This window comes from Sarcophilus harrisii, chromosome 4 (assembly GCF_902635505.1).
Source record: "Sarcophilus harrisii chromosome 4, mSarHar1.11, whole genome shotgun sequence".
NCBI classification, from domain to species: Eukaryota; Metazoa; Chordata; class Mammalia; order Dasyuromorphia; family Dasyuridae; genus Sarcophilus; species Sarcophilus harrisii.
Window position 1 is genome coordinate 92,024,838 of NC_045429.1, and position 72,089 is coordinate 92,096,926.

Consider the following 72,089-nt stretch of genomic DNA (forward strand, 5'->3'; position numbering starts at 1 on the left):
TATTTTTCCAATTGCTTAGATCTGACTTTATTTGTATGGAAAGTGTTTTGTAGTTTTGCTCATATAGTCCTGACTATCGCATGGCAGACAGATTCCCAAATATTTTATCCTATCAACAGTTATTTTAAATGGAATTTCTCTTTGTATCTCTTGCTGTTGGATTTTGTAAGTGATGTATAAAAATGCTGATGATTTATGTGGATATATTTTTTATCCTGCAACTCTGGTTAAGTTGTGTATTATTTCTTTTTTTTTTTAATTTAATAGCCTTTTATTTACAGGATATATACATGGGTAACTTTACAGCATTAACAATTGCCAAACCTCTTGTTCCAATTTTTCACCTCTTACCCCCCCCCTCCCCTAGATGGCAGGATAACCAGTAGATGTTAAATATATTAAAATATAAATTAGATTTGTGTATTATTTCTAATAATTTTTTAGTTGATTCTCTAGGTTTCTCTAAGTATCGCATCATATCACCTGCAAAAAATGATAATTTGGTTTCCTCATTACCTACTCTAATTCCTTTAATCTCTTTGTCTTTTTTATTGCCAAAGCTAGCATTTCTAATACAATATTGAATAGCAATGGTGATACTGGGCAACCTTGTTTCCCCCCAGATCTCATTGGGAATCGTTCCAGTTTATCCCCATTACATATGATGCTTGCTGATGGTTTTAAATAGATGCTACTGACTATTTTAAGGAAAAGTCCATTTATTCCTATACTCTCTAGTTTTTTAATAGGAATGGGTGTTGGATTTTATCACATGTTTTTCCTGCATCTATAGAGATAATCATATGGTTTTTGTCAATCTGGTTATTGATAGAACCAATTACACTGATAGTTTTCCTAATATTGAACCAGCCCTGCATTCCTGATATAAATCCTATTTGGTCATGGTGTATTATCCTAGGGATGATTATCTGTAATCTTTTAGCTAATATATTATTTAAGATTTTTGCATCAATATTCATTCGGGAGATTGGTCTATAATTTTCTTTCTCTGTTTTCGTCCTACCTGGTTTAGATATCAGTTCTATGTCTTTGTCATAAAAGGAATTTGGTAGAACTCCTTTGTTCCCTAATTTTTTCAAATAATTTATATAGTATTGGAGTTAATTGTTCTTTAAATGTTTGGTAAAATTCAGATGTAAATCCATCTGGTCCTGAGGATTTTTTCTTAGGGAGATGATTAATAGCTTGTTCTATTTCTTTTTCCAAAATGGAACTATTTAAGTAATTAATTTCTTCTTCTATTAATCTAGACAATCTGTATTTTTGTAAATATTCCTCATTTCTCTTAGGTTGCCAAATTTATTGGCATAATGTTGGGCAAAGTAACTCCTAGTTATTGCTCTAATTTCCTCTTTATTGGTGGAAAGCTCTCCCTTTTTATTTACAAGACTAACAATTTGATTTTCCTCTTTCTTTTTTCTAATCAAATTAACTAAAGGTTAGTTTCTAGTTTAACTACAGTTAGTTAAAGTCACAGAACAAAAACCATATGATTATCTTTATAGATGCAGGAAAAACATGTGATAAAATCCAGCACCAATTCCTATTAAAGAACTAAAGAATATATGAATAAATGGACTTTTCCTTAAAATAGTCAGTTGGTATCTATTTTTTTGTTTTTTTTCATAAAAAAAACAACTCAGTTTTATTTATTAATTCAATAGTTTTTTAGTTTCAATTTTATTGATGTTTTTATTTTTCGAATTTCAAGTGTGCTGTTTGATTGGGGGTTTTAAATTTGTTCTTTTACTAGCTTTTTAGTTTTAAGCCCTATTCATTTCCCCCAACTATAACAGGTTTTCTTTGCTTCTTCCTGAGTGTAATTTCCTTCATTTTACCTCCTAATTTCCTTTTTTTCCTGGTGTGTACCAGCAAAAACTTTTTTACCTTTCCACCTCTAGTTTCTTTTTTTTATATTACAACAGTAAAATTAGATTATACATTCACACTCTATGTATACATATAACAGAAATACAGTTTTCAAGAGTTCTTTTCTTTTTGCCTTTTTATGCTTCTCTTGAGTTTTATATTTGGAGGCCAATTTTTTTGTTTAGCTCTGGTTCTTTTAATCAGAAATAAATTGAATTCACCTGTTTCATTGAATGTCCATCTTCTTTCCTGAAAGAAAATGCTCAGTTTAGTGAGATAATTTATTCTTGGCTGCATTTCAATTTCCTCAGCTTTTGAATTATCAGATTCCAGGTCCTTCGATTCTTTAAAGTAGAAGCTGCTAGGTCCTGGGTAATTCTTATTGTGACTCCTCAGTATTTTAATTATTTCTTTCTGGCTGCTTGAATATTTTTTTCCTTGGTCTGAAAGTTCTGAAATTTAGCCATGATATTCCTTGGGCTTTTAATTTTGGGGTCTCTTTAAGGAGGTATTTGGTTAATTCTTTCAATTGTTATTTTACCTTCTGATTCTATTACATCTGGGCAGTTCTCTTTGATGATTTCTGAAAAATAGTCTAGGCTTCTTTTTCATCATAGTTTTCAATGAGTCCAATAATCCTTGCATTGTCTCTCCCATATTTATTTTCCAGGTCAGTTGTTTTACCAGTTAAGTTTTTTACATTTTTTCTATTTTTTCAGTTTTGTTTTTTTTGGTTTTGCTTGATTGATTCTTGTTGTCTCATTGAGTTATTCATTTCCATTTGTCCATTTCTGAATTTTAGAGAATGATTTTCTTTATTTACTTTTTAAACTTTTTTTTTTGTATTTGTCCAATTGAACTTTTAAATGGCTTGTTTTGTTCTGTGGAATTTTTTCCACTTTATAATTCTGTTTTTTAAGGAGTTGTTTTCTTTTTCCATTTCACAAATACTGTTTTTTAAGGAATTATTTTATTTTTATTTTTCACAAATTCTGTTTTCTAGGAGTTGTTTTCTTTTTCCATTTTATCAAATCTATCTTTTAATGTGTTACATGCCTTTTCCAAACCCTTTTATAAAGTTTTCATTTCCTTTCCACATTTTTCTTCTAACTCACTTTTAAGATCCTTTTTAATTTCTTCTGGGAGAGTCTTGTGTGATGGGGACCAGGTTATATCACCTTCTGGGGCTTCATCTGGGGATGATCTGCTTTTAGTCTCCTCAGAGCTTGAAATCTGTTCTCTTTCACCATAAAAACTGTCTATTGTCAGAGTTCTCTTTGCTTTATTACTCTTTAAAAAAAGTTAAAATCTGCTTTTAGGGTAGGAGAGGTTTTCCAAGCTTCCTCTATAATTAGCGGCTTCCTCTGTAAGTGGCCTTGACTGTGTTGGGTCAGTGGTGACTCACTCCTGCTGCTGGATGGACATGGCCAAGTCCTATGAGATTATGGTGTTTGGGGGTTCACTATTTACCTTTTGTATTTGTGTTGGATGTTTTATAACTTCTCTGCTGATCTACTGGCTTGCATCCAGGGCATAGTAGCTAATACTGCTGCTATACATTCCTCCCTGTAGATTCTCCACCATCTGGAGTCTGCACTGCTCTATGAAGTCTGCACCACCCCATGGAGTCCATACCACCTGGGGACTCTGTGCTGTCTGTGCTAGCATCTGTGCTCAGGCTGCTTGTGCTTGGCCTGCCTCTCTCCATTCTAATCAAAACATCTTTTCTGGAAAGCTTTGAAATTATCTTCTACTGGTAATCTGTTGCATCCCCAATATTAATGGATTCTGACAATCTAGAGCTAATTCTAGCTGGATTTGCTCATTGGTCTGAGGGTTGTAGGAGAAGGTCAGAAAGAAATGCATGTCCTCTTTGCCATCTTGGCTCCATCTCTGGGAGTAAATACTTTAACAAAAAAGAAAATACAAGGAAAGAGGAAGCCCTGATATCCTGGGACCAGAGGCAAAATAAAAATTGAAAGAATTCAATGATTACCTCAGAAAAGAAATTCCAAAATAAAAACTCATGAAACATTATAGCCAAATTATAGAATGATGAGGTTAAGGGAAAAAATTACTGCAAGTGGCTCAACAGAAAAAATTCACATATCAGGGAGTCACAATCAGGATTACACAGGACCTAGCAACTGAAACCTTAATGTATCATAGGTCAAAGGAACTAGGTCTACATCTAAGAAAAACCCAGTGAATTTAAACATCATACTCCAATGGAATATAGCCATTTAATTAAATAGAAAGATTGAAATCTTTCATAAGGAAAAGAGCAGACTTGAACAACAATAACAAAAAAAGATCTCCAATATCAAGAATTAAAAGAAGCATAAACAAATAAAAAGTGGAAAAAAAAACAGGGATTCAATTGAGTAAAATGTTTATATCCCTACACAGAAATATGATACTTGTAAATCTTAAAAATTATATCACTAACAGTACAATTAGAAAAAATTTACATAGACAGAAGGTACAAGTATAAGGTGAATTTGAGGGAATTATATAAAAATAATTACTGGATGAAAAAGAGGAATACACTGAGTGCCAAAGCAAGAGAGGCATAGAATAGTGTGGATTATTTCACATTAAGAGATTTGAAAGATCTAATACAATGGAGGGAAAAATAAGAGGGTGGGCAATGGCTATTGCTTAAGCCTTCCTTTCATCATTATTGGCTCAAAGAAGGAATAGTATGCAATACTGTACAGGGGTCCTCAAACTTTTTAAATAGGGGGTCAGTTCATTGTCCCTCAGACTGTTGGAGGGCTGGACTATAGTAAAAACAAAACGTTTGTTTTGTGGGCCTTTAAATAAAGAAACTTCATAGCCCTGGGTGAGGGGGATAAATGTCCTCAGATGCTGCATCTGGCCCACGGGCCAAAGTTTGAGGACAATCGGTTTAATAAAGTCTATTTTAGCTGACAGGAAAGAAGAAAGGGAGGATATTAAGTAAAGGGAGGATTGGGGAATATAGGGAGAACTGAGAGAGGACAGGGCAGAGCATAGGAAGTAGACAGAAGCAAATCACTGTGAAGGGGGGAAACAGTGAAAGGAGAGAGAGGACAAATAGAAGAAAAATAGGTTAGAGGGAAATACACAGTTAATAATTATAATTGTGAATATGAATGAGATAAAATCTCTCATTAAAAATGGATCAAAACCCAGAATCTTACAAAAGGTTATTCACAAGAAAAACTTTTGAAGCAGAGAGACATACAGAGTGAAAGTAAGGGGCTGGGTCAGAATCTATTATGCTTCAGATAAAATATAAAAAGGAAAGAAGGAAGGAAGGGAGAAGGAAAAGGAAGGAGGAAAGGAGGGAGGAAAGGAGGGAAGAAGACAAGAAAGAAAGCAATTCAGGTCTCAGACAAAACAAAAACAAAAATAGATCTAATTAAAAGAGATAAGGAAGGAATTATATTTTGTTGAAAGATATGAAAAACAATGAAGTTATATCAATACTAAACATGTATCTATCAAGTGCTATAACATCAAAATTCTTAAAAGAGAAGTTAAGTGAGTTACGAGTTCATGACCAAACAATAGAGAGCATTACAAAATATAAAGTAGATAATTTTGATTATATTAAATTTAAAGTCTTACAGAAATAAAACCAATGCAATCAAGATTTGAAGGAAAGCAGAAAACTAGAAAACTATCTTTATAGCACGTGTCTCCAATAAAGGTCTCATTTCTCAAATAAAGAGAAAGCTGTGTCAAATTTATAAGGATACAAACCATTCCCCAATTGATAAATGGTCAAAGATATGAATGTGTAGCTGTCAGATGAAGATATTATAAGCTATCTGCAGGCACATGAAAGAATGCTCCAGATTTCTTTTGATTAGAGAAATTGGATTAAAACAAATCTGAAGCACCACTTCATACCTATCAGATTAGCTCATATAATCAAAAGAAAGAAAAGAAATGATAAAAGTTAAAGGGAATGTGGGAAAATTGAGACCCTAACACACTATTGGTAGAATTGTGAACTGATTCAACATTCCAGAGAACAATTTGTAATTATGACCAAAGGGCAACCAAACTGTACATGCCCTTTGATCCAACAATGCCACTACAAGATCCATATCCCAAAGGGATAATACAACAGGGAAAAGCAACTACATGTGAAAATATTCATAGTAGCCCTTTTTGTGATGCCAAAACATTAGGAACTGAGGGGATGCCCATAAAGAGGGACTAGCTAAACAAGCTGTGGTATGTGAATGCAATGGAATATTATTTTGCAATTAGAAATGATGAACAAAAAAGACTTTAATGAACTGATATAAAGTGAAATGAGCAAAATCAGGAAAATACTATGTACATAATATCAGCAATATTGTATGATGATCAACTATACACGACTCAACTTTTCTCAATGATAGTAATCCCAGACAAGTACAAAGGGCACATGAAGGAAAATGCTAGCCACATTGAGATAAAGAACTGATGGACTCTGAAGACTGAATCATTTTTTTCACTTACATTATTCTTTTTTGTGTTTTTTCCCTTTTGATCCATTTCTTCTTTCATAACTGTGACTAATATGGAAATATGTTTTATATGATATCACACATATATAATCCATATTAAATTGCTTATGGTTTTAAGGAAAGGGGAGAAAAGGAAGAGAGGAACATAAATTTGGACTCAAAATCCTTATTTTTTAATGAATTCTAAAAATTGTCAACATATAATTGGAAAAATAAAATGCTGTTTTAAGTTTTTCATGATATCAGAGTAAATTCCCTGGGGTAGAATTTAAAGACTGTTCTCTTGTCTTTAAAAAACCTGATTGTTTAGGAGAAGAAAGTTTAAAGAGGGGAAAAGGAATAAAGATAATGATATCTGTCTTGGAAGGGTGGAGCTTGAGATTCTTTGAAAAATATTTAACATGTCTAAATTAGTTATTTGGACATAAAACTTAGGTATAAAATTGAACTGTATATTCTTATGAGCTTTTGCTATGTATATGCCATCAAAGGCCAAGAATCTATTGATTTTATATTGTAAGTTACAGTCCAAAAATCTAAATCTCGTTTTCAAAGAACACATAATTACTAGGAGCTCACAATGAGAAAATCAATTTGACCATAGTCTTCAGTTTTCTGCACCAAAAAGTGAGTAGCCCTAAACCTAGAGTCAGGAAAACCTATGGACTTTATCCAGCCTAAGATTCTTCCTAGTTGTGTAATCCTGGTCAATGTATTGACCCTCCCTACTTCAGTTTCCTCAAATATAAAATAGGAATAATAATAAAAACTACCTTGTATATTTATTGTGAGGATCAAATGAGATAATATTCATTTGTATAGTATGTGACACATAGTAGATGGTATATGAATGTATATTCCCTTCCCTCTCAAAATTCATAATTGTTCACAACATTTTTCAGATTTCTTCTGGAAATGACATTTATGTTCATATAATCACAGAAGTAGTAGTTGTCTATTTTCTCAGTTCTTGGAAGGTTCTGTGTCACAGGAAAACAACAAACTTCTTTATTGTGATTATGAGATTAACAAATATCAGCCTCACTGACATTGAACAGGGATCACCAGCTACCATACTGTATTATATCTTACATGATAGATTAATGGCTCTACCATATCATTCTTTGGAGAAGAACCTTGTTGTAACTCAGAGCATCTAACTTACTATTCCTGAGGAAACACGCCAAATCTGTTTCATGCTCTAATTATGCCCTTTTTCTTCATTTCTCCTATGAATAGCTATTTTAGTCTCTGAAATGTTGACAATGGTCAAATCTCTTCTCTACATTAGGTTTAATTTTTCCTATTGAAACCTGGCTTTTATTTACTTAGGAATATTTCATTTTTACTCATAAAATGGAATATAAAATAGCTTTCTTTGAGTCTTTTCTCAATTTCTAACTTTCTTTAAATCACAGCCAAAAATTCTGCTTTCTATGAGAAATGTTTCCAATCCCCTTAAATTCTAGTGCCTTCTGTATAGTATTTCCAATTTATCTTATATATGGTTTGTCTATACATAGCTGTTTATATGTTATGTGGTCTGTTAGACTGTGAACTACTTAAAAGTAGGGGTTGTCATTTCCTTTTCTTTTTATCCTCAGTGCTTAGCACAGTGCCTTTTCCATAGTTGGCATTTATCAAGTATTTATTGATTCATTGACTTCACCTTCCTTCTGACTTCACCTTCTCTTCTACATCTATAACACACAAATCATTCAACTGCAGCAAAAAAAAAAAAAAGATTTCACACCCTTGTTTGAGATTTTCAAAATTAATTTTTAAACTGTTAAACATTTCAATCTTAAATAACTCTTAAATTTTTTTCAGATGATTATCATAGCATAAAAATTTGATAAAAGCACTTACCACCCTTTCTACAATAATTTCACAGCCACATCTACCTTTCCTTCAGGCTTATACCAACTTATTTCATCAACTTTCTCACTCATGAATCCAAATCTGTCAATTTTCTTTACACTCAAATTATCCACTTACCTTTTCTTACCTACCTTACTTTGTCTCATCAACCATCATCTCCTTTTCTTCCTACAGTCAATTTTTCTAAGTTCTACTTTCCCCAATCCTTCTTGAAAACTCTTCAACCTTTTATCCTTTTTATGTCCTTCTAATTATCCTTTTTGCTATTCATTCTTTAACCCAGAAGTTGAATTTATATCTGAATATGGAACAGAGATTGTTTCATTTTAATATTTCAATTTCCACCACACTCATCTTCTATCCTGTTTGACTAATTTGATTCCTTCCTAATTATCTACCTGATTTCCTTCTTTGGCTCAAACTCTCTTCTTCCATTATCCTGTGGTAAATGAAATGAAAGTCATAGACAAGTTACCCAGGATGAAGAGTGATGATTGGACTGTGATATGCACCATTGAAGAGACCCCCCACATTAATGAAAGGATTGATCCACTCAAAATGATTGAAACTTTAAAGTACTGAAGCATATAAGATGCTAACTTTGCTACTTTCAAAAAATTTCCCTATGTCAACTGGTTCATTTATTGCTACTGAATATTTTTCATGTACTTCCTTTAAGGACATGTACCTTTGTTGGAAGGCTTTTCCCATCATTGAGATAACTAATTTAATAATGGAATTGCAGGTAGGTATGCTCATTGCTGAGCTGAAACTCTGTTTCTTTGACTAGGACCTGTGAGCAGAGAACAACCTTCTAGAACTGAGGGCACCATAAAAATCAATTTAATAGATAAAATCCTCAGTGGACACAAAGTTCCTTAAGGTGTAGCCTCTGAGCTCTGTGCTGAGCAGTTTCAATACTGTTCCCCTTTCCTTTCTGGTAGTGTTTTGTTGTCATATATTTTGGGAAAGTTACCATAATAACTACTCTTGGCTGAACTTCATGGAACTTGTTATCAAATGTGGTTACAATGAATACTGAAGTAATTCTTATTTGGCATGGGAAAGAGGTTAAAAACATACTCATCTAAATCAGTGAAAGTCCATTTATTCAGCTGTAGTACATTCTAACCAATCAACACAGGGGCTTATGTATAACTTGTTAGAATCAGGAGTTCAACTATTACGTCAGAAATTCAAACTCTCCTCAGATCATAATTGTGATAAATTTAGAATATGTTCCAAGAAAATTATGCTTTGACCCAAATGCAGAAAAGTAGTTCTTGTTTTGTTGTTTATGGTTATAGTTGACCACAGAACTAAACTTAAAAATAAGTCAAGATTTTATGAACTTAACATAAAGTTTAAAAAGATTGTGTGGGTTGCGGTTTGAGTGAAACTGACAACCATAATCTTAATAGAATAATGGAAAGAGTCCTGGGAAATATATTTGTGGGTGAGACAAGCACTAAAATTAAAAAGGAATATTATAGAAGGATGCATGCACATGATGAAAAAAAAAACTAATGAAGGGAACAGATGAGAAAATTTGAAAAGAATCATGTTCATTATTTAAACAATTCTGAATGAATTGCAAATCAGTCCAGACAATCTAATGGTAGAATAATACTAACTTTAAAATATAGAAGCAACTTAACAAGAGAAGGCATGAACATACTCATTAATGACTACTTGAGAACACATATTCTGTAGGAATTTTGTAGAGAACCTCATAGGACATAAAGTTAAGGATTTTGCTTTGTCTTTAGATCCAATAACCTTTTCTGGTTATTTTCACTAGATAGGATTAGAAAGTATTTTATCAAATGTCTTTCTATTACTCATTGGCAGGAACAGTAGAACTAGGTTGTTACTGCTGATCAAAGACAGTTTATCATATAAAAGAATAATCTATACTGCCAACCATTCAGACTTTAAGATTGTCATACAAGGAAGTACTCATGGTTGCCATCACACCATACAGTCCTGAAACTTAGCAAAGACTGCTTCTCTCTCTCTTTTTCTTTTTTTGTTTTTTGAAGAACATTTTATTTTTCCCAATTACATGCAAAAATAATTTTGCCATTTATTTTTTAAAAAACCTAAGTTCAAAATTCTCTCCCTACCTCCTTCTGTACCCTTTTTCTGAGATGGCAGACAACTATATATAGTTATACATGTGTAATGATGAAAAACGTATTGCCATATTAGATATTAAAGCTGTCCCCACCTCTCCACCTCCCAAAAAAGTAAAAAATGTTGAAAAACAGCATGTTTTAATCTACCTTCAGTATTTAAGCAGTCCTTTTTCTAGAGGTAGATAGCATTTTTCATTGTCAGTCCTTTACAATTGTATTGGATTATTGTATAACTGAGAATAGATAAATCATTCAGAGTTAATCATTATCCAATATTGCTGTTACTATGTAAAATGTTCTGCTGATTCTGCTCACTTTGCTTTGTATCAGTTCATACAAGTTTTTCCAGGAGTTTTTTTTCTCCCTGAAATCAGCCTGCTCATCATTTCTTAGAGCATAATAGTATTCCATCACAATTATATGCTACAACTTCTTTAAAAATTCTCTGTGTTACTTAAGGGGTCATTCTTTATGTCTTAATTATGTACCCATTTTAACCTTATCTTGGTATAAGGTGTAAGATATTGTTCTATAGTTATTGTCACACTGTTTTGTAGTTTTCCCAAATATTTTAGCCAAATGAGTTCTTATTCCCAAAACTCGAGTCATTGGGTTTATAAAATCTGAAATTTCTATAGTCATTTACTATGTATCTTTTGCACCTAATCTATTCAACTGATATAACACGTTATTTCTTAGACTGTACTAGATTTCAGATTGATTTGATGATTGTCACTTTATAATACAGTTTGAGATCTAAAATGTGAATGCCACCTTCCTTCACATTTTTTCCTAATAATTCTCTTGTTCTCAAACTTTTGTTCTTCCAGATGATTTTGTTAAATTACTGTGTTTCCCTCCGTTTTATTTTCCCCTTGCTGATCCTTCCCTCCCTCTCTCTCCCTTCTCACAAGTGTATTGCTTCTTACCACCACTTCCCCCAATATGCCCACCCTTTTATCAGTCCTCCCTTCACCCTCCTTCCTACTTCTTTATAGGTAAGAAAAATTTCTATTCCTGGGTGTATATATTATTTCCTCCAGTCTTGATAGGAATAAAATTTAAGTGTTGGCCACCAACACACCCATCTTTCTCTCTACTGTAGTAACTCTTTCATACTTATTCATATGAGATATTTTATCACATTCTAGCTTTTCCTTCATCTCCCCCAAATGCAATTCTCTTTTTCACTTCTTTTTGGGGAAGTTTGAAATTTTGGGGTGTGATGTTATTCTAACATAGTCAACTTATACCTATGTCCACATATATATGTATATAGTGCATACTATATGTGTGACATGTGCATGTGTGTGTACACATTGTATGTTATATTATATGTATTCCTGTGTATGCTTATTTGTGTGTGAACATGTATAACATATATTACATGTGCACATATGGTATATATATTTGTGTATTCATGGGTATGCATTTATATATATGCATATTTATGTACAGTATATATTCATATATAGTTATATGAATATACACATATAGAAAGTAAAAGGTAGGAGAAATTAAGGATTTTTTGGAGATGGAATTGAGGAAGTAGTGCTTTGGAATGGGCTGAGGTTTGAGTTGATGCACTGAGGTTCCAAGTACGTGAGGCTAAATAGTAATTGGGCTATACTCTATTAATATACATGATTGGATAAAGAATGGTCCCTGCCCACTCTCCGTGCAAGTCCTGATGTGGTGTATAGGAAATGATGATTTTGGTGGGTGGAGGCAGAGAGAGAGACAGGAAGAAAAGCTGGGAGAGATTGGGCCTGGCTTCCATACTCCTAGCTGCTGGTCATGTGGCTGCTGATCTAGCTAGCTTCTTGACTCAGCTGCACACATTGCTATCGCCGATTATCTTCCACCTCTGATCCTTCTTCATTGAGAATAAAGACAGACGATTTTCCCCTAACCTGAATTCCTGACTCCTGCTGATTTAAAAATACATGGTCTTCACAGTGCTTGCTAGGCATAGAGCAATTATGAAAGACTGGAGGTAAGAAATGAGAAGAGAATAGTAAATTAAATTAATTTGACTATTATAGCATGAGTATGGGTACATGGCATCATTCAATCAAGAAGCATTTATGAAGTATTTTCTGTGTCACAGACAATCATGTTAAACACTGGAAATTCAAAGATAAGCAAAAGATGATCCACATCTTCAAGGAGCTCATAGTCTAACCAGTGAGATAATGTGGAAATAACAAGCCTAGAAAACCAATACATAGAACACAAATGGAAGATAATCTCAGTAGGAAAGGTCTTCTTCCTGCCAAAAGTAAGAGTTGAGCTAAGTATTGAAGATATTTGGAATGAACAATTTGAGCCAGATTATGAAAGCTTTAAAATACAAAACAGAGGACTTTTTATATCTTAAAGTCAATAGGGGGCTTTCATAGAATTTTGAGCAAAGAAGGCATGTGATCAGACTTGTATTTTAGGCATGCCAATTTCATTACTGAATGGGGGGGTAGATTAAAAACTGAAGAGTGAAGTCAAGGGGCCCACATATGAATTTATAACAGTAGTTCAACTAAGAATTGATAAAAATCTGAATGAAGAAGGGAGTAGCAATATGAGTAGAAAGAAGGGAATAGATACGAAAGATATTGTGGATGCAACAACTTGGTTGCAAAACTTTGCATCTAATTGAATGTGACAGATGAATGAGAGTAAATGGTTGAGGATAACATCAAGATTACAAATCCTTGAGACAGGAAGAATGTTGGTAGCTTCAACAGGAATGGACAAATGACAGAGCTCCACCAATTCTTGATAGAGTTATCTGATAATATCTTGAGATATTTCCTCTTCCATCAGACCATGAAAATGTGGAGATATTTGGAGAGGCAGAAAGACTTTCCCATATCCCCACAAAATAACATTAAATAGAGCACCCATTGGTAAGTTCCTCCCTAGTGTTAACATAGAATCAACTCAAATATGCAAGTTTCCAGAGTGAAAAATTGTTAAGTAGGGCAGAACTATTCACAGTAAAGTACCAAGTCCCAGTTATATAATTACTCATGATGACTTCCTTTCAATTTCTAAAACAAAACTTTTTCCAATAACTCCCTCATGTATGATCCCAGTGGGGGAAAAAAAAGCTGGACTAGTAGAAGGAAGTTTATCTGATTTCTGACTGGTGGAGATGAGCAGAGAGCTCTCACCTGATCTCAGAGGATTTAGCAAAGTAGTTTGTTATATATATACACCTCCTGAAACTGTTTCTCCTGTAGGAGAATTTGCATATAGTCTCCATTTCACACTTTATGCAGGGAAGCTTGTGTCAGTTGCTTTCATTTCTTAATTCATATAGCAGAAATATTTAGCATACTTTTAAGTAATGTAAGAATCTTTGACATGCAAACAGATTTACTAATAGTAATGTATAGCAACACACATTACTGTGCAGCATCCTGATTAGTAGGCAAATTATAATGAGAAATAGATAAATTTTGCTTTTGTGAGCCATATAAATTTCTCACAATTTTGAGTTTTGGAAATATGAGAAGATTGAACAACCCTGTAATTATTTTTTCCTCTGTTTCATGCCTTCTCTCTACAGTCACATAGAAACCATGATAATATAGGTACCCTGATCCTTTTCTTCTAGCAAGCCCCAGGATGAGGGTACCTTTTGCTGTATCCACCACTTATATCTGTACTACATTCTCATTATTCTGCTCAGCCATGGAAGAAGAAAATTTAAAAAAAATTCTGCATTGCTCTCTTCCCTGAAAATATTAACACAATCTTTCATATAAAGTATGTGAGCATTATACTACAAAGTACTAAACGGTGCAATAAACCAAAAGACTCCAAACTTTTTTCAATCCCAGCCCACTATTAGTAAAACAAACAAAAAATACACAATCATATTATATGTTTGTGGCATTCAATCTGAGGCTATTCACAGAACTTGCACTTGTTTTAAGGTTGGGCAACTAGAAAGTAAATCATTACTCTCAATGACTGTGGGGAATACCTTGTATTAATGTCACTCATGAATCCCCCCTATGTTTTACCTTCCATTAACAGCCAGCACCCAGCCTAAGGTAACTTTTAACAATTGTATTTCCTAAGCTGGTAGAGTAGGAATGAAATATTGATATGATATATTTTCCCAAAGTCTAAGAGAGAAAGACACACACACACACACACACACACACACACACACAGAGAGAGACAGAAAGACAGACAGAGAGGGAGAGAGAGAGAGAGAGAGAGAGAGAGACAGAGATTAAGACTGACTTTAAGATTGACACTGACAATGAAAGTAATAGTAATACTGAGTTTTTTCCCCAAGAGCAGTTTTATGTGAAATGGGAATCTTCAGTTCCTGAATCTGAAATCCTTTGAGCACAGACTCATTCACCACTTACCTTATTACTGATTTCATATAAAGGTCTGAGGTCAGTATGATTTGTTTAGAAATCAAAGGTAATTCTTATCTCTTATCCTGTGCCTTCTCACCCAATGGCCCCAAATCTTTTAATCTAGCAAAATTCTGGACCCTCTCTGATATATTAATTGGGATTAAGATTGAACCCATGTCCTCTTGTATATTTATTTATGTTATATATGTATGTGAATACATATATAACTTAATATTATGTATGTATATGTACACTACCCTGCTGTAAGTAGATAATTTTATTATTTATTTATTTGTTTGTTTGTTTGTTTTCTGAGGTAATTGGGGTTAAGTGATTTGCCCATGGTCCCACAGCCAGGAAGTGTTAAGTGTCTGAGGTCATATTTGAACTCAGGGCCTTCTGACTTCAGAGCTGGTGTTCTACCCACTACGCCTCCTAGTTGTCCCAAGGTAGGTAATTTTAAAAAAATAGAATTAAATAACAATAAGACATATGAAATTAGTTTTCATCCTTGAGTAAACAAGTAGGTTTTGTTTGTTTGTTTAGGAGAGATATAACATTATCTGTCTTAAAAATATCAGTTTGGTTTCTTGTGAGGGATGTATTTGGAGTGTTGGAAAGATGAGGTAAGAGATAAATTAGCAGACATTTGCAATTGTTTTCCTGAGCAGTAGTTAAGGGTCTGAACAAGGCAAATGGCTGTACAAATGGAATACTTGGGTATGACTAGTAATAGAGAACTTGGATAGAAATTTAGGTTTATCTTTTTTTCCAGTCCACAGTCATGAGCCTTTGTACTCACTACAAAATTGACTTATCTTTATTTTTATATCTTTCAAAGAGCCTTGCACAATTTTGATATACGCAATAGAGCTACCTTCTTGGAAAAAAGACTTTAAGTCATTTTTTCTCTACCAAATCAAAAATATAAAACATAATAAAAAAGCAAATAAAACATTTTTCTCTGTGTGTCTCTATCTCTGTCTCTCCATTTCTTTCACTTCCCCCACCCTCTCCTTCCCTCCTGCTCTTCCTATCTCTCTGACAATCTCTATCTCTGACTGTGTCTGTGTCTGCCTGTCTCTCATGTCTGTTTCTGTGTCTGTGCCTGTGTCTATGTCTGTCTGTCTCTCTTTTTTCATCTTTCTCTCCCTCTCGCTCCCCCCACCCCTCCTGCTCTCTTCTGCATGAGTTTGTGCGAGTCTCTCTGTCTGTCTCCCCAAAACAGGTTCTTTATTGTTCTTGTGCTTATAATTTAGTGTTCTCTACATCTTTCTGTAATTATTGCATTATATGGATGTGACTTACCATATAATGCTGTTTGTAATGATTTATTTATTTATTTCTAATACCCTTGTCAAGGATGTCTTCTATAGGTGTGTGTATTATTGTCATTAAAGATTATATGTGATTAGGAAGATAGATACATAGGTCAGTAGTTATTTTTAAGCTATCTTTTTGCTTGATATTAATTTAAAAACCAATATAGTTTCTGCTATGCCTTTGGTGTCTTCCCTTTCTTCAGGTAGCTTGTGACCTAAATCCTATCCTGTGATACTTCTGTCATAGATATCTTCCAATGTACACTTGGTTTAATTTAGCTGTTTTTCCCATTTTTGTTCTTGTTGGTACCCTTTATATTTCCTCTAAAATGAATCTAATATGAAAACATTATAGCCCAAGTAGAGTGACTGTTTTCCTTGGTAGTTTATATATATATATATATATATATATATATATATATATATATATATATAATTGGAAAAATCTTTTTAAATTTTTTCTATCAAGGAAATGGCCCTTGAAAGTCCACAGCTCATTCTAGATCCCAAAGCAATTTCTACCCTGCTCTCTCCAGTCTCTAGCCCATTCACATCTACAGCTTCCAGTTCCCAAAGAGATTGTCTCTCAGTATCTGTTTGAATGGAATGTCTCTCCTTTCTTTGGACTCTCAAACTGACATTCCAGCTGCTGAATAAGTGCCTCTTTCTGGCCAAGTAACTCTTCTGGTCAAGGCCATGGCCATTGTGTAGAGGGAAATGAAAAATTGCCTTCTTTCTTCCCCACAACATGAGTCTGTTTTATAGGCATCTCCTGGCCCAAATTGATGTAAACTTTTAAACATCCAAATGCTAACAGTGTTTGAGATATAAACACTCAGAGGAATCTTGTGCAATTCCAAAAATGCATAAATTAATATTCTTCCCAAGAATAGAAAAACTAACATAATGAAATTGAAGATTATACTCATTTATAAATATATAGTTTTACAAATAAAAAAAATGATTCCATTAAGTCACAACTGGACACTTGGGTGGTACAATGGATAGAGTGCTGGGCCTGAAGTCAAGAAGACTCATCTATGTGACCCTGGGCAAATTACTAACCCTGTTTCTCATTGTGGGAACTTTGTATTTTGAACTCCCTCTCCTCAAACACACAGGCTTAATAACGGGTGAAACATCCTTTTATGTTCCTATGACACTCAAGGCATCCAAAATTTCTCCAGGTGACGCTGAAAAATATACAGAGCAATCCAGCTATGGTTCTCAAACTTGCTCACTAATAAAACAAGTAGGCTTAGTCAAAGAAAAAAAAACGGGTCTCACAAAGGGATTAAGCAGTTAGGGTTATTTAGTACCAATCCTTCATATCCTATATGACATGCCCATGTTTTACAAGAAATCTTGCTTATCAAAGAGATAGCAAAGGTCAGACTCATTTTCCCCCCATTTGTTTTTTTAGGCACATATACTCATACCCTATGAAAATTAACTAAAACTTATTCCATCTAGGGTCTCTATAAATAGAAAGGAAGGATAGAAAAGTATTCAATGTATAAATATAAATCAGGTATGGAACATCTATTTATTTATTCTATACAAAAAAAAAGTTACATCACAAGACTCACAAGCACAACTTGATAGGTGTAAAACAAAATACTGTAAAAAGATTGAGATTGAAAGCATTCCATATCTTCTGACAAGTTATACCAGGGGCTGGGCTCCTCCTTCTGTAGGTAGTCATTCACAATCCCTGTTGCTATCAGTCAGTTTTGCCCAATGGACCTATTATCTCCAGAACACTCAAACTCACAAGGTTGCCTCCAAAGTTAGAAAAAGAATGGCTTGTCCAATTACTTAGACTGATGGAAGAAACATCAAGTTTCTTGGCAGCTAGGAGTTGAGGTGAACTTAAAGTACCAAATTCTCACAATTCTGCCTCAGTTAAAGTATTTGGCTGTCTTTTTCTTACAGGAATATTGAGTGATTTCATGCTCTTTTCATTTTAAAACTCATAGTCATTTCTTAGCTGTTTTAGAAAAATCAAAAAATCTTTGCTTGAGAGCAGCAAAAATCCTTCCCTCGGGTTTTCGTGCCTCTAGCAGAACATTTTCAGTCAGCATTAAAAGGACTGGACATAGTCACTGACACACAAATTATAATGCTATTCTGAAATAAATACTGTAATCCTACTTTCTCCTTTATTTGGTTTTGGATTAAAAAATGAACTGTTTCAATCGATTGAGTTAGTCCTTTGAGGCAATCTTAAATTATGGTTCTAAGTTAGCTAGTTCTTCAGAGCAAATTGTAGGATCGTCCAAGCTAGGTAGTACTCTCAGGCTTAATCTTTTCTTTGAATTTAACTTCTAGACCTTACACTATCTTATGGCACATCCCATATTTTCCCATATTTTCATCTGAGTAGGCTAGATTATAAACCAAGTAATAACGCTTTACCTAATAATTATCAGCTAGCTTTTGTGTCTAGAATTCCCTAACTTTAGAACATTAAGTCTCTTCCATTTTCTCAGGTAGAAGAGTAGGTAAATGGATAGGTATAATATGGGGTAAGAACATTGTCTCTTTCTTGGTCAAACACATTTTTAGCCCCTTCATGTGCAAATGTAGCCACACTAAAACTTTGAATTAGCTATGAATCACTCCCTTACATGAGTTTTCCATTCACAATTTTACTTCCCTGTGCTCCTCCCCTATGCAGCACCAAAGTCATAGATAGGAATAATTTAGAATATAATAATAATAATGGTTAGCCATTGCACTTTGTTGTTTCCCTTATGATCCTTAATGGGGAGGTAACCATGGTAATGTAAAATATATTGATACTAGATGATAATCCCAGATCTCAGCTTTCTAACTGCCATGCTTATCCTCTGCAGAAGGAGGACTTAGGAAAAAAAAAAAAAACAGTAACAAAACAACAACAACAAATGACTATCTCTATATAGCTTTAAGGTTTGCATATCCTTAGAATCATCTTGTGAGGCAAATGCTTTTTATTAATCCCATTTTTCAAATGAGGAAACTGAGGCAGAGGTTAATTGACTTGCCCAGGATCACATACTGATGCTTGATTTAAACTCAGCTATGCCTCCAGACCCAACTATACTACCTGACTTAGCAATTGTTAACCAGGAATACATGGTGTTCATAGATATATTTCATGCTGTTCATGGATAATTTCAGAAAATCCATGACCTAAGGGGAAATAAAATATACTTATATTCATAAAAATGTAACAGAAATTCAGTTTTTCCTTCAATGATTTAAAAATATGATCCTGAGAAGGTTTCACCAGATTGCCAAAGGGATTCAACACACACACACACACACACACACACACACACACAGAAAGAGGGGCGGGGAGAGAGAGAGAAAGAAAGAGGGAGAGGGAGAGAGAGAAAGAGAGGGAGAAGAGAGGGAGTAGGAGGGAGAGAAAGAGAGAGAGAGAGAGAGAGAGAAAGAGAAAGAGAAGGGAAGGCGGGAGGGAGGGAGAGAAAGAGAGGGAGAGAAGGAGAAAGAGAAAAAAGGTTAAGAACCCAGACTCCATTGGATTTGACAGTTTTCCTGCTATCCTTTACCTATGCTTGGTTTCTTGATTTGGCTTTGAAATAAGGTATAGAATCTGTCACTTTGCAAAATAGTTAAATCCTTTTCCCTGTCAAGTAACCCATACTTTTTCCCCCCATTGTTGGTTTTCTCCCTGAATTTCTTTGATAATTTATGCTGGCACTTGCAAACACTCAGCTATCACGGCTCTAGCTTCTACAAATAGTCGAAGGCAACCTGGGAGGATATGAAAAGCTTTTATTCAGCCTGATCTATCCAGCTGTGCATGAGTCTCAATTGGCATGAGGTTCAATTCAGATAAGGATCCAGGAATAAAGATGTTTTTCCAAATTATATGAACATTTCACAGTTCCCTGCCAGTTTCCTATAATTCTCCTCTTTTCTCTATCTGCTCTAAGCGTCAGCTAAAATGGACAGAAAGAGAATATTTGTCTCCCAACCATGCCCAGGGCTTTCCTACATTCATGCCTTTGATCATCCTCTTCTTTCAGTCTAGAATGCCCTTTCTTCACCTTTTGAATTTTTTTCCCATTGTTTAATACCCAACTCAAATTCTACTTTCCTCTTTTCTTGTGTCAGTAATTACCCTTTCTTTCCTCCATACCCTCACATTGTACTGATATCTAAGTATAGTGGGAGAGAAGCATTGATCTTGGAGTTACCAGAGATCTGAGTTTGAACCCTACCTGTGATGCTTCCCAGTGGAAAATTATTCAACCTCTCCAGGCTTCTATTATTGTTTTTGTTTAGTCATTCAAATTATGTTTTTACAGTTTCTTTGGCAAATATCTTTTTGGTTTCTCATTTCCTTCTCCAGATCATTTTACAGATATGGAAACTGAAGTGAACTGAGATATAGAACTGAGAGTTAAGCAACTTGAACTCAACAAGATGAGTTTTTCCAACTCCAGGCCCAGAGTCCCATCCACTGTGCTACCTAGGTGCCTATTTTGTTATTATTCATTTCCAAAAGTGGGGGGAAATTATTTTTGCACACATTATACTGATTCTCAAAATATTATTAATTTAGAGCATCAAAAATCAAATCAGAAGTTATTGTCTCTTTCATCTCAACACTATTATCACTCTAAGTAATCATCTCAAAGAAACATCTTATTTAAGGCTCTGAATAAAGATTATATTATATAAAGTAACATGGATAGTAAACAACAACGCTTGGATTAAGCCCGAGTCCTCTGACAATCAATTTCACATTCTTTCCATTATCCTATCAAGGGCTTTATACTTTCACCCGATTGAAATACATGACTAACTTAATGCAAGTCTTTGATTCGTTTCATGTTTCAAGTAATAGGTTAATAGTCTGCCTCATTTGGACATAACCAACCTGGGAAGGGATGGTGTAGTCCCATAAAATATCTTCCATGATGTGATCATTCACAATTCTCTATCCTTCCATATGAGGTAGGGAAAGAGAGTTTAAGACAAGAAGAGTGATTGTGGTATAAAGGAAAGTAGGCCCAGGAAAAGCAGACCCAGAGTACTTCAGAGTGGGAGGAATGCCCAAGGATGATGATTCCATGATTGTGGGATATGTTAGGAGGAACAATGAAAAGATTTCAGAGAACTGCTGCACAAAGAATGTGAAAAGAGTTCCCCAGGAAGAAGAAATACATCAAAAACTGTGCCTCAGAACAAAGTCTTATTTGTCCCATGTTAGTTATATCTCTGAATATAAAGCTTCAGAGTTTGGAAGTCATTTTGAGAGACTAACAGGGCCTTGAAGAGAAGCAACATGGTATGATGATTAGAGAGACAGTCTTGGAGTCAGAAACACCTAGATTTGTAGTCCTGACTCAAATAAATATTATCTATTTTACTCTAAACGAGTCACTTCTCAGTGTCCCAGATAAAAACTATTAGTTTCTGATGAATTGTTGATCAGCATCAGTGATGGGTGCTTCCCTGGAGTTTTTCCATGCCACTGAAATCAAAGATCTGAAAAGAACATACCAGACCAAAAACAAACAAACAAACAACAACAACAACAACAACAAACAACAAAAAAAAAAAAATCAAACAACAAACAAAAACAAAAACAAAAAACAAAAAACAAATCCTACCATGTGTAGTATCTAGCAAGCAAACACCGAATGCTTATTTGTTTATTTGTTGCTTAACCTGGGATTGAGCAAGATTGTAAGATGTGTCACAGTTGAAATTTTTCTATTCCTCTAAAACTTACACATTTATTTCTAAATATGGTTAAATTTCTGTGGGAATTTGTATTTTCTTTTCAAATTGATTTATCTGACACATGTCACACCTACCTCCCCACTGAACTGGGAAAAAAGTGACTTACTGTTAAAAGCCTCCATAAACAAATATTCAGTTCTTTGCATTTTTGTGATGTCAGGAGCTTTGATGGCATCAAAGGTCATTTTTTATCAAATACCAGGCATAGTCATCTGGTAGGCATGCCAACATTTTCCATCACTTTTATATATTACTTTTTATAATGGGCTGAGCCTTGAGTTGATGCACTGAGGTCCCAAGCACGTGAGGCTAAATAGTAATTGGACTATACTCTATTAATATACATGCTTGGATAAAGAATGGCCCCCGCCCACTCTCTCTCTGAAGTGAACTGAGATATAGAACTGAGAGTTAAGCAACTTGAACTCAACAAGATGAGTTTTTCCAACTCCAGGCCCAGAGTCCCATCCACTGTGCTACCTAGGTACCTATTTTGTTATTATTCATTTCCAAAAGTGGGGGGAAATTATTTTTGCACTCTGTGCTATTCCTGATATGTTGTATAGGAAATGACGATTTTGGTGGGTGGAGGCAGAGAGATAGGAAGAGAAGCTGGGAGAGATTGGGCCTGGGTTCTATGCTTGTACCTGCTGGTCGTGTGGCTGTTGGTCTAACTAGCTTCTTGACTCAGCTGCACACATTGCTATTGCCCATTCTCTTCCACCTCTGATCTTTCTTCACTGAGAATAAAGATTGACTATTTTCCCCTAACCTGAATTCCTGACTCCGGCTGATTTTAAAATACGCGGTCTTCACAACTTTTAAATAAAGCAATTTAAAATGATTGGTTTTTATCATGCTTTTAAAAAATCACAACTAAACAACTTTTAGTTTCATGAGTTTGCAAGGAAGAAATATCTAAATTTAGCTCTTCTATGTTTTTTAGTTTGTCGTCCATGTTGGTTCTTCCATTTAGGAGAAAAAAAAATACCTAATGCCCAAAGTGATTCATTCATTTTGGTCTTCTGGTCAAACTTATTGGCAGAACAAAGCTTGTAATTTTTACAGAGGAGCTTCTCATCCAACATAATGATTCACAAGGGAGGAGGTAGTCTTCAAAATGGAAACCATTTAGAGAGTTAGATCTATTTTTTAAGAATCCCTAAAGATGTCATGGAAAGAGGTGGAAGCAAAAAAAGAAGTCAATAACAGAAGAACACCAGTGTCCCTGGGTTTCCTTGCTATCAACTGAAGTATCACATTATATCCACACCTATCTTCTTTGGGAATCCTCTCTCTCCAAAATTACTCCATACTTCCCTAACCATACTGACACTAATAATTCTAAGTCCCTGAGATCATCTTAAACTTGTGCTGAACTCATCAAAAACAATTAACACTGAGATGCAAAAGAATATTTAGTTATTTTAGTCCTCCCTTGGAAACTGGCATGAAAGAGATCTCTTCCATGTAGCAAAAAATGCAGTTTTACTAGGAGACCTAGTTTCAAAAATTAGCTAAGCATTTGCTAGGACTAGGCCCTGAGCAAAACTCTCTGAATGTCAATTTCCTCATGATTCAGGATTCCTTATCTGTAAATAGAAATCAAAAGCAACACTCACCTTACAGGATTGTTTTGAGGAAAAACTACTTTAATATAAATTGTTGTCATTGTATACCCATTTTATAACCCAGATCTCTAATTGTTAGAACAGGTGAAGGGAGAGGATTTTGGACATCCTACTTCATCTTTTTTCCCCTCACTTTCTCTTTCTCTTTCTCATACAAATATATACCCATTCTTGTACATATTCTTATAAACACACATACACACACACACACATATACACACATACACACAGACCTCCACCACCACCACCACACAAAACTTCCTCCCTCTTTCTATATTTCCTATTTTCTCTGTATCTCTCTGTTTATAGTTCTCTGTCTGTCTGTCTGTCTCTGTCCCCTTCTGTCTTTGTCTCACTCTCATATTCACATACTATCCCTAATCCTTGTATACACGTGTATACACACACCTCTCTCCCTTTCTCTTCCTCTTTCTCTCTTTCTCTCTGTCTCTGTCTTTATCTCTCTCTTTCTGTCTCTTTCTGTGTCTCTCTCTGTCTCTCTCTCTCTGTCTCTCTGTCTCTCTCTTTGTCTCTCTGTCTTTATCTCTCTGTCTCTGTGTCTCTCAGATTTCTAATCTCTCTCTCTCTCTCTCACACACACACACACACACAAACACACACATACACACACAGACATACACACACACAATTGAAGAAAAAAGAAAAGAATACCAATGTCTAAGAATGACATACATGGAATCACCTTCATTTCATGGCAGGCAATACATCACCAAGCTGCAAGGATTGGTTCACTATATTTCTGGTTATCTCTGTTCTGTATTTCTATCTCTATTTCTCCATTACACTGTAGGTTTTTTTAGATCATAGACTGGCTTTTACTTTTCTTTATATTCCCAGTTACTACCACATGCCTGCAATATGGCAGGTGCTTAATAAATGTTTATTAAAGTCCATATTAAATAGCCATTCTAGTTTTATGCAGCTCCTGATCAACAATTCAATAAGGACAAAAAGGAGGGAGTCACTTATGTAAAAAATGAGGTAATTAATATTCATAATATAATTTATTCTGCTTGTAGAGGTTTTCTGTATAGTTCATAAAATAATTTCTTTCTTAAAAGATTTTAAATATAATTTTCTCTTTAGCTTTCTTTCTGGGGGGAAACAAACTAGGATATGAAAGTTCCACAATCTGTAGTATTTCCTAACCCCCATATAAGAAAGAAAAATCCAGACTTATTGGTCCCTCTTCCTGTTCATTATATACACAAATGTGGTTAGCTATGACCAGCAAATGGCCTTAGCATTCCAGGAAATAAAAACTGTAACTAGATTATTGATGCCCCTGCTGATGTTATGAAGTCTCCCTTGCAACCTCTCCTCCTCATTCCTCATTCCACTTCAGAATTCATTTAGTTATGTACACACATACACACACACACATTCAAGTAAGAAAATAGAGTCTATTTTTCCATTTTAGTTAGGCATTATATGGTTATCTTTTTGATATAATTGCATCAGAAAATTTAATATAGTAAATTCTATTAAATTACTAGGGGAGAGCAAGGGAGGCTAGCATTAGAATGAAAGGAGAATTGTTTTGAAAAGTCCCCCTCCCCAGACCAAAGTAAGATAGTATTCAAGGCTTGAGTTTGAAGGAAGGAGCTTTTAGGAGTGTGGGGCACATTAGACCCTGAGCCTAATTCTTTCTACATTTATTACTGTCTAGCCCCCAGTGGGGAGAATAGAGAGGTTACTCATATGAATCCTTGCATCCTTCATTCTTAACATATGCTAGGAATTGGTCACGATTGCCAGAATTGAAGGAAAGCATACAAAAATAAATGAGGCTACTTCAAAAGGTGAATCAGTGGTCATGTTCAAGCCTGAGGAAGCATATCCCATACCAAACCCACGACTGCTTTAAAATTACACCTCTCTCCTGCTTTGAGCTATGAGATCGGAATCTTTTAATTAGCTGAATGTATGGATTGGACCTCTCCATCTTCTCCTGTGGAATGAAAGTCAACACAGCTTTTGTCTCTGGGAAAATAGACTGTGCTTGCAGAGAGAGTGGAGACTCATTCATTTTGCTGTGGTAGAAGACATTTAACAGCTGTGTTTATACTGGCAGAGAAGTTGGATATTAGGTGGCAGGACTGAGGCTTTCAGATGCACATCACCATTCAGACTTTGCGCACTTTCAGCCCATTTCCAAGGAAACCTGTTATTTATTATTTCCCTTGGTATCATTAATCATATTTCATGATGTATCACAGTATTTCATCTTGTCCTCCTAAATCCATTCATCTTGGAGTCCATTTAGTAGCTCTTGAACTCCACTTCAAAAACAAAATTATCTTCAGATAATAAAATTTTCTCTTTGGAAAAAAAAATTATAGGACTGTATAATAACCTCAATGTTATATACTAACTAAAACCTACAATAGGATGGCTATCCACTTATGTTGGGCCAAACTTACATTCAAATTAAATTCAAATTAAAAATGCCTCTTTTTTAATGCATTCCTCTGAAAAACAAAGTGTCTTTTAAAAACTCTGATTTTTTTATTGCTCTTTAAATGCATAAATCTTTCAATAGGGTTGGTTTCATTTTTTCAGGTGGAAAGTGGGCTGTTAGGGTTGCATGAAGAGTTTGTCATGCCTTTGGGAGAAACATGTTGAGAGGTACCATTAATACTTTAATGATATCTATCCCTGGAGAGTAAAAGATTGTTTTCACTCTGGGTTTATCACACCTCAAACTCTGACCTTTTCATAATAGGATAAAGCACACAGTGGTGATAGTCATTGGTAGACTAAACTACTAACACCACTGAGGGAATTTGATTTTTCCAACTTACCACATGAATTTTGAATAGATAAAAGTGAATTGACATTAGATTGAAGGAAAGATCTTCATTTACAATATATTTCAGAACATCATTGAACCTAATATGTTCTTTCTTATGTTATTATTCCATTAGAAATTGATCAAGGTCCCTGAAAAAAATTCTCATGTTTCAGACATTAATTTTAAATATTGTTTGTTGTGTATTTGAAAACTGGTTCATTTCCATTTTTTTTTAAAAATTAAATATAATTACATCTTGTGTTTCTTCTGAGGACATTAAAAAAAAGCCTTAAGGTTCTTTAGGTCAGTGACAGCTTCACTTTTATCCTCATACCCATCAGTGCCTGGCAAAAAAGGTAGAACATAGAAAGTGCTTAATAATTGCTTCTTGATTTGAACTGAATCCTCAATCTCATAGTGATTTGGAGATGACACTAATGTATGGTCATTTGGACTTCATAACTTCATCCCACAGGTCCCTTTACCTCAGTGGAAGGATCAGTATAACATTAGCAAATCAACCAATAACATTTAAGTGCCCACTGCTTGCTAAATACTCTGCTAGTTCCTAGATATGCAAAGATACAAATGCAATAATGGCTGCTAAAATTAGAAGTTAAATTATATAAAGGAATATGACATATCTACAAATAAATGCATAAACAATATAAATAAGATGAATTGAAGAATATTATGTGACAAGTACTAGTAGCTGAGAGGGCAGGAAAGCCAGAAACTGAGTTTTGATTTGAATTAAGGATCCTACAATGCAGGAGTAGGGAGAAAATATTTGAAGTATTGGGAGAAATATTTATAAAAGTATAGAGCTGGAATACAACATTTTGTGTATGAGGAATAATTAGAAAGTAATTTTAACTTCATTGGAACACATGAAGTGGAACAATGATTAATAAACCTAGAAAGGCAGAATCATGGTTCTAGAAATGAAAGTTGACTCAGAAACCATTTAGTCTAGCTCTTTGGTTTTAAGTATGAGGAAACTGAGGTCTAGGGAGTTGAAGGGATTTGTCCAGGATTACACAGAATGTAACAGTTAGGAATCATATTATGAAATGCTTTAAATGTCAAATAGAATACTACATATTTGACCATAGAGATAATAGGGAGACACTGGAATTCATCAAACAATGAAGTGACATGGTCAAACCTGTCTAGAAATATAAAATAGCAGAGACCAATACCTGATTTTCAGTAGATTATAGCACCTCTCACTGGTATTGCTACTATAGAGGCAGAATCTCCCTTCACAATGATGAGTCATACAACCAAATCAATCCAATCAAGCAAGTTTTTATTAAGTGCCTCTCTAAGCAATATATTATGTTAACCTTTGGAATACAAAGAAAGAAGTAACAGCCCCAAGGATCTAATATTTAAGATATATAGGGAACTCATGCAAATAGAAAAAAAAAAAAGAATTACTCTGTACTGCTTAAATTGGTCAAAGGAAATGAACAAAAATTTCTTAAATATGAAATGTTGTTCAAAATTGCCAATAATAAGAGGAAAATGAAAATCAATATAATTCTGAGGCATCACCTCATGCCTAAAAACATGCAGCTTTGACAAAAGACGAGAATAGTAGATACTAGGTTATGGGAAGACAAACATACTAATATATTCATTATAGATAGAGAAATGAATTGTTCAAAATTATGAAAAAAACTGGAATTATCCTAAGAAGAGACTCAAAGGTCCATTCCTTTTGACCCAAAGATCCAACTACTCAACATGTATTTTAAGATAAACAAAGATAAGCAGGTTCCATACCAAAATATTTATAGGAGCATTTTCTATTAGTAAACAAATACAAGTAAGGTAAAATCCATCTGTTGCAAAATGGTTAAATAAATTGTTGAATATAAGAAGAGAAATACTGAAAGAATTGATGAATACAAAGACTATAAATTTTTAAAGAAGATCTATAGCAATAGATATGAAATGAAGTAAGCAAAATTAGGAGATTGATATGGATTGATATGTGCATATTTATCTACACACATATGCACATATATTTGATCACAGCAATCTAAATCGAAAGAAAAAATGAAAAAGAATATTATATAATTATAATAATTAAGTTTGTGCCTTATGAGGAAATGAGAAAATGTATCTCCTTTCTTTTCAGAATTAGGATAGTATGGATGTTATCAGATTCAATTGATGTGTTGTTTACTTTTGATGAACTACTTTTTTATCATTAGAAAGTATCCTTTTCATCAGGGAGAGGCATACTTGAAAATTAAGATGATAGCAAAAAAAGAGATCATGTTTTAATATTCCCTGACTTCAAGTAGCTTATATTCTTCTAAGCAATTGAATGTAAGCTATTAGAAGGCAGAGATGAGTTGAGCTTTTTATCTTTGTTGTCCCAGAACCTAACACATGCTTGAATCAAAGCAAATATTGATAAGCATGATAATTTGCAGAGAGAGAAAAAAAAAACTTTTTTTTTTTTTTTCTGTTTAGTAACTAGATAGATCCGGAAAGGCTTCTAATAGGAGATGGTACATGAAATGAGCTTTCAAGGAAAGAAAGAAATAAAGAAATTCTCCTAAGTGGTAGGAGAAACTCTTCTACACATAGAATATAGTTTTGACAAAGACACCAAATTATACATTGCAGTATAATGCTAGACTTGGGGGAAAAGTGAGTTGGTCAGACTATTAGGAATATAGAGTTCATTAAGAATCAACCTTGAAATGTAAACCAGAACCAGATTGTGAGAGACTTTAATGTCTGCCTCGGCCTGCAAGGCAGAGTGTGTGGACCCTGGAAGAAAAGAGATAAAAGCAAGAGAGAGGGGACACACATGAGGAAGCAAGACAAAACAATCTGATCAAGCCTCTCTTTAATGGGTGCAATAGTACAGATATATGTAGCAGCAGGGTTGCTCAAACTTAGTACAGGGTGGGGGTCCTAGACAAAGGATTGGTTTTCCGCCCAAGGATGAGCTGATCAGGTGTCTTTGGTCACATAGGAAGCTCCAGGATGTGATTAGGAGATGTCTAGATATCTGCCTATTCAAGGTTAAGGTGGTCTTTAGTCATGTAGGAAACTCCATGATGTGATTAAGAGATCCTATTCAAGGTTAGGGCAGTCTTTTGGAATGTGGCCTTATCACCTGTATGGCCTCATGGCCTTGTAGATTAGTGCCAGCTCCCCACAAACGTCAAGCAAAGAAATTTATATTTCATCAGAGAAATAGTTTGCCATTGAAGGTTTGTGAATGGGAAAATGGGATGCTTCAACCTGTATTCTAGGAATATCATTTTGGCAGCCATTAGAGACAATAGATTAAAGAGAGCAGAAACTAGAAAAATGAAGCTCATTTGAGAGTTGTTGTGAGATGTGATAAAAAACAAAACAAAACAAAAAAAAAATCCTGAAGATAATGCCCAAAGAACTATCAAACTGTGCATACTCTTTGATCAGGAATATCTCTAGTGGATCTGTATCCCAAAGAGATCATAAAAAAGGGGAAACCATCCTTATGTGCAAAAATGTTTGTAGTAACTCTTGTTTATTGTGTCAAGGAACTGGAAACATAGTGAATGGCCATCATTTAGGAAATGGCTGAATAAGTTATGGGATATGACTGTAAAGGAATATTATTGTTCTATAAGAAATCATCAACAAGCTATTTTTAGAAAGGCCTGGAAAAACTTACATGAATTGATGCTAAGTGAAGTGAGTAGAACCAAGAGCACTTGTACACAGCAACAAAAAATTATGTGATGATCAACTGTGATGGACTTGGCTCTTATCAACAATGGGGTAATTCAAGCCAATTCTAATAGACTTGTGGAGTGAGTCATCTGCATCCAGAGAGAGAATTATGGAGATTGAATGTAAATAAAAGCATAGTATTTTCATCTTTTTTGTTGTTATTTGCTTTTTTCTTTCCCATTTTCCCCCTTTTGATCTGATTTTTCTTGCACAACATGACAAATGTGAAAATATGTTTAGAAGAATTTCACATGTTTAACCTATATTGGATTACTTGCTGTCTAGGGGAGGGAGAAAAGGAGAGAGAGAAAAAATACATATATAACACAAGGTTTTGTAAGGGTGAATATTGAAAACTATCCTTGTATATATTTTTTTTAAAAAAAGGTATTATTATTTTTTATATAAAGAACCATTCCTAGAATAGTATCACATTAATGGAGAAGACTTAGGTAATAGAGATGTAAAAATAGACTCAACAAAACTTGGCAGCTAATTGGATACGCAGAATTAAGGAAAGTGTAGAACTGAACTCTACTCTGAGGTTCTGAATTAAGTTACTGGAAGAATAATAGTGTTTTTAAAAGAATTGATTCCTTTAAAAGAATTTTATAATAATACTGTTAGAGATTAGGCTTTTGGACATGAAGAAAACTGAATTTCCTAGAGGCTTATCATTTGAGAGCATCTGGATAAAAGTTCAGAAAAAATTATGCTGGAACAAAAAAGATGCTTTGAAATATTGAACAATAGTAGCATCAATAACAGAGATATACATAGTTATACCCCATATATTTCTAGTTCCTAGTCTTCAGAATAGATATCTCATCCTTAGGTTAAACCATAGAGAAAACACTAGACTAGTGCCAAAAAAAAAAAAAATCACAGGTACCTCCAAAATTATGTGCCAATTATATCCTGTATGCTGACAAAAGCATCTCAAATTGTAGAATGCATTTAAGATCACTAAGCTTTTTTTGGAAGGTAGAATTTGGCTGAACTGGAATTTGAATATAAGCCTTTTTATTATTAGAGTTTAGAACAAAATATATTCCACACATGAGTTTTGGCCTAGAATGTACAAATGTGATAGGTAGCATGGAGAATTAAAACAATAGTTACCAGTTCAGTTTAATTGGAACACAGCAAACAGAAATAAGCTTGGAAAAGTAGATTGAAGCCGGATTACAGAGGATCTTAAATTCCAGATTAATGCATTTTTGATGCGTCTATATTGATTCAAATTTTATCCTGTAAAATGTCAAATGTTGCAAATAAATAGAAGTAAATATTTCATAAATATTTTAAATATGCATTTCTGTGGTAAGATTCCATAATTGTCCTTCCTATACACCATTAGGATTTCAACCATGCAACTTCCCATGGCTTGATTTTTATCTAAGTGAATAAACATGGATAATACAATTGTTAATTTATTATAATCCAAAGAAGGTTTCCATTGGACAAATATAGTATGGTATTCTGGAAATTCTCTTCTTCTTTATGTTTATAATTTTGGCATGTATATGTACTGAATACCATCTGATATAAAAACCTTAAACATTAAAAACAAAACAAAACACCTGAAGTAATCAAATTGTTCCAACATAGTATTAGAAACAAAATAAACCTGTGGGCCTAAGGATGTCTAGAACTTGGGTGCTAGCCTCCTACTTCATTATGTCATCATTTAATCAACTCTAAGGAAATGGAATGATCAAGAAAGATCCCCTTCTCACAGTTAGGAATGTAAGCCTCAGTAATCAAAAGATCAGGATCTACCAAAGAATCACAGGTAGTACACTCTCTGAAGGATGTCTTATTTAACTTTGTGTATGCATTGGAATCCAATTTATACTATCTGTCAATGAAAGCAGATGACCCACAAATTTCATATTCTAACCAATGGTCCTTACTAATTATTCAACCCTTTAAAAAAGTAATTTGAAAGTGTGGCATCCTTGACACTACATTGAGACTCACAGTAAGAGGGTAGATTTGAAATGCCAGAAAGAATGTTGAAAGTCCTATTTAATAAATAAAAGAAAGTCATTACTTCTGTTTATTCAAACATGCAGTAACATCTGTTGATCAGTACAAATCCTACTAGCTTCAGGCATTTGAATGTAAATTGAACATTTTAGAAATGACTGCATAAAAAGTAAAAGCAAATATAAAGACTTAAAAAAATCAATATGGCACCTTTTTTTTTCCAGTTTAATTGCACTGTGTCTCATCCAACTCCTGCCATATGCAAAGCACTCTCTTGGGCTTTGAGGAAGATTGAAAGATAAATGGGGTGTTCTGTGTCCTTAGGAGTTTAAAGTATAGTGAAGGAGATAAAATAGGTATACAAAAAATAGTAGTACAAAAATTTGATCTGACAAATATATGAAACCAAACATTCATTCAAGTTTTATTCAATAAATATCAGTTATCTACTATTTTTATGATACAAAGTTTAGATTAATAATCATGCTTCCTATCCTCACAGTACTTTCAATTTAGTGGGATGACAAGACACAGACACAGATGATTGTAATATGACATTTCAAGATAAATAATCTACAGTTTAGGAAGGGCACTGTGATGTATAACAAGTTTGAGAGGCATAGTTTCTGGGTAATTAATCACTTTATTAATTATTCTAGCAAGTAATTAATAAAAGGATGAACACTTGATCAGCTCTCCCAAATCAAAGATATCTCAAGGAAACTTACTCAATGATTGTTGTTCTTTTTTCTTGAACAGGACCAATGACATCTAGAGATAATATCTTGACTTTCAAGTGAATTGAATTTAAGTGAGGCAGGACTGTGTAAAGTCTTTTCTCTTACTCTGTTCAGTTATTTGAGTTCAGTGACAAGACAGGGGTCAAAATGACTGGAGATGGCCCTCAAAGCAGTGGGGAGACCTCTGCCTTTTTAAGCTTAGGTCTTTCTCAGATCTAATTTGTGTAAGACAATACACATTCAGTGATTCAGTGATTTAAGATAAGGTAAAAAATGAGGCAGATGGTTTTTATTTTTGTCTAACTCAAAAAAAAATTATGCTGGGAGGAGAAGACCCTCTGTTCTGGCCAGAACAGAATTAATTGGTTTGTATACTCAGTCTGAGCCGCCAAAACCCAATTATCAAGTGAAGCTTAGACAGGGAACTATTATTGGCCAATCAGTGAGAATCAGAGTAATTTGGGTTTATGACATAGTGAAGTAACTTCATTTGAATTCCAATTTGGCTTTATCAAAGTCTAGTTTCTAAAATCTCAGTCTCTCACCCTCTCTCCCTCCTTCTGTCTCTGTCTCTTTGTCTCTGTTTCTGTATAGATGTCTCTGTACTCTGTGTATCTCTGCCTCTGTGTCTCTGTTTCTCTTCTGTCTCTTTGAATCTGTGTGTGTGTGTGTGTGTGTGTGTCTGTGTGTTTGTGTGTGCATGTGTGTATCTGTCTGTGTTTCGGTATGCCTGCCTGTATTTATCACTTTTTTTTGCTTCTTCCTTGTTGATTTGTATTTTCTAAGGCATCCTGCCAGATTATGGGTTGGATTAAGTGGTACTGAACTTCAACTTTAAAATGGTATAACTGCAGGATTCTAAGAAGTATGTTTGAGAGGTGACAACATGATATGGAAAGTGTGAGATTATACACATAAGAAACGCTTTATCCATCAAAATAGTCACCTATGATACTTGTCCCAACAATATTTCTATTTTTCAACGTATTTTGCAGTTGCATTTAGAGCCTATGGAGATATCCTCTGGATATCCTCAATGGAAAAATATATGTAAACTTCCTCCTTTAACAGAAGGTTGGATTTTGGCAAAATACAGAAATCATAGGAAGCCAAGTTTGGATGAATAGGGTCGGTGATCTAGCTGAATAATATTGTTTTGGGTCAGAAAGCAAGTATGACTATAAAATAATGCCTGATTTTCTCATGTGGTTTGTAAACCAACTTCAGTGGTACTAGATATGTTTTTTCTAACTGCAAAAATGTTGAGTGTATATTATAGGTGATAAAGTAAAAATGATTTTAATAATCACATGTGCATATTTGTCCTTAGGAGGGAGCCTTAAAATGTTCCAAAAAGCACAGTAATGTGTGTGTTTGAGTGCAGGCAAACTATAAACAGAGAAGTCTGGGGTTTGTTTTCAAAAGGGGGGGGGAGGTAATTCTAATAGTACTTTTACTCTTGGGAGTGTTTGATTTAACACATGGTTCAACTATGGGTCCAGTAAAGGTTTCCACAGCTTTATTCCATAAACCTCATGTGAACTTCAACTTGAGGAACTTATATTTGGAAAACTTAAGTCTCAGTGTTTGAAATTAATAGAACAATTTAATTTAAAATTATTATCACTAAATATATGCCAAATTAGGTACAGAGGATATAAAAGACAAAAGGAACTTATATCTGCCTTCTAGGAACTTACATTTTAGTGGAGGTAAGGAGAGATGTTAATTAGGAAGGATATTTGCCTATGGGAATAGCACAGAAAATGAAGGGGCTTCAATAGCCATTTGTCCAACATTTACTTGAATGGGATTCCTCTCTAAAGTAGTCATCCAGTCAAGTGGTCACCCAAACACTTCTGGTAGAAGAAGGGGAGAAATATCTTAGTCTCAGAGACAGTTTTATTGTGTTTTTGATATTTTTTATTGATTAAAAAAATTTTCTTGGTATTAAGCTTAAATAGCCCTCTCTGTAACTCCTATCTATTGCATAAAATACCACTCTAGGATCCAGCAATACAAATCTATTCTTTCTTTTATATAACAGCCCTTTAAAACTTTAGAGTTTATAAATCTAAGGTTAGATGAAACCTCTTCTCTAGGCTAAATATCCCCTGTTCTTTTAGACTCAATCCAAGCTTCTGTTTTCTGCTTCTAAATGTCCATCTCTTAGTTCTTTTGATATTTCACAATTCTCTTGAGCTTAAGGATCATATTCTTTAGTAAGTATGAAATCTCATCCTTATTTTTAATGAGTTAAGACTGTCAGAACAAATTTTATTTATTACTAGTAGAATCTGAGGGTGACTTTTTTCATAAAACAAACAAAAAATGAACAAAATAAATTATAAGTATCTTTTTAATTATGGTGCTATATTTGTGGATTAAGTGACTGATGTTACATGGGCATTATTACTGTCATCTTTCAATTTAAAACTATAATTTTTATCTGTGTCTTGAGATTCTGAGCATCACATTTTAGGAAGAACATTGATAAAATGGAGAATATCCAAAGTAAGGGCAAAAAGAATGGTGAGGGACCTCTCGCCAATTACATATGAAGGAACTAGCAATGTTAAATCTTGAAAAAAGCCTATTTAAGAGGAACAGTCCTCAAGTATACAAAATGTTCATAGGGAAAAGAGATTAGACAATTGTTGATGTTTCTTTTTGTCGTTATGTCAAAGGATTAATCCACAGATAATGGGTAAAAGATGCAAAGAGCTACATTTGAACTTCTGTTAAGGAAAAAAACTTCATAACAGTTGCACCTGTATTAGAAACAGAGTAAACTACCTTGCATTCTCTCTCAGTGGAAGCCTTCAAAAAGAGACTGAATGGTGGCTTGTTGGGGATGTTTTGGTGGGGATTTCATTGAGGGGAGTGCAGAATTGTAGAACTATATTGCACTGACATCTGGGATTCTATGATTCTTTTGTAATTAAAGTATATTGACTAGGGATTTGGTTTTAGGGCTTCCTTTTGAGAAGATATCAATAATGTTAGAGAACTTACAGTTTAGGTGGGGAAAAAATACTGAAATGACTTAAGAATATGTGCAAAGCAACAAGTTAACATACTATTTAATGTAAACCTAGCACTAATGATACTGTGACTATGGTGTAGTAGAGATAATCCTGCAAGATTACCTTGAATCAAAAGTTAATCAGAAATGTGAAGAGTTTTAACTATTATTGTGCGAAATTTCTCCTCAGAAAAATGTAAACTGTTTTCAGCTTTTATATCCAACCCCATATATGAGCCCTCATTTATTGTAAGACCCTGAAAATCATGTTCTGTGAAATAAAAGTATTATGGATTATAGTTAGTAAAGAGAAATGAATAGAATCTGAAATTTGATACATAGTGTTCATTTGCTGAAATATTATTTTAAAATTTCATTCTCAGTCACTCTCATTCAACAGGAGAAAAAGCTCCTCTAACTATTAATTCCTTAAGCTAGGTTTTATATGAGACTGAGTATGAAAGTAATATTTCAATACAGTCTTATTTAATAATAGAATTTCATCAATAATTTTATCAGCATAGGGAATATCTGGCATAGAAATATCCATCATAGCTGAAGACTGACAACCCACCTACAATTTATAGGGTTAGAATGTTGTCTGGAGCTATTGAAAAGTTAAGTGACTTTTTCATAGTTACTCTGATGTCATGTATTAGAAGCAAAATTTAAAGTTAAGTGGGCTTGACTTCAATTGTGCCTCTCTGTAGACTGTCTTCTTCTGCCTTTCTGTAATAATGCCATCTTATTACATGCCCGTGTATAATTACATCATTTGAAAAGTAAGGCTCTACATGCAAGATCATAAAAGCAGATCTATTTTTTAAAAGAACCTAAGTGGTTTTAGGACCCTAAATGATATCAGTTTTTTGACTATTAAAATTTTAAAGGTGGAAGGGATATTAAGAGCTCTTTTAATCTTACTCATTTTATTCATAGTAGAATATAAGCTCTCTAAGAGCAGGAAATGTTTCATATCTGTCTATATCCATAGCGCCTAGGGTCATGGCCAAGCTATAATAAATATTCCATATTTGCTTTGATTTTAATTAGATGAGAAAACTGAGACCAAGAGGTAAAATTACTTGTTCAAGGTCATTAAAGTGATTCTTTTTTATTGTAAATAAGTTTCTAAAGAATAATTGGTTTCCAAGAAAAGTGAATGTATTCCTTCTTCACATGTGCTCCCTCCCAAATATTTGAATACCACCAACACCCTCAGTACAAAAATTTACACATTTTCTGATAAATCAATGCCCACTGTTAGTCACATTCAAAATATCCAGCTTGGCACTATTCCTTTAACTCTGTCCCCTCTTCTTTCTGGAAATAACTACTCTTCTCCAATCATTTTATTTCAGACTCCTGTCTCTTCCATCTGTCTCCTCCTTCCCCCCTGCCCTGGCTTTATAACAGAATGATTTCAAAATTCCCAGGCTAAGGGAACTCTCTCCCTCAACTCAACTCTGGTGTTAGTTTGGTCTCTAGGGAAAGGAAGCCATGTCTTTTTAAACTACAAATCCAATGCTTAGCAGAGAGACTTCAGATTTTTACCCTGCCCACGGGGCAGCACATCAGAATATCCTTTTAAATCCCAGCTGGCATACACAGAAACAGATTTTTCTAAAGTCACAAAACTGCTAGAATGGCATATTTCAAACATAAAGCATGTGAAGCACAGAGTGGAATGTATATCTCAACAAGTTTAGACATGCATTCTTTTTTGATATTATGATGAAATTTTTCTTGCATGTCTTCCTTACCCATTAACATTTTTTTCCCAGTATTGAGGTGGCACAAAATTTTCAGTCTCATTTAATAAATGTGATTACCTGTTCTGAACAACAAAGATGAACTTGAATTTTGGTTTTGTATTTTTACCTGTTCATGAGATCATACACTGGTTCTAAGCTTAAAGGAATTTTAGAGTTCATCTTTATAATTAATCAAAATGAATTGTATCATTCCAGTCACCCACGTTCATGATTTCATGATCATGGAATCATACTCAATTCTTCACTCTCCTTCACTTTTTCCTCCTTTTCACCTTCATGCATATTGGATGACAAGTCTCATCTTTTCTACCTTCATACCTCTTGTATCCATCCATCTCTATATCCCTTTCTATACTTATATGGCCTCTGTCTTAATACAAGCTCTTATCTCTTCTTTCCTGAATACTTTAACAACCTCCTAACTGGTTGATGAGTTTGCAATCCCTCATATATGCAAGTGATTAATTGCTATCTACAGATGGACCATGATTTTTCTTAAGCTTAAGAGGCGTCTGTGACCTTCCCTACCCCATTTCCTTTAGGTTAAAAATATAAATTTCTGTATTTGGCATTTACACCTAATTTATAGGCTTCACATGATCAACAAGATGAAAGACTAGACTTTTTTTTAATCCTCACAATAACTTAAAACTCTTCAAAACAGGAATTATGGGGGCAGCTAGATGGCACAGTGGATAGAGCACCAGCCCTGGATTCAGGAGGACCTGAGTTCAAATCTGGTCTCAGACACTTTGACACTTCCTAGCTGTGTGACCCTGGGCAAGTCACTTAACCCTAATTGCCTCAGCAAAAAAAAAAAAAACAGGAATTATGCACTAAAGTTAAAGACACTCCAACTGTCTTCATGTTCTAAGACCAGGAACCCAAAAGAAGGTAAAAATTTCCATAAACTTTCAATTAAGTCAAGTTCATTGAGTAACTTCTCCCTCACCATGCACTATCATAAGCAAAACTGCAGTAGCTGACCTGATCCATGGATTTACCAGACAACATAATCCCATCACTGAATCCTTACTCTCTTATTCCAGTCCTAAGGAAATCCAAGCACCAAAGTACAGAAATTTGCTGAGATCTCAATAACCTGAGGTGTGCTCTGCATTGCAAAAGATTTTTTGATAGGAAAATGGAGGAATAGAGGAATGAAGCAGGAACATGTTTCCTGGTTTTAAGCCAATTTAAACTCTCACATTTTAATCATGAGCTCTTCTTCCAGAAATAACAACAAACATCAAATGATAAAGATCAAACCTAGTTTACAATAGCCTCAGCGTGGCAGTGCTATGAATTGCCAGGAAACTGAGAAACAGAAGAAACAAGGAGAGTTATGTGGCAACCATTAAGCTTGAGGAAGAAAAAGAGTCCATTATCAAGATGGGGCCAGTTTTGTGCCTCCTTCCCCCAAATTCACTTAAAACAAAGATCTGTGGTAGTGAACTGTGAATTGCCCAGCAAGTAAAGCTGAAACACTTTGAGATGCAATCCCCTAGGAAATTACCATCAGTGAGAAAGGAACCAAGAAATGAGTAATAAAGGAAAATGAGGAGGAAAAAGGACTGAAATAACCAAAGTTTTTGGAGGAAGAAAATCTTGTAGATAAGTTAACAAGGAAACATTAACAGTAGAAAATAGTAGAAAATTTATTTCCAAGTCCTGTACATAAGTTCCATCATCTTTGAATAAATACTTCAATAGAAAGAAAATGAATGTAAAATAATAACATGCTATTCCTGAGTAGTATAAAAGAGAAATGGGGCATCATAGAAGAGGGTAATCCATAGGATAAACTTTATAAGACAAAGTCAGAAACAGTTTAGAGAGAAAAATCCAGAAAGCATACTTCAGAAATTCTGAGTCCATGAGGAATAACTGAAATTGAGAGGGACTTAAAAAAAAATAGTGACCATGAAACAGAGCAGAAAGAGAGAGAATAATGAAGAGATTGAGGGAGAGAAATCCTCTCTTAAAAGGGAAATTAATTGAAATTAAAACAAATAAACTAACTAATGAACAGACCAGCGAAGGGGAATAGAAAATGGAAAGATCTATTTAATTACCTGAGAGTAAAAAAATAAAAAATAAAAAAATGAAGTATATAACCAGGTTTAAAAAGAAGAGAAAAAAAAATTAAGAGTAAAACTCCAAATAAAAAGGGTTAACAAATATAAGAGGAGATTAGGGTTGAGAAGAGAGACATTGGAAACAGGGATACTTTTTAGAAAGATTACACTAATCTTTCTAGTAACAGAAAAGTAACAGAAAAGACATAGTTCTTTGTTTATATCACAAGAGAGGAAAAAAAATCATCATTTGCAAAAACATTAGCACCAAATGAAAGAAAACATCTAGCTCATAACTTCAAATGTGAGTGGACTAATCAATCCAATAAAATAAATGAAAAATTGGATAACAAAATTAATACCTAATAATCTATTCTTATAAAAATGACATTCAAAAAGCAAACATACACACAACAAACCTGAGAAAATGGCAGGAGGAAGGGAATTACTACACAACAAAACAAATTTATCTGTGCAATTTGAATTCATGTTACTTCCTCTCACATACTTTCTATTCTAGTCAAACTGTGCTACTTGTTGCATCCAGTAAATCCCATTCCATTTCTTGCTTCTTTGGACCTATTCTGACTCTCCTCTGAGCCTAGAATGGGCTTCTTCCTTACTTCAGCCTATTAACATCTCTAGATTCCTTCAAATATCAGCTCAAATGCTACCTTGTCTATGAGGCCTTTTCTGATGCTTTAGTTGTTGGTGTTTTGTCCCTAAAAAATAAAGCTTTGTATCTATTTTATGCATGAAGCTTAACATTACTTCTTTTACATTGACTATACCTTTAGGGAAGCATGCCTCAGTTGGGACACATTTTGGTACCATATGTGCTACTTTTAGTGACTGGACCATTCCAGGAACTCATTTGCCCTGATTATCAAGGGACACATTTCTCTTCTATACTACTCAGGAATAGCATATTTTTATTTTACATTTATTTTCTTGGATCCCATGATAAAAGACATGTAAAACCTATTATGGAAGAAGTGGCCAAAAATTAAAAGTAAAAATGATTGACCTCTAAGCAACAAGACTTGTTCAAGAAGGAGACTCCAAGAAGAATGTTCAATGGTCACACCATCATAAAAGTATCTTGGCAGATGGACTAAACCAAGTTAAGAGTAACCAACAGGCCTCAAATCTATAGTGAATTAGTGGGACGTATACTCCGGCATATGAAGACTTCCCCTGGTAGGATGGGAAGATGAAAACAATTTGTCCCAAGGACTAAGAAGGTAACTGAAGCAGGGTCCATGGAGTATTTAGAGCTTGGTCAGACATGAAAGATGTCAAAATCATCTACTGCATGCTGAGCCATCACCAGCTACCTTGACTTTTGTTTTTTCACTGAATTTTGATAGAAAACGTTTGGAATCTGGAAGGGAGTCTGAAGGAGAGGCTGATGACTTTATACAACTTCACCTCACTTAAATCCAAATCAAATGCAAATAAAGGCATCACCTTGTAATGTCATTGATACTATTCAAAAATAAATAACTAAAACAAAGAACAAGACAATTTCTACTCTCTCTTAATATGTAGTTGGGGCTTGAGTTCTCTCTTGGACTTCCTATGAAGGGAAGGGGATTCCTTCCCCGCCTCCCAGATAGCTATAAAGACTATTCATACTAGATAATGAGAAGATATGCTAATCTCAGTGAAATTGAGACTGGGCCTTAAGATTTGGGGATATTTCTGCTTTATGTTTCTTTCCCTGAACACAAGTGACCATACAGAAATCCTAAAGCAGATATTTCCAGTCTTGGTAGCTTATGTACTCAGATCATTTGGAGCTATTTAGAGAAGTCTGAATTAGTAATGTGAGGTATTCTCTGCACATGGTAATAATAAACCTGACCCTTATCACTAAAGTATTGACCTCCATATCTATTATAGGGAATAAATAAAGTTTATTTTGGTATTTTAGTAATTAAATGCATTTAGGTGTGGTAGAAGAAATCCCTGCCTCATGTGAAATTCCTCAGCCAATCTTTGAAAAAATATAGTAATGAGGTGCTAAGAACATTCTCAACCTGATTAGTTCTGAAATCTTTGCCCTGAATCTTGTTCCTCCTTCCTTATTTATCTTGATTACCACTTCTAGATTTACCTTCTTATATTACCCTCCTTTGAAAATCTTTAATGATTCCTGACTGCCTTTCAAACACAGACTAACCCCTCAAACTTTCAAACAAGACCTTTTTTTAATGAGCCCTCCTATGTCTACTCAATGTGACATCGATGAAGCTAACACTGAATACTCTTTTTCTAGTTAGCTCCACTGCTACATCTTTTGTCCATGGAATTAGAATCAAAGATAGAAAATTTTAGAATTGAGCAGGACCTGTGGCTAAAAAACATAACCCACACCAGAAAAAGAATGCCCACTATAACATCCTTGATAAATAGCCAGTCCAGTCACTATTTAAAGACTTCAAATGAAATGAAATCCATGAAGTTCTTCAGACAACTCTGATTTTTAGGAACCTTAATTGTTAAGAAGTTATCTGTTTGTTTTCTGATATTAATCCTAATCTTTCTGAAACTCCTACTAATTGTTCCTACTTCTGCTACATTATCATTGTTGTTTAGTCATTTTTCAGTCATATCCAACTCTTTTAGACCCCATTTGGGACTTTCATGATAAAGAGACTGGAGAGACTTGCCATTTCCTTCTTCAGATCACTTTACAGATGAGAAAACTGAAGCAAATAGGGCTAAGCGACTTGCTCAGGGTCACCCAGGTAGTAACTGTCTGAGGTCTGATTTGAACTCTGACTTTCCTGACTTCAGGCCTGGTATTCTGTCCACTGTACCTTCTAACTGTCCCCTCTAATCTTCTAAAGCTCTATATTAAAATCTGAATGCCTCTGGGAATAACACCCAGAAAGTGTTGATAGTGAAATAGGACACAAAGTAAGTATGAGCTTGGGCTGATGATTCTAAAAGGAAAATTGGGAGACCAAAATAAATAAATAAACAGAAGAATGTCTATAATTGGCTCTATTATAACATGGTAATGTTTAGCTCATGAGGTCATAGAAATGCTGAGTATCACCAACTTGGGTTATTAAAGAAAACTCTAAATGCTAGGTTGTTGAGGATTTTTTGTTTGCTTTAAACAAGTTAAAGATTTTGATGGGGGGGGTGTGTGTTTTAGTCTGCCAATAAGTATTTATCCTACCTGGCCTACCACATACCAGGAACTATATTACTAGGTATTAGGGATATAAAAAGATAAAAGACAGTCTTTGTCCTGAAGAAGTTCACAAACTAATGAGGGAGACAATACACTAACAAATATTTACAAACATTTTATATACAAGATAATATAAAATAATAACAGAAAGAAGAAACTAGAATTCAGAGGAATTAAGAAAAGTTTCCTATAGAACATTGAATTTTATTTGGAACTTGAAATAAGTCAGGAGACAAGAGATCTGAAGAAAGAGTATTCCAGGAATCAGAAACAATCAAATAAAAATGTCCAGAGGTGAGAGATGCTATTGTGCAATAGCAAAGATTTCAATGTCATCAGATCAAAGATGATGTGGAGGGTTGTAAGATATAAGAAGAATGGAAAGGTAAATTGGTGGGTCTAAGTTATGAAGAGCTTTTACATCAAACACAGGATTTTGTATTTGATAGTGGAAGTGATAGGGAGTCACTGGAGTTTGTTCAGTAAGGAGATAATGTGGTTGAATCTATTAAAAAATCACTTTGATAGCTGAATGGAGATTCGAGTAGAGTGAGGAGAGTGTTGTGTTTATATATGGGCATGTGTGTTCATGTATTGGTATTTGTGTTTGTGCTTTATAGAAATTAAACACTTAGATGCCTGCCTCATTTGTAATCCTAACCAAGTATTCAATATGCAAATAATATCACCCAGCTAATATTCCCAATCAGTAAAACTTGGTTCTATATATTCTATGCCATTTCTTTCTTTTTATTTTTTTTTGTTTTTCTTTCTTTCTCTCTTTCTTTTTTTCATTTTTAAGATAACCTTTTCTAACTGAAACAGAAGATCATTTATAGACTGAAATTTCTCCTATAAAAATGTAGCTTATAATAGGGGGACAGAGAAGTAGGGAAATATTTTTTTTTCTTTTTTGCTGAGGCAGTTGGGATTAACTGAGTTGCCCGGGGTCACGCAGTTAGGAAGTTTTAAGTGTCTGAGGTCAAATTTGAATTCAGGTCCTCATGACTTCAGGGCTGGTGCTCTATCCATTCTACCATCTAACTGCCCCTGGAGAAATATGTTTTGGCCTCACAATAAAAGAAAAAATATAATTAAATATTGTTTAAACAGTTGTAAGACAGAGAAAAGGCTACAAAGGTTACAAAAACATGCAACATTTACACACTCAAGCAGTCTCTTCTTTAGCATCCTCACCAATCTAATGTGAGCTGAGGTATATGCTGAAGTCTTTCAAATTTGGTTTTATGATGAACTCTCCTAACTTTAACCAATATGTACAATCAATTTATAATTATTTAATTAATGTTTCTAGTAACTGTAACCTTTATATTACATGAAAATCAATCCCAGTTCTAATTAATAAATAAAGTTTAATGAACTACTAAGCACATTTCATAGTTTAGATATGAAAAGAGAATACTCTTAATCAAAATATATTTAGTGTGAATTTCCTAATTCTAGCCCAAGGAGGAAGGTTTTTTAAATACACAGTTTTTTATATGATAATAAAACATTGATTAAAAGATCATCATAAATTTAACTATTAAAGGCATGTTTTAAAAAGAAAATATTACATTGGACCAAAGGGATTGGGACAGATTTAGAAATGGGCAATATTAAGTGTCAAAGAAGCAAGTAGAGATGTCCAGAAAGTAGAAATAGAAGTGGCTATGATATTAATATTTTGTTTGAATTGAATTTACTAAGTGCTTCCTTGTGTCAAGACTTATGGTAACTAATAGCTTTCCTGAAGATATTTTTCCCTAATAACAAATATACTCCCTAGATTTGTTTTTCTCCTTCTAGAAAAAAAAATAGAATAAGAGCCTCAAATAAACATTTAATTCCATGACTGTCCTCCTGAGATGGACAAGACACAAAAACCATTCAGCCCATTTCCTTTCTTTTATTTGGCTGTCTACTATGTCTTCTCTATTGATAAGCTACTACAGGTTTTAAAGATTTTGCCATTTCGGATTGATTTACCTGCCTCATTCTTTGATTTAAAGGCTTCATTAAGGTACCCTGATGATTTCAGTTGCCCATTTCACAGTATTGTTCCTGAAATTATTACCCAGCTTTGGTGATTGATTATTTCATTCTTCCCTCCTAAGACAATCTAGGAAATTTTCCTTGCTTTTCAAAGTGCTCAATAAGTGGGGCTATCAGCTTGTGATGGAGTTAATCCTCATTACAGAGTCCTGGATGGCTTTGTTTTCTGGGATGCAGAAATATCTGTAGAAGTTTGGGGATGATTTGAGCTATACAATAAAAGTATTGCCTCCAACTGTGGTCAAAGTTCTCTACCAGTCAGGATATATTGAAAAATTCTGAGTACTTGGAATTGTCTCATAGATACTAACTTACCAATTCCTAACTCGCATGGTTAGTTTGATCACCATAATCATCATCATCATTCCATAAAAAACAATATCTTCTAAAGTTGTCTAGCACCAGATGAAAGGAGTAGAAGATATGATGACAGGATGAAAATTTTTGAGTTAGAAAGAACCTGAAAAGAAAATCTTAGGTTTGTTGCTATTTTTTGTTATTATTGTTTAGAGATGAGGACCTTGAAGTCTTCAGAGAGAAGAGAAATTGATTTGTCCAAAGTCATAGGGATATTAAAGAGTAGAGCTAACCGTGGCCAAAATCTCCAGACATCCAATTCAACGTTCTTCCCTGGATGCCATGCCTCCCATTAAAATAACTCCCTGGGGCAGGTAGGTGGCGCAATGGATAGAGCACCATCCCTGAAGTCAGGAGGACCTGAGTTCAAATATGGCCTCAACCACTTAACACCTCCTAGCTGTATGACCCTGGGCAAGTCACTTAACCCCAATTGCCAAAGCAAAAATAATAATAATAATAACTTCCTGATGCACCTGAATTTTCCCAAATCAACAAGACACATTTATTAAGTACCTCATATGTGACAGACACTGTGGAAGGAAGAAGAAGAAAGACACAAGATAGTCCCTGCTCTCAGGCAGCTCATAGTCCAGTAAGAGATATAATATGAAAAAATATATATATGTATATGCTATTGTTTACAGGATTGATTGGAGATGACCTCAGAGAGAAGGCATTAAGAAAAAGGAAATCTAAGTAAGGGTTCTTGTAAAAGATTTTTTATTCTGAGACTAAAGGAAGTCAGGAAAGCTAAGAAGTAGAAACCAGGAAGGAAAAAAAAAACTGCCCAGAGGTCAAAGATGGAGTATTTTTGTAAGAGGAATAGCAAGGAGATACATGCCACTTGATCTAACTTTTTTTTAATAAAATGAGCGGTTCTATGCCTCCTCCCAGCTTTAAAGTAATGTTCCCATTACCCAGATGGGAGACAATAGCTTCATTCATGAAATCAAAAAAGAATGTTTCTCAGTTTACATCTAAATTAAAAAATGATTAAGAAGTTCTCCTTAAATATGGATAGAATTAAGCATAAGGCAAGTTTTGTTTTGTTTTGTTTTTTAATGAAGTGAAATGACTTTAGAAAGACCAAAAATAGCAAAATGTCTTTATAATGCTAGCGCTAGGGAACAAAAACAATATTGTCCTTTTAGGTATTCTTCCTGTTCAAATGTGGGAGAGATGAATTATATGTTTACATGCACTAATGGAGCATGATTTGAGTCAAAGTTAGTGAACTTGGATTATTTGAATCACTTTTTATGGTTTTCAATATTATTTGAATTGTTTAAAGACTATAGACTCCTCCAACTTAAAGGACTCTTCTCTAATATCTCATTCACATGACTTTCAAATCAATATTCCCAAAATATAATTTCTACAGCTCCTCATTGCCTGCCTCTAGGATAAAATACAAACTCATCTTTTTGGCATTTAAAGGTCTTTCTTATTTTGTTCCTATGTTTTAGAATTTCCAGGACTTATACAAAGCCTATCCTGAATCACCCAGTTTTGTAGCACACTTCCTAAAAATTGCTTTTGCACTTAATCTGATTATTTTTTTCTATTTATTAATGTTTATGTTGTTTTCCTCTAATAGAAAATAAGCTCCTTGAGGGTAGAAACAATTTCTTTTTTGTCTTTATAATCACATAATTTCTTGAACTTAGGCAATTAATAAACACTTTTTTATTAAAGTGAATCCAATTAATTCCAAGTACTTATTATGTGCCCACTATGTTTAATCAAATAAAATGAGGAAATATTGTTAAATTATTTAGGATAGCCCCTGACACATAGAAGACACTTAAATGCTTCTTTCTCTTCCCTTCTTTCCCTGGATTATGGGTATATACAGATTCAAAGAGGCAGAAATCAGAGGCATGAGATAAATTCCAGCCTTAGGAAATATTGCATGAAAAGACAAAGTTAGAGGATAAAATGTTGAGATTATTAAACAGCAAGAGGGCCAGTTTGCCTGGAATATAGAATTCATGTAAACAAATAAATAATGTCCCCAAAGCCTGGAAAGGTAAGCTGGAACATATCTATGGAGAACTTTAAATGCCAAGCTGAAGAGTTTGCATGTTTTCCTAGCTGCATTAGGGGGCCTCTGAAGGAAGGAGGAAGAGAGTGGTCTAGTCAAACTCATGTTCTGGGACTGAAGCAAGACTTCGTGAAGGATTGCCACATTTATTGACTGGTGTTAAAGATAGATTCACATTAAGTTTGTGCACAGTTTCTGATGGTTTATATTTTTGTTTGGTTTTTATCCAGAACTATGACTTCATTGGTTAAAATTTCTTCTATCAATTGGCAGATGAGGTTGGCAAATCACCTGTAACTTATAGTCTCTGAGAACTGTCTGGGTTACTAAAAGTTAACTAGTTAATATAGCCAGGATATGTTAGAGGAAGCATTTAGATCTAGATTTTTCTTGATTCTAGTCTCTATCCATTATGCCACAGCTGCCACTGACATGAAAACTTAGGTTGTTATAACTAATCGGACTCATTTGCTTTTCACAAGTTTCTTATCCTCAGATATACCTCTCTCTGGGGAGAGGAGTGGGAACTGATTATTTTAGGAACTGTGTGAAATAGTCCCATTTGACTTTAAAATGTTCTGGAAAATTTTTCAAGGAATGGGAGGAGACCACCCTAGTTTTCACGTATTCCTGCTTGAATTATCTCCTGGGCATTCTACTTCCCTATCATACTACACAGCACATTCAAAAGAGTTTGGGAAAAACAGCTGTACCAATCAGAGGCAGATTTAAAAAGTCGATGAAACAGCATTGTGTCATTAAACTCCCCCTTCCCCCAGCCCCTCAGAGTGAATCATAAGACATATACTTTTTTTTCCCTCATTTGCAGGTGCTATAATTTACAAGTAAATGGCAGGAATGTCGATCACACAGGCAGTTAATATGTACTTAAGTTTCCCCAATAGCCAGATGGCATGCGTCATAGCCCAAGTTTGTTGAAATCAGAAGCAAAATTATCTGCCAATAAGTTGCATGGAAGTTTTCCACTGTCTCCTTAGATGACCCCATCTAAGGTTTAAAAATTTTGAGGTCAGGAGGAATATAAATACTCAGTTCTCAGTGACTCACTTTCAGTGGGGCCCTAGACAAATTACAGAATAATTCTACTTAACCATCAATGAAAACATTTGGAATGTAAGTTGGTTGACTTACTCATACTGGATAGGCCAAACATTTTTTTCCCTCTGGTTCCCTCTCTTACTTTTTAATGGACCCTTTTCTCAGACTGCCCCCTAAAGAAAATAAGAGGAAAATGAGGAAGATATAATATATTTCATGAGAGCAGATACGTTCTAAAATCACCATTGTAAGCTTACCAGCTTATGAAATGCCATGAGAATAGAGAAAAATGTATGAGTGTCAATATGATTCCATTACTATCTTCCATAGCCATTTTATAGACGGCATGGTACTACTGATATTGTATTAATTTTGGGATCAAGTAAATCTGGATTCAGATCTCATCTCTGACATTTATGCTGTTTGATCCTGAGCAAATTGCTAGCCTTCATTTACTGCATTTGCATGGATTGAGAGAGTTCTCCTCCAATATGTCTCCAGCACTCAAAATACTAGGTCATTTGTGTGTTCAGATATTGTTGTTTTCATTTGTGGAGGTCAGCATTTGGAACAGAAGATCTGACCTGAAGAACTAGATAATTGAGTTTTTCAGGGAATTATTTAATTATAGGAGATTAATTCACACTTTCTTGGAATTATTTCATTAAAAATATTATTCTGAAGAAAAGATATTACTAAGAAAGTTACTTTGCTTATGACAGATATACTAATATTGGAATAAGAAAGAAAAGATGAACATGTCCCTATATCAGCATATACACATCTATGGAATTTTCTGCATTCTTACATACATGAACAGGGATGTCAACTTTTTTTCAGTTCTTTGCCTTGATATATTGATATTTTCTTGGAAAGAAAAAAGGGTTTCAGAATTTCTGTGCATTTTACGGGTTCTTGGAAGTGTCTATCAATTGAAGAATAGCTAAATGAGAGCCAGCCTGCTATAGTGAATACAATGATAGAATCAGGAAGACCTGGGTTCAAATAGTGCCTCAGACACTTAATGTATGTTAAGCAAGAAAATTACTAAATTTTCCTGTGACATGGTTTCCTCAATTGCAAAATAAAGAGTTTAATTGTATGAACTCTATGGTTTAGTCTAGTCTCAAATCTACGATCCTATATTATTGTATATGAATAGCAGAGTATTACAAGCATAGTGGAATATAATTGTAATGTAAGAGATGGTGAATATGAAGATGTATGTGAATGATTTATATGAACTGATTCAAAGTGAAGTATGAAGAACTAAGAAAATAGTATGTAAAATAATCCCAGCAATATAAAGTGGAGGAAAAAAAAAACAACAACAAAACAATTAAAACTAAATGATTTAAAATTTTAATGACCAAGGTTGATCTCCCAAAGAAATGAAAATATACTTTCCTATTCCATTGCAGAGATAGGGTTTGCAGAGATTCATTTTGTAACATTGCATATAATATCAGAGTTTTTCCTATATCATAGTGAATTTTTATCACTCTTACTTTTTTGTTATGGAAGTTGGCTAGGGGAAGGAGAATGTTTGCTTTGTGAAATGTAGATGAAAATAGCAAGAAAAGTATTTTTTTAACCTCTGTTTTTTTTTTCTATTGAAAGACCAGTTTAAACAATTTTTCTCACTCTTACTACACTAATTGAGATTTACATATTTTCATCCCTGATTTACATCATTAAACTTCAATACACCCTACTTCCATACACTCATCCATGCCACATATTGTCCCCTCTAGCAATTTGTTTTACAGGCTACTATCAAATAAATCTTTGTAAAACAATCAGATCAATCTGGTTTTTTTGTTTGTTTTTGTTTTTGTTTTTGCCAAAACTACACATTCCATGTTCATTCACAACCTTTGTGTATTTTCTCAATGCTGCTGTAGTACATTAAAAATAAGTCATATGACCAACAAAATGTAAGACTGGACATTTCCTCTAATCATCACAATCTCTCAGCTCCTTCCCAAAAGGGAATTATGCATAAGGCTTAAAGCAAATTCAGCAGTCTCAATGATTTAAGATACCAAGAATGCTGATAACATAATAACCAAGTGAACTATTAAAGGCAAAGGCTAACATATAATATCTAGTATACTTACTTTCCCATTCCAAGAATCACTCTGGTTGCACAAGTTGATCCACAGAAGATTCTACCCTACCACTCTCTTAGAAATCCAAAAACTTGTTCTCCTTGGGGTTTATGCTATAATAATGCTTAGCCAGAAAACTGAAGTACAGAAGTAACAGGTCAAGGATATTGCTCTACCAGGCTTGGATAAAGATGGAATTTCATTCAGTTAGGATCGTATTTGTTCTCAACCCCACTCCCTAATCTAGAAGCTAGATTAGAAAATAGAAGCAGATTTAAGTCTAGTGAAAATTTAATTCTCCAGTATTGGAGGAGGATGAGATAATTTTGAAAGATACAGACTTCAAGAAAACTACAATAAAAGGAAAATGATTGAAAAAGTGGGTGATGTTGAAATATAAGCAAAAAAAAATCTGACATTACTAAATATATTAGGACTAATAGTCCCTTAACAAGCTTAAGTACAAGACAAACTAATAAAAAAGAGACTATTAACAGAAGAAACTATGGTTTCAACATCATTTTTTTAAAAAAGCTAATCATCTATGAATAAATATTGTAAAACAAAGGCGAATGAATCTGCAAAAGATGATGCAAAAAATGCTGTGGATTCCCAAGATACTATGGAATCACAACAGGATGTTCCTGAATGGTTCTAGAGAGATATGTTAATCCTGAAGGCAAAATTTATAGCATGCCCAGAAAAAATAATTAGCAGAATAGAAATAGTGTAAATCTATTAATCCATGGTGACAAATCTTACGAAAGGAAAAAAGAACAACTAGTTGAGAAAGCAAATGCAAAGAAAGCAGAGAAATCTAGAGGAGAAACAAGAAAATCAATGTTTTAAAAAAAAACATAACCTCTTTTTTTTAATGTAACAGTTTTTTTTTTTTTATAGTAACTTTTTATTGACAGAATCCATGCCAGGGTAATTTTTTTTACACCATTATCCTTTGCACTCACTTCTGTTCCGATTTTTCCCTCCCACCCTCCATCCCCTCCCCTAGATGGCAAACAGTCCTATATATGTTGAATATGTCCTAGTATATCCTAGATACAATGTATGTGTGCAGATCCAAACAGTTTTCTTGTTGCACAGGGAGAATTGGATTCAGAAGGTAGAAATAACCCGGGAAGAAAAACAAAAATGCAAACAGTTTACATTCATTTCCCAGTGTTTTTTTTCTTTGGGTGTAGCTGCTTCTGTCCATCATTGATCAATTGAAACTGAATTAGGTCTCTTTGTCAAAGAAATCCACTTCCATCAGATTACATCTTCATACAGTATTGTTGTTGAAGTGTATAATGATCTCTTGGTTCTACTCATTTCATTTAGCATCAGTTCATGTAATTCTCTCCAAGTTTCTCTGTATTCATCTTGCTGGTCATTTCTTACAGAACAATAATATTCCATAACATTCATATACCACAATTTACCCTACTATTCTCCAATTGATGGACATCCACTCAGTTTCCAGCTTCTAGCCACTACAAACAGGGCTGCCACAAACATTTTGGCACTTACTGGTCCCTTTCCCTTCTTTAGTATCTCCTTGGGGTATAAGCCCAGTAGAAACACTGCTGGATCAAAGGGTATGCACAGTTTGATAACTTTTGGGCATAATTCAGATTGCTCTCCAGAATGGTTGGATTAGTTCACAGCTCCACCAACAATGTATCAGTGTCCCAGTTTTCCGCATCCCTTCCAACAATCATCATTATTTTTCCTGTCATCTTAGCCAATCTGACAGGTGTGTAGTGGTATCTCAGAGTTGTCTTAATTTGCATTTCTCTGATTAATAATGATTTGGAACACTCTTTCATATGAGTGGTAATGATTTCAATTTCATCATCTGAAAATTGTCTGTTCATATCCTTTGACCATTTATCAATTGGAGAATGGCTTGGTTTCTTATAAATTAGAGGTCAATTCTCTATATTTTGGAAATGAGGTCCTTTATCAGAACCTTTAACTGTGAAGATGTTTTCCCAGTTTGTTGCTTCCCTTCTAATCTTGTTTACATTAGTTTTGTTTGTACAGAAGCTTTTTAATTTGATGTAATCAAAATTTTCTATTTTGTGATCAATAATGGTCTCTAGTTTGTCTTTAGTAACAAATTTCTTCCTCTTCCACAAGTCTGAGAGGTAAACTACCATATGTTCCTCCAATTTGTTTATAATCTCGTTTTTTATGTCAAAATCATGGACCCATTTTGATCTTATCTTGGTATACGGTGTTAAGTGTGGGTCCATGCCTAATTTCTGCCCTACTAATTTCCAGTTATCCCAGCAGTTTTTGTCAAATAATGAATTCTTATCCCAAAAGTTAGGATCTTTGGGTTTGTCAAACACTATATTGCTATAGTTGACTATTCTGTCTTGTAAACCTAACCTGTTCCACTGAAAACTAATCTATTTCTTAGCCAATACCAAATGGTTTTGATGACTGCTGCTTTATAATATAGTTTTAGATCAGGTACAGCTAGGCCACCTTCATTTGATTTTTTTTTCATTAATTCTTTTAAGATTCTTGACCTTTTATTATTCCATATGAATTTTGTTGTTATTTTTTCTAGATCATTAAAATATTTTCTTGGAAGTCTGATTGGTATAGCACTAAATAAATAAATTAGTTTAGGGAGTATTGTCATCTTTATTATATTCGCTCGACCTATCCAGGAGCACTTGATATTTTTCCAATTGTTTAAGTCTGACTTTATTTGTGTGGAAATTTTTTTGTAATTTAGCTCATATAATTCCTGACTTTCCTTTGGTAGATAGATTCCCAAATATTTTATGCTGTTGACAGTTATTCTGAATGGAATTTCTCTTTGTGTCTCTTGCTGTTGGATTTTATTGGTGATGTATAAAAATGCTGAGGATTTATGGGGATTTATTTTATAACCTGCAACTTTGCTAAAGTTATGGATTATTTCTAATAGCTTTTTTGTAGAATCTCTAGGGTTCTCTAAGTATACCATCATATCATCTGCAAAGAGTGATAGTTTGGTTTCCTCACTGCCTATTCTGATTCCTTTAATCTCCTTCTTGACTCTTATTGCCAAGGCTAGTGTTTCTAATACAATATTGAATAATAATGGTGACAGTGGGCAACCTTGCTTCACTCCAGATCTTACTTGGAAAGATTCCAGTTTTTCCCCATTGCATATGATGCTTACTGATGGTTTTAAATAGATGCTCCTTACTATTTTAAGAAAAAGTCCATTTATTCCTATACTCTCAAGTGTTTTATTAGGAATGGATGTTGGATTTTATCAAATGCTTTTTCTGCATCTATTGAGATGATCATATGGTTTTGTTAGTTTGCTTATTGAGTATAGTCAATTATGCTAATAGTTTTCTAATATTAGACCAGCCTGCATTCCTGGTATAAATCCTACTTGATTATAGTGTATTATCCTGGGGATGATTTTCTGTAATCTTTTTGCTAATATTTTATTTAAGATGTTAGCATCAATATTCATTAGAGAGATTGGTCTATAATTTTCTTTCTCTGTTTTCAGCCTACCTGGTTTAGGTATCAGTATCATATCTGTGTCGTAAAAGGAGTTTGGTAGGACTCCTTCAGTCCTATTTTTTCAAATAGTTTATATAGCATTGGGGTTCATTGTTCTTTAAATGTTTGGTAGAATTCACATATAAATCCATCTGGTCATGGGGATTTTTTCTTAGGGAGTTGGTTAATAGCGTGTTCTTTTCTTTTTCTAGGATGGGACTGTTTAGGATATTTACTTCTTCCTCTGTTAATCTGGGCAAGCTATATTTTTGAAGGTATTCTTCCATTTCATTTAAGTTGTCAAATTTATTGCCATAAAGTTGGGCAAAGTAGTTCCTAATTATTGCTCTAATTTCCTCTTCATTAGTGGCGAGTTCTCCCTTTTCATTTTTAAGAATAACAATTTGACTTTCCTCTTTCCTTTTTTTAATCAGATTTACTAAGGGTTTGTCTATTTTGTTGGTTTTCATAGAACCAACTCTTAGTTTTATTAATTAATTCAATAGTTTTTTTACTTTCAATTTTATTGATCTCTCCTTTTATTTTTAGAATTTCAAGTTTAGTATTTGACTGGGGGTTTTTAATTTGTTCCTTTTCTAGCATATTTAGTTGCAAGTCCAATTCGTTGACCTTCTCTTTCTCTACTTTATGCAAGTAAGCCTCTAGAGATATGAAATTTCCCCTTATTACCTCTTTGGCTGTATCCCACACATTTTGATATGATGTCTCATTATTGTCATTTTCTTGGGTGAAGTTATTAATTATGTCTATGATTTGCTGTTTCACCCAATCATTCTTTAGTATGATATTAGTTTCCAATTATTTTTTGGTCTACTTTCCCCTGGCTTTTTGTTGAGTGTAATTTTTATTGCATCGTGGTCTGAAAAGGATGCATTCACTATTTCTGCCTTACTGCATTTGAGTTTGAGGTTTTATGTCCTAATATATGGTCTGTTTTTGTATAGGTTCCATGAACTGCTGAAAAGAAAGTGTACTCCTTTCTGTCTCCATTTCGTTTTCTCCAGAGGTCTATCATATCTAACTTTTCTAGTATTCTATTTACCTCTTTGACTTCTTTCTTATTTATTTTGTGATTTGATTTATCTACTTCTGAGAGTGCAAGGTTGAGATCTCCCACTATTATAGTTTTGCTCTCTATTTCTTCTTGCAGCTCTCTTAATTTCTCTTTTAAGAATTTAGATGCTACACCACTTGGTGCATATATGTTTAATATTGATATTGCTTCATTATTTATGCTACCCTTTAGCAAGATATAGTGCCCTTCCTTATCTCTTTTAATTAGATCAATTTTTGTTTTTGCTTGATATGAGATCAAGATGGCTACCCCTGCTTTTTTGATTTCACCTGAAACATAGTAGATTTTGCTCCATCCTTTTACCTTTATTCTGCATGTATCTCCTTGCTTAAGGTGTGTTTCCTGTAAACAACATATTGTAGGATTCTGGCTTTTAATCCATTCTGCTAATCGCTTCCTCTTTATGGGGGAGTTTACCCCATTCACATTTATGGTTAAAATTACCTTGCCATCTTGTTAACCCCCATTTATGCTTTTCTCCCTTCTTTCCCCCTTCCCCCTTCCCAGTATTAAACTTGTAGAGCTTCACTTGCTTCTCATAGCCCTCCTTTTTTAGTATCCCTCCTCCCCACCTTAGAGTTCCTCCCCCTATCTTACTCCTTTCCCTCACAGTTTCTGTATTCCCTTCTGCCTAGCTTATTCCTTCCCTTTTCACTTTTCCCTTCTCACTTTTCAATGAGAAGGGAGATATTTCACCATATATTGAATATGTCTAAAATTTTTTCTCTTAAAGTCAATTCTTATGGCAGTAAAATACCCACTATATTCATCCCCCTCCATTCTTTCTCTCAGATATAATAGGTTTCCTTTGCCTCTTTGTGAAATATAGTACCCCCACTTTACCCTTTTTCTGATACAATGTCCTTTCCACCTCTAATTTCTAGAACAAGGTATACATGTATTTTTTATACATCTTTACAGCAGAAATATAGTTCCCAAGATTTCTTTTTACCTTTTTAGTTTTTTCTTGAGTTCTATATTTGCAGATCAAACTTCTTATAAGTTCTGGTTTTTTCACCAAAAATAGGTGAAATTCACTTATTTCGTTGAATGACCAACTTCTTCCCTGGAAAAAGATGCTCATTCTGGCTGGGTAAGTTATTTTTGGTTGCATACCGAGGTCCTTAGCCTTTCGGAATATCATATTCCAGGCTCTTTGATCTTATAATGTGGATGCTGATAGATCTTGGGTGATCCTTATTGTGGCTCCTCTATATTTGAATTGGGTTTTTCTAGCCACTTGGAGTATTTTTTCCTTTGTTTGAGGGTTCTGGCATTTGGCCACTATATTTCTTGGTGTTTTGATTTTAGGATCCCTTTCAGTGGGTGATCGATGAATCCTTTCAATGTCTATTTTACCCTCTGTTTCTATGACTTCTGGGCAGTTCTCTTCGATAATTTCCTGGAAAATAGTGTCCAGGCTCTTTTTTTCATCATATTTTTCTGGGAGTCCAATGATTCTCAGATTGTCTCTCCTAGACCCGTTTTCCAGGTCTGTTGTTTTCCCCAGAAGGTATTTCACATTTTTCTCCATTGTTTGGTTTTTTTGGTTTTGCTTGACTGATTCTTCTTGTCTCCTCGAGTCATTCAATTCCATTTGTTCTATTCTTATTTTCAGTGAAGTGTTTTCTTCACTTACTTTTTTTATATCTTTTTCTAATTGTCCAATTTGTTCTATGGAATGTTTTCCATTTAGAATTTTATTCTTTAGAGGCTATTTTCTGTTTCTAGTTCACTAATCCTATTTTTCAAGGATTTTATTTCTTTATCCACTCTGTCTTTATATGAGTGGGATGACTTCTCCAGACTCTCTTGCCAAGCCTCCCTCTCCTTTTCCCATTTTTCTTCTAGCTCTCTTGTGAGAGCCTTTTTAATTTCTGCTATGAGATTTATCTGTGCTGAGGAACAGATGATCTCCGCCTGTGGGGATTCACCTGAAGATAATCTGTTTTTAGTCTCCTCAGGGTTTAGAGTCTGTTCTCTGTCTGTATAAAAGCTGTCAATCGTTAAAGTCCTTTTTAACTTTTTGCTCATTTTGTCAGAGAAGAATCAGAGACAAACTAGCAAAGAAAAAAAAGGAAAAAACCCCAAATGGAATCTGCTGTTTTGGGGGCGGGGCTGGGTGGCGTTACCGAGCTTCCTCTATAGACTGAGGAGGCAGCAGCGAAGCACTAGCAGGACTATGCTGTGCCTGTGCTCTGAGACTCTGAGAGCGTGCTGAGATGCTGTGGGGGAGGGGTGGCCGGTCCCAAGGAACTCCAGCGGTTTGGGGTTGTATTCTTCACACACACACCCCACCCCCCCCCCCCACCTCCACCCCCCCCCCTCATTTTCAGCTTCTCTGCTGGGCTACTGACTTGCTGCCAGGGCAAAGTATCCAATCCTGTAGTGAAGCTCTCCCTGCAGAGACGGCTGAGATCACATCCCAACCCCCTCCAGTCTGCTCACCTGTGAGCTGCCTGCCGAGCTCTTGCTGCTGCTGCCTGCCCTCAACCTGTGCCCGATCTAAAACCGTCCTGCCCTCGAGCAAAAACATACCTTTGCTGGTGAATCTCAAGGTTGTCTTCTCTTGGTAACTGTGTTTTTTTTTTTTCAGTCAGGCATTCATTCAGAGGCTTGTAATTAGATGGATTCTGAGAGAAAATGCGGAGCTTACACAGCTGTGTGCCTCCTCGCCGCCATCCAAAAAACATAATCTCTACACATGTAAAACATATTCATCTAGAAAACAGAATTCATAGAGATACCTTAAATATTAAATATTTCCCAGAAGAATAAGACAAGTAAAAAAAAAAAAAAAAGACAAATGACCAGAACTTCTGAACACAGAAAACAAAGGGCCAATTGAAAGAATCAACAAATTGCTTCCAAAAAACAATTATGCTACAGACTCCAACATATATAATGGTTAAATTGTGATAATTAAAATGGCAAAATATAAATTCTTCAAACAATAGTAGAAAAACCTTCAAATATAAAGGAAAAGAAATTAAATTAATACAAGACTATTCTGCATCCACCAGAAAGCAAAAGAGGGAATAGAATATATTCTGAAAAACAAAGGAGTTCAGTAGAACCCAAGGTGATAGTTCTGCAGACCTGAGTCTAATAATCAAATTTTAAAATGAACAACCTATAACAAAAGTATTTGAATCATTAATACCAAAAATTATACTTAAGCAGATTATTTGCTTTGTAAATACCCAGACAACAAAAATACAAGCCAGGTAAACAATAGAGGAACTACAGATGGTGCTGTTAATAAAAGAAATTACATGGGGAAAAAAAGAGAAAGAACCCATGGGATTAACAATAGAGATCATTAACAAATTTATTTCTAAAACTACACAAAAAGACTACTGTGAAAGTAGAAATTTTAAGAAAGCAGTGATAAGGAAGTGAGACCTGAAGTATCATGTAATGAGCCTCAGAAATAATCCCAGTTACATATGATTCAAAATTTTAGGGGGAACTAAAGTGCAGAAATGGAGGTTAATTTTAAAAAGAGAGGGAAAGAAATAGATGGAGTGTATGATATACCTTACTAAAGGCCAATGTTTAACAATAAAGAGAAATGACTGGTACAATGTCTTTGGAAGAAAAACTATAGGAAAATGGTGGGTGGCAAATAGAAGTATTGAAATAGAGCAAAGAAAGGGAGAAATTTTGATGCAGTGATGTAAGGTGGTTTAACTAATGAATATTCACATAGAAAAAGAGAGATTCTGTAATACAAGAGGGAAACCTTATAATGGATAAAATCTCAAGGATTTGGTACTTAGAACATAATTTATGAGAGAGTGTTTGCCTCCATGGAAAATGTCCTGACTCAGGAAAATGAGAATCAGGGTTTCTAGGGACAATTAAGACCCAGGAGAGTGAGAATCATGGATCCAGAGAAATTTCATGGATAATTAGGAGGGAAAAACATCAGATCATTGGGAAGATGAGGAATAGTAATAAACTGTAGAATCAGGGGCACTGGGAAATTTCCCACTGTGAGGAAATCTGCTGTTTCCTGCAGGAAGAGGTATTTTTGAAGGTAATACACAAAAGAAAAGGGGAGACAGGAAGAAATATCTAGAAGGTAATGATAGAAATTATTTAAAGGAGAAAATTTGTAACAGGTAGCTTGAAAGGCTCCATGAGAAATAAGATAAAAGAAGAAATAAATAAATATCAGGATCATGAATCAAAGAAAAGTATATAATAGAAAGTAAAGAACATTTTAAGAAAAAGTGTAATATAAGTGAAATAAATTACAAGGAAAACAAATTAGAAGGAAGGAGAAGAAAGGATATTTTAGTCAACTTCTTAACTGAGTGGAAAAATGAATGAATGAATGAAAGAAATTTGAAAGGAATTAATAAATTTAAAAATTAATAAATAAAAATAAATCAATAAAAAATTAATAAAATTCTAAAACTTCTTTAAGAGAAATTAGTTAATTTGCTGTTCCACAAAGAAAACGCTTCATCTCTTGTCTCTGGGCATTTTCTCTGGCTGTTCCTTGTGCCTGGAATGCTTTTTTCACTCATTTCCACCTTTTGATTTTCTTGGTTTCCTTTAAATCCCAGCTAAAATACCATCTTCTATTGGAAGCCTTTTCCAATCCCTCTTAATTCTAATGTCTTCTTTCTTTTAATTATTTGGTATTTATTCTTCATATGGTCTAGTTTGTATTTATTTGTTTTCTTCCCATTAGATTGTGGGCTCCTTGAAGGCAAGAATTGTCTTTGCCTCTTTTTGTGTGACCAGAGTTCAGAACACAAGAGGTGTTTAATAAGTGTTTATTGATTAATTGACTGAAATATAGCCATTTTTGTTGTTTAACTTCATAAAACACCTAAAATTAAAAGATAGCATAATATGTGAGGATATATTGGAAACTTTCCCAGTAAACATAGGAGTAAAGCAAGGATGCCTACTCTCCTCATGAATTTTTATATGGTACAGAAATACTACTAATGTAGTAATAGAAGAGGAAAAAAAACCAGAAAGATAAGCAAATAGGAAAAATATGTCTCTTTGCTGATAACATGATGGTTTGCTTAGAAAATTCTAGAAAATCAGCAAAGATTAATTGCGACAATTAAAACCATATATGTTGCATGGTACTAAATAAACCATACAAAATCAATATTTCTAATAATATCTAAAAAGGCAATAATATATAAAGAACATGGCAGTGTAAATAAATGCAAAATGCATTAAATAGTTGGAGATAATTCTATCCAAAGACACAAAATTCTCATAAATTCAACTATAAAGTTTTCTTTAAAAAAATAAAGAACAGTTTCATTAGTTAGGGGGAAAAAACTTAGTGCTCATGGGTAGTCCTTGTTAAGGAACTAAAAATGTTTACTACCAGAGTATATTCTTAATTTTAATGCTATGTTAATCAAATGATAAAATGAACACTTTATATATCAATTAAAAATTATTTTTGAAAACCAAAAAAGCCTAGAATGTCAAGGGAAATAAGAAGAAGATGTCATGATTAAGGGGAACAACAAGCCTAAACTCAAAATTATGCTAGAAGCCCAAGAAAAAGTTTTTGATATTTGTTATAAAATAAGAGAGTTATATAAATGGAACAAATAAAATGAGAGAATCAGGAACAAATGAACTCCATTATCCATTTTTTATGATAACAAAATATAAATTACTTAGAGTACAAAGCAGCTAACCATGGATTAGGGAACGTTTGGACAAATTTTGGAACATAGATCCATTAGAATTTTACTGTGGTGTAAAAAAGGAAAAATGTGACAAAAAACTAAAAATCACAGAAAGATTTGTACATAGTCAAGAAAATACTGTGTATAAGAGGGTACCACTGCAATGTAAAGAACAAGCAACAGATAAAAAATGAACTGACAAAATTACAAAGAATAATCATAACTCAAAAGAAATTATGAGAAGATACAGTAGTCCCTTCAAAGAAGTGGGAGATCAATGATTGTGTTATGTTGCACATAATTTTAGTCACACTTTAAATGTTGTATCACTCTGTGGATATTATACACACACACACACACACATACATACATACACATATATTACACATATATATGTATGTATATATGTTGTGAAAGTATTTTTATTAAATGTATTACATTTTATCTTCTCTAAAGATCAGTAGTGACACAACCTAGAAATTATTTTTTAGTCAAGAGGACTCTCAGGGATTAAAGGAATTAGAGTAGGTAATGAGGAAACCAAATTATCACTCTTTGCTGATGATATGATGGTATACTTAGAGAACCGCAGAGATTCTACTAAAAAGCTATTAGAAACAATCCACATCTTTAGCAAAGTTGCAGAATACAAAATAAGCCCACATAAGTCATCAGCATTCTTATATATCACTAACAAAATACAACAGTTAGAGTTACAAAGAGAAATTCCATTTAAAGTAACTACTGATAGTATAAAATATTTAGGAATCTATCTGCCAAGGGAAAATCAAAAACTATATGAACAAAACTACAAAACACTTTCCACACAAATAAAGTCAGATCTAACCAATTGGGAAAATATTTAATGCTCTTGGATAGGGTGAGCAAATATAATAAAGATGACAATACTACCTAAACTAATTTATTTATTTAATAACAACAAAGAAAAAATAACATAAAAGTTCATATGGAAAAACAAAAATGTCAGGAATTTCAAGGGAATTAATGAAAATAAAATCAAATGAAAGTGGCCTAGATGTACCAAATCTAAAATTATATTATAAAGCAGTGGTTACCAAAACCATTTGATATTGGCTAAGAAGTAGACTGGTTGATCAGTGGAATAGGTTCGGTTCAAAGGACAAAACAGTCAATAACTTTAATAATCTTGTGTTTGACAAACCCAAAGACCCCAGATTTTGGGATAAGAACTCACTGTTTGACAAAAATTGCTGGGAAAATTGGAAATTAGTATGGCAGAAACTAGGCATTGACCCATACTTAACCCTGTACACCAAGATAAGGTCAAAATGGGTTCATGACCCAGGCGTAAAGAATGAAATTAGAAATAAATTAGAAGAACATAGGATAGGTTACCTCTCAGACCTGTGGAAGAGGAAGGAATTTATGACCAAAGAAGTAGAGATCATTATTGATCACAAACTAGAAAATTTTGATTATATCAAATTGAAAAGCTTTTGTACAAACAAAACTAATGCAGACAAGATTAGAAGGGAAGCAATAAACTGGGAAAACATTTTACAGTCAAAGATTCTGATAAAGGCCTCATTTCCAAAATATATAGAGAATTGACTCTAATTTAGAAGAAATCAAGACGTTCTCCAATTGATAAATGGTCAAAGGATATCAACAGACAATTCTCAAAGAAATTGAAACTATTTCTAACCATATCAAAAGATGCTCCAAGTCATTATTAACCAGAGAAATGCAAATTAAGACAACTCTGAGATACCACTACACACCTGTCAGATTGGCTAGGATGACTGGGAAAGATAATGTGGAATGTTGGAGGGGATGTGGGAAAACTAGGACACTGATACATTGTTGGTGGAATTGGAGAGCAATTTGGAACTATGCTCAAAAAGTTATCAAACTGTGCATACCCTTTGATCCAGCAGTGTTTCTACTGGGCTTATATCCCAAAGAGATTTTAAAGAAGGGAAAGGGACCTGTATGTGAAAGAACATTTGTGGTAGCCCTCTTTGTAGTGGCCAGAAACTGGAAACTGAATGGATGCCCATCAATTGGAGAATGGCTGAATAAATTGTGGTATATGAATATTATGGAATATTATTGTTCTGTAAGAAATGACCAACAGGATGATTTCAGAAAGGCCTGGAGAGACTTATGTGAACTGATGCTGAGTGAAATGAGCAGGACCAGGAGATCATTATATACTTCAACAACAATACTGTATGATGATCAATTCTGATGGACGTGGCCCTCTTCAGCAATAAAATGAACCACATTAGTTCCAACAGAGCAGTATTGAATTGAACCAGCTACACCCAGCAAAAGGACTCTGGGAGATGACTATGAACCACTACATAGAATTCCCACTCCCTCTATTTTTGTCCACCTGCATTTTTTATTTCCTTCACAGGCTAATTGTATGCTATTTCAAAGTCTGATTCTTTTTGTACAGCAAAATAACTGGATATGTATCCACATATTGTATTTAACTTATACTTCAACATATTTAACATGTATTGGTCAACCTGCTATCTGGGGGAAGGGGTGGGGGGAAGGAGGGGAAAAGTTGGAATAAAAGGTCTTGCAATTGTCAATGCTGAAAAATTACCCATGCATATATCTTGTAAATAAAAAAGAGGACTCTCAAGCAGAATCCACTGAATAATTGCACATAATTCTTTTGAAAGCTAAAATAGGGAATACATGATAGCTAATAGCAAACACATGAACTCTCTGGTAAATTTCTAGCTCAATAACAAATATACCAAAAGAACAAACAAACATCAAATAAAAAAAAACATTAAAGTATCCCTAAAGCTGAGCATTTAAGAAATGGCTAAATAGAGAACAGAAGTGGATTGCTTATCTCATTCTACTCCCACCTCTCCAGGTCCAGCAATATATCAACTGCCAGAAAAGAATGAAAAAAAAAATGGAAATGCTTTTCAGAGTTGTCAGAGAAGACTATCAAATGGAGAATGTTTCTCTGTTCAACAGAAAGAAGAGAGAGAAACTACAAGGGGAATCTCAGAAGATCTGCATCTTCAGACTCCATACACCATTTCTAGTTGATTCAGGTTGAATGCTCCTAATCATGAGGGAGGAGGGATTGCTTTTTTTTTTTCTTGCTAGGATCTGGGTCTACTTCTCTCAGTTATATTAAGGATTGTTGTCAATCAATATTTCATGTTTTGCTTCCTCAATTCTGCCAGATCTGATGGTTGGTGAATCTTTTTGAAATTAAGGGATTTGTTATCCCTTAAACAAATAGTTTCTGTCTTAATATAATCATATAACTAGAGTATAGGATTTGTTTTATTTTATTAATATTGTTAACATCTAGTTCAATATTTGGCACATAAAGGATACTTAATAACCATTCACTAATGATTTACTGATTTGATTTATTTTATACATGGACTACTTTTTTGAGACTCATTCTTGCAAGAACAACTGCAAGAGCTGTATTTCAATGTTCTTTGAGGAACCCACACATATTTTATTCATCAAGCATTTTATATTCTTTGAGAGTATTTAGTCAATCAACCCTAATTTTCAAAAAGTCTATTTTTCAAGTAAGAACTTGGATAAAATTTCGTACATCTCTTGTTCTAAGGTATCAATTCTTTTTCTTCATCCTTGAAATCTCTCATTTCTTTTCCAGTTCTTTCTTCTAGCCATTCTATTTCATTTATAATATCTTCTTAAAATTATTGTTTTACTTTTTTCTAGAAATTCTAATAGATCTTATAAACAACCTGTGTTTTCATATTTAAAAATTTCCTGTAGATATTTTTTTAAATTATTTTCCTCTGCTAGATTTGTTTCTTGGGCACTCCTGCTATCATAATATTTATATGTTTGCTTAATTTTTCATCAAGTATATCTTACATTGAGGTTCTTTTAGGCCAAGTGTATGCATTTCTTTCTTATTTAAAAATATATATTTTCCACATACATGTGAAAAACTATTTTATCTGTGGAATTTTGATGGGACTATTCAAGGCCTTATCTTTCTCACTCATCCTATCTGATATACTGTCTCTATGTTCTTCAGGGATTGGATGCTGTTTTGTTTTGTTTTTTGTTTTTTACTTAATAGCATTTTTTCCATTTGCATTTAAAGTTTTAACATTCATTTTTATAAGATTTTGAGTTCCACAATTTGCTCCCCCCTTTCCTTTTCCTTTCTCACCAAGACAGCCAGAATGCTATGTTCTTCAAGAATCAAAGGGTTACTTCAGTTTGGTGGGCTACAACCTTTCAGAAAGCCATGTAAAGTCTGATCAAGGTAAATGTCCAATCACTGCTGTCTGGTACTATGCAGGATTAAGACTCTCTTGTGGGCCTAGGGAACTAGGCTTCAGACTAGTCCCTGGTTGAAATTCTCATAGAGAATTGCTAATCCCAGCCCCTCCAACTAGCTGAAAGACTCATCAGGCTTAGAGTGATGGAGCTCTTTGTCTCACTCATAGTTCCTCTCCTGGTCTCTTGTCTGTAAGTTAAATTTATGACTTTATGCTTTAAAGGTGATAGATCATGTTTTTCCTTTGATTTCCTAATCATTTGTCAGGTTAATGTATAATTGATGCTTCTTTGATCATTGGTGCTAGTTGCAATATTTAGTTTAAAAGGTTGATAATCTCTTGATTTTTTTTTTGATAGTGATAACAGGTAATTTTGAGGAAGAGTGATAAGCATCTGAATTAAGAACTAAATTTGTTATTTCATTGGTATAGGGAATTTCTTACTGTTTCTACACCTTATCAATGAAAGCTAGCACCTTTTTTGTAATTTATACCTTTAAATAATAGCCTAGAGAAATGAGTGGTTGTTATTTGCCCAAAATCAATCAATTAACAAATGCCAGATGTGGAACTTGAATCCAAGATGTTGCCAATTTCAAGGCAAGTTCTCTCTCCACTCCACTACACTGATTCTCAATCAGGAAAGACTTCATTTAGAAAGTAATATTTCATGATATAAAAATCTTTTTGTAAAATTGTGTATAAAAATATTTCATTAAAATTCAAACTACTTATCTATAAGGACAGCTAGGTGGCAAAATGAATTACTTCTGGACCTGAAATTAGGAACATCTTCCTGAGTTCAAATATGGCCTTAGACAATCCCTAGTTATAACATAAGTAACAAGAAAACAGGTGTTCCATCAGTCAGCACCATACCATCCATATATCAGTTACAGCAAATGGAAAAGTTTTTGAATGCTTATAAGTTCGCTTACCATGAGTATGCTTTCCAGAGGTGTATACATTAAAAATAAGGTACACAGCATTGGCAAAACTAGCTCAGTGTTTAAGAGACTCCAAAGGAAAGTGTTAGAGAGACGTATTAGATTGAAGATCTATAGAGTCATTGTGTTGACTTCATAGTTATATACTTTTGAAGCCTGGATAGTGTACCAATGCCATGCCAGGAAATGGAATAGTCTCCATTTGAATTTGTTGGGAAGAATCTGAAGTTCACCTGGCAGGACACTGAAGTCCTTTCTTGAATTAAACTTCCAAGCATTCAAGCACAGAGCACAACTTTGTTGGGCTGGCCACATTGTTTGAATATCAAATGTACACTTGCCAAAAAGGACTATTTTATGGAGAACTCACACAGGGCAGGTACTCACATAGTGGTTGGGCAAATATACAGGGATACTCTAACAGTTTCTCTTAAAAACTTTGGAATTAATTGTGTGACATGGGAAACTTTGGCATAGAACCACCCAGCATAGAGTGCCCTCATCAGAGAAGTACTGTGCTCTCTGAGCAAAACAGAAATGAAGTAGCATAGAAGAAATCTGAGATGCATAAATCTAGAGATACTACCCCAAATGCTCACATAGGCTATTTGTTTCTGACTTGTGTAGAGCATTTGGAGGTCATATTAGTCTGATCAACCATAGTCAAACACATTGTAACTTGACTTTAACATGGGGATGCCACTTTAGCCCTCTTCAAGAAAGAATAACAATCATCAGAAATCACCCCAAGCAAATCACTTAACCATGTTTGTCTGTTTCCTCATCTGTAAATTGAACTGCAGAAGCAAATGAAAAATTACTCCAAGATCTTTTCAGAGAAAACCCCAAATGGGATCACATAGAAAAGAACACAACTGAAACATCTGAACAGCAACAACAAAATTTATTTATACTTGACTGCAGCATGCTAGTCTTCTTAATATTTGTTTACTAGACTCACCTGAAAAAGAAACAAACCCTCTACATCAACTCATAATCACACAACTTTTTTTCATTTTCAGTGCCTTAAATTTTTTTTATCAGTGCCTTAAATAGGTGAATTTTTCTTGGCATTCCTTGAGCTAAAAGGTAAAGTATTATTCTCCTAAAAGAAACAGAGCATGATCCTTATCTGTCTGAAAGAGTAGTACTATAAAAGTTCCCCTTCCATCTCCTCTCATAATGAGGAAAAAACAAAATGTGGAGATCCTTAACAATTGTCATAATTGCTCACTGGGGAAATCTGAATATGCTCCCTAATGGTTCAAAATGTGCTTATTTCTATTTTTTTTAATGGATATTCCCATCAGGGTGTGCTATAAGAAGTCTCTACTGGACAATTCAAAAGAAATAAGTTTAGCCATAGCATAATAGAATTACTTTAATAGACTACACAATCCAAAATATTTATTAACCTCAAGAGATATGTATCTGTTTGTCTATGGAAAACCAGAAACACAGAAAGTCATTTGTAGATGACTACACCACTGTAGTTTGATGTTACAATTTCTTTGCAGAGATGGGAAACTCCATGGTTTCATTTTCCCTTTTTTCTGGTTTTCCCTTTATGTTAATAGTGTTAATTTTCTTTCCACATATGTAGACTACCTTAATGTTAAACTATGAAAAGTAGCTTTGCTGTTTATGCTTGTTGTAACAGATTTACATTTTTAAAGAATACTTGTGTGTCCTAAACTACAATTTGCATATGTAATCTTCATTGTTGGTGTCCTTTTGCACATATATATAATGTATTTGTGTACTTGCAAATTCAGAGACTTATGTTAATTGTTAATTGCTAAAATAGTCAATTATTCTATGCCAATTCTAATGTTTTAGGAGCATCTAGGTATGTGATCCTGGACAAATCACTTAATCCTTTTTGCTTCAGTTTCTTCATATATAAAATTAGCTGGAGAAAGAACTCTACTAATTCTGACAAGAAAATCCCAAACAAAAATCAGATATGATTGGAAATAACCAAACAAAATATATTCTGTGTTTATTTCACTCATAGCTGCCTCCTTCAGTGAGTGTTTGAGCTCAATATATTAATATGTACTTGTATTCATTTTAATTCTTAGAGCTAATTGTTGAGGATTTTAAAGCATTTTTTTTTTTGCTTAAACAGACCAATTAAAGGCAAAATCTACTATTACTACTACTACTACTACTACTACTACTACCACCACCACCATTACCACTAGCATGTATATGAAGCACAAGGCATTGAGCCAAGGGCTTTATAAATATTACTTTATTTTATCTTTCCAGCAACCCTGTGAGGTAAATGCTAATTTTTTTTGTTTTTTATTTTTTTACAATTTTACATTTTACAGTTGAGGGAACTATTTGCAAAGAGTGACAGCCATGGTCACACAACTAATAAGTGTCTTAGATGGGATTTTAACTCAGGTTCTCCCTGACTTCGGGGCAAGTACTATGTCACCTACTGCTAATACACATTTGTGATTCATAGCAAGATATAACTGAAAGGAACCTTGGGAGCTATCTAACTGAATCTTCCTTTTCTATGAATAAGCAAACTGAAACTCAGGAAGGACAGGTGGCATTTTCAAGGTCATACCATCAGTAAGCTTGAGTGGCAGAGGGAGAATTTGTCTCTAGGTCTCTGAAATCAGAGGCAGAGTACATATCACTATATGACTTGTGCAAGACTAAAGTGCTAATAGTCCTGTACTTTAATCAGTACATCTTAATCAGAACAGAAATGGAGAGTTTTGTTCTTTCTAAGATTTCACTTTATTTATTTTTCAACATTCATTTTATAGGTTTTTGAATACCAAATTTTTCTTTCTCCCTCCCTTCCCTCATTCTTCCCCACAAAAACAATCTCAGATTATTCATGTACAATCATGTAAACATACATTATTTCTACATTATTTCTACGTTATTCATTTTGTAAAAGAAGGATCAAAACAAAAAAGAAAAAACATGCAAAAGAAATAACAACAAAAATGAAAATAGCATGTATTGATCTACATTCAGAATCTACAGGTTTATTTTTTTTCCTCTGGATGTGAATACCATTTTTCATCATGAATCTTTTAGCATTGTCTTGGATCATTGTATTGTTGAAAAGAGCTTGGTGTATCATGTTGCTGTGGTCTCTTGGATCTGTTCAGTTCATTTGGCATCTGTTCACATAAGTCTTTCTACGTTTTTCTAAAATCATTCCTATTCATTTCTTATCACATTTTATTTATTTATCACAGTACACCTAGTCATTTCCTAATTGATGGGCATCCCCTCAATTTCCAATTCTTTACTATTCCAAAAAGAATTTTTATAGATATTTTTATACAAATAGAGCCTTTTCTCTTTTTATTAATTTCTTTTGTGGTATAGACATAGTAGTGGAATTGCTGAATCAAAAGGCATGTAAAGCTTTATAGTCTTTTGAGCATAGTTCCAAATTGCTCTCCAGAATGGCTGGATCAGTTCACAACTGCAACAATGCATTGATGCTCCAATTTTCCCCTATCTTCTCCAACACTTATAATTTTTCTTTTCTTTCTTTTCATATTAGCCAGACTGGTGCATGTGTGTGTGTGTGTATGTGTGTGTGTGTAAGTTGGTATCACATGGTTGTTTTAATTAGCATTTCTCTAATCAATAATAATTTAGAGCACTTTATATGACTATAGATAACTTTAATTTCTTCATTTGAGAACATCCTATTTATAATCTTTAACCATTTATGAATTGGGGAATGACTTGCATTCTTAAAATTTTGACTCCATGTTTGAGAAATGAGATTTTTAATCAGAAACCACTTACTGTAAACATTGTTTTTCAGCTTTCTACTTTTCTTCTAATTTTGGTTGCATTAGTTTTGTTTGTGCAAAAACATTTTAATTTAATATAATCAAAATTATTCATTTGGCATTTCATAAATTCTTCCCTTCTCTATATATTTGACAGACAAACTATTCCTTGATCTCCTAATTTGCTTATGTTAACATCCTTTATGGCTAAATAATACACCCATTTTGACTTTATCTTGGAATACAGTGTGAGATGTTACTCTGTGCTTATTTTCTCCATACTATTTTCCAATTCTCCTAGTAGTTTTTGTCAGTTAGTGAGTTGAAGGTGGAGTCATTGGGCTTATCAAATAGTAGATTACAAAAGTCATTTAGCACTGTGTCTTGTGTACCTAACGCTGATCTACAATTCTATTTCTTAGCCCATACTGTTTGTTTGAGTGCTGCTTTATAATATAGTTATAGATATAGTACAGCTAAGCCACTTTCCTTTGAAATTTTTCCTTTGATTTTTTTCCCATTAATTCCCTTGATATTCCTGACCTTTTCTTTTTCCAGATGTATTTTGTTATTAGTTTTTCTAGCTTCATAAAATAATTTTGGTAGTATGATTGGTATGGCACTGAATAAGTAAATTCATTTAAGCAGAATTGTAAGTTTATTATTTTATTTTGATCTACCTATGACTAATTGATGCTTCCCCACTTTTAAAAATATGACTTTATTTGTGTGAAAAGTGTTTTGTAATCATATTCATGTTGTTCCTGGGTTTGTCTTGCCAGGTGGACTTTAAAATATTTTATATTGTCTACATTATTTTGAATGGAATTTCACTCTCTTATTTCTTACTGCTGGACTTTGCTGATAAAATATATAAATGCTGGTGATTTATGTAGATTTATTTTATGTACTGCAACTTTGCCAAGTTGTTAATTGTCAAAAGCTTTTTCTGCATCAATTGAAACAATCATATGATTTCTGTTGTGTTTCTTATTTATATGGTCAAACAGTTAATTTGCTAATATTGAACTAGCCCTGTATTCTTGGCATAAATCCCACTGGGTCATTGCATATTATCTTCATGATAAAATGCTATAAACTTTTTGTTAGTATTTTTTCTAAAATTTTATATCAATATTCATTAGGGAAATTGGTCTATAATTTTCTTTCTCAGTATTGGTTCTTCCTGGTTTAGATCTCAGTACCATGTTTGTGCCATTGGACTTTCCATTTAAGAAAAGGCATTTGGAAAGGACCCAGAGAGCAGGAAATCAGGATAGTAAAAGTTTATGCCCTACAATGTTAGTTAAAGAATCTCTAAAGATGATAAGTTGGGAGAATAGAAGAATTTGAAAAATCATGACAGGTTATCTTTAAGTATCTGAATTACTGTAATATGACAGAGAGATTATACCTATCCCACTTGCTCTGATGTATCATGATTAGGAGCAAGTGGAGGACATTGAAAAAGAAGCACATTTTATCATGATAGGAGAGAATATTTCCCAACAAATCATCTACATGCTATGAATGTGGTAGTCCAGTCTGGAATGTGTTTTTCTTAAGGATTCCTTTCAAATTTGTCTTTTAAAAATAGATTTTATTGAGATATTTTGTTTTAAAATACTCATCTTTCCCAATATATCTCTCTCCTCTTCCCTTGCAAAATCCATTTTTAATAACAGAATTTTTTTTAAGTAGGAGAAAAAAGCAATCAATACAGGCAGAGGTCTCTCGCTATTGGACATTGACTACATTGAACATAGCATGAATTTTTTTCAATGTGCTGGTTCTCTATGAAGGAAGAAGAGAGGCCTATATTGGAAAATATATCAATAAATCTAATTTTTAAAAGAAAAAGTTTGAACCAGTGACTACCAGACTCACAAACACTGAGAATTCTCTCTCTCATTTCAACTTTTGAGTCAATTTGGCTCTCTAAGACCTGCCTGTTCAGGTCAGTGCTTATAGATTGGGAATTTTGTCTTTGTTTCTTCAGAGTTCAAGGATACCTATTGAAAAAAACCATTTTGGGGGTTTCTTCATGTATTAAAAAAGGCAAATAAGAAACTGCATATATTAGTCATATCAGAAAAGAAAATTACCAGTCTATAAGAATTAGCTTCAGACTGAACACATTGAATAAATCTCCTTAGAGGAATCATGTGAGGAAGGGACCCAAAATATACATGATGGAAACATATTGTTTGATTATATTGTGCCCTTT